The sequence below is a fragment of the Coregonus lavaretus genome (genome assembly GCF_964263955.1).
Source record: "Coregonus lavaretus genome assembly, contig: HAP1_SCAFFOLD_2729, whole genome shotgun sequence".
In the NCBI taxonomy this organism is placed as follows: domain Eukaryota; kingdom Metazoa; phylum Chordata; class Actinopteri; order Salmoniformes; family Salmonidae; genus Coregonus; species Coregonus lavaretus.
Window position 1 is genome coordinate 2949 of NW_028165806.1, and position 72089 is coordinate 75037.

At 46.2% G+C, this 72089-nt stretch overlaps 2 protein-coding genes across 2 annotated transcripts; one reads left to right on the forward strand and one right to left on the reverse strand.

Moving 5' to 3' along the window:
- Positions 1 to 6162: 6162 nt before the first annotated feature.
- eps8a (EGFR pathway substrate 8a, signaling adaptor) lies at positions 6163 to 39891 on the forward strand (the record flags this gene model as incomplete). The annotated part of the gene is made up of 12 exons (XM_084190636.1): positions 6163 to 6337; positions 6495 to 6583; positions 6683 to 6757; positions 9511 to 9659; positions 10385 to 10568; positions 14145 to 14278; positions 15826 to 15940; positions 18682 to 18822; positions 21790 to 22030; positions 22317 to 22500; positions 22981 to 23113; positions 39629 to 39891. Coding segments are annotated over 12 exons (1731 nt in total), but the record flags the coding sequence as incomplete, so codon positions are not given.
- An 11734-nt stretch (positions 39892 to 51625) lies between these two features.
- Positions 51626 to 64922, reverse strand: LOC311115458 (receptor-type tyrosine-protein phosphatase O-like; the record flags this gene model as incomplete). Its single annotated transcript, XM_084190637.1, has 4 exons — positions 51626 to 51741; positions 56427 to 56547; positions 57411 to 57546; positions 64768 to 64922. Coding segments are annotated over 3 exons (393 nt in total), but the record flags the coding sequence as incomplete, so codon positions are not given.
- Between the last annotated feature and the right edge of the window lie 7167 nt (positions 64923 to 72089).

Consider the following 72089-nt stretch of genomic DNA (forward strand, 5'->3'; position numbering starts at 1 on the left):
AGGAGCTGGAGATCAGTAGTCTGTTCTCTAGTAACAACAAGGATACACCACTATTAGGAGCTGGAGATCAGTAGTCTGTTCTGTAGTAACAACAAGGATACACCACTATTAGGAGCTGGAGATCAGTAGTCTGTTCTGTATTAACAACAAGGATACACCACTATTAGGAGCTGGAGATCAGTAGTCTGTTCTGTATTAACAACAAGGATACACCACTATTAGGAGCTGGAGATCAGTAGTCTGTTCTCTATTAACAACAAGGATACACCACTATTAGGAGCTGGAGATCAGTAGTCTGTTCTGTATTAACAACAAGGATACACCACTATTAGGAGCTGGAGATCAGTAGTCTGTTCTGTATTAACAACAAGGATACACCACTATTAGGAGCTGGAGATCAGTAGTCTGTTCTGTATTAACAACAAGGATACACCACTATTAGGAGCTGGAGATCAGTAGTCTGTTCTGTATTAACAACAAGGATACACCACTATTAGGAGCTGGAGATCAGTAGTCTGTTCTCTAGTAACAACAAGGATACACCACTATTAGGAGCTGGAGATCAGTAGTCTGTTCTCTAGTAACAACAAGGATACACCACTATTAGGAGCTGGAGATCAGTAGTCTGTTCTGTAGTAACAACCAGGATACACCACTATTAGGAGCTGGAGATCAGTAGTCTGTTCTGTAGTAACAACAAGGATACACCACTATTAGGAGCTGGAGATCAGTAGTCTGTTCTGTAGTAACAACAAGGATACACCACTATTAGGAGCTGGAGATCAGTAGTCTGTTCTGTATTAACAACAAGGATACACCACTATTAGGAGCTGGAGATCAGTAGTCTGTTCTGTATTAACAACAAGGATACACCACTATTAGGAGCTGGAGATCAGTAGTCTGTTCTGTATTAACAACAAGGATACACCACTATTAGGAGCTGGAGATCAGTAGTCTGTTCTCTAGTAACAACAAGGATACACCACTATTAGGAGCTGGAGATCAGTAGTCTGTTCTGTATTAACAACAAGGATACACCACTATTAGGAGCTGGAGATCAGTAGTCTGTTCTCTAGTAACAACAAGGATACACCACTATTAGGAGCTGGAGATCAGTAGTCTGTTCTCTAGTAACAACAAGGATACACCACTATTAGGAGCTGGAGATCAGTAGTCTGTTCTCTAGTAACAACAAGGATACACCACTATTAGGAGCTGGAGATCAGTAGTCTGTTCTGTATTAACAACAAGGATACACCACTATTAGGAGCTGGAGATCAGTAGTCTGTTCTGTATTAACAACAAGGATACACCACTATTAGGAGCTGGAGATCAGTAGTCTGTTCTGTATTAACAACAAGGATACACCACTATTAGGAGCTGGAGATCAGTAGTCTGTTCTGTATTAACAACAAGGATACACCACTATTAGGAGCTGGAGATCAGTAGTCTGTTCTCTAGTAACAACAAGGATACACCACTATTAGGAGCTGGAGATCAGTAGTCTGTTCTGTATTAACAACAAGGATACACCACTATTAGGAGCTGGAGATCAGTAGTCTGTTCTCTAGTAACAACAAGGATACACCACTATTAGGAGCTGGAGATCAGTAGTCTGTTCTCTAGTAACAACAAGGATACACCACTATTAGGAGCTGGAGATCAGTAGTCTGTTCTCTAGTAACAACAAGGATACACCACTATTAGGAGCTGGAGATCAGTAGTCTGTTCTGTAATTAACAACAAGGATACACCACTATTAGGAGCTGGAGATCAGTAGTCTGTTCTGTATTAACAACAAGGATACACCACTATTAGGAGCTGGAGATCAGTAGTCTGTTCTGTATTAACAACAAGGATACACCACTATTAGGAGCTGGAGATCAGTAGTCTGTTCTTATTAACAACAAGGATACACCACTATTAGGAGCTGGAGATCAGTAGTCTGTTCTGTATTAACAACAAGGATACACCACTATTAGGAGCTGGAGATCAGTAGTCTGTTCTGTATTAACAACAAGGATACACCACTATTAGGAGCTGGAGATCAGTAGTCTGTTCTGTATTAACAACAAGGATACACCACTATTAGGAGCTGGAGATCAGTAGTCTGTTCTGTATTAACAACAAGGATACACCACTATTAGGAGCTGGAGATCAGTAGTCTGTTCTCTAGTAACAACAAGGATACACCACTATTAGGAGCTGGAGATCAGTAGTCTGTTCTCTAGTAACAACAAGGATACACCGCTATTAGGAGCTGGAGATCAGTAGTCTGTTCTGTAGTAACAACCAGGATACACCACTATTAGGAGCTGGAGATCAGTAGTCTGTTCTGTAGTAACAACAAGGATACACCACTATTAGGAGCTGGAGATCAGTAGTCTGTTCTGTAGTAACAACAAGGATACACCACTATTAGGAGCTGGAGATCAGTAGTCTGTTCTGTATTAACAACAAGGATACACCACTATTAGGAGCTGGAGATCAGTAGTCTGTTCTCTAGTAACAACAAGGATACACCACTATTAGGAGCTGGAGATCAGTAGTCTGTTCTCTAGTAACAACAAGGATACACCACTATTAGGAGCTGGAGATCAGTAGTCTGTTCTCTAGTAACAACAAGGATACACCACTATTAGGAGCTGGAGATCAGTAGTCTGTTCTGTAGTAACAACAAGGATACACCACTATTAGGAGCTGGAGATCAGTAGTCTGTTCTGTATTAACAACAAGGATACACCACTATTAGGAGCTGGAGATCAGTAGTCTGTTCTCTAGTAACAACAAGGATACACCACTATTAGGAGCTGGAGATCAGTAGTCTGTTCTGTATTAACAACAAGGATACACCACTATTAGGAGCTGGAGATCAGTAGTCTGTTCTGTATTAACAACAAGGATACACCACTATTAGGAGCTGGAGATCAGTAGTCTGTTCTGTAGTAACAACAAGGATACACCACTATTAGGAGCTGGAGATCAGTAGTCTGTTCTGTAGTAACAACAAGGATACACCACTATTAGGAGCTGGAGATCAGTAGTCTGTTCTGTAGTAACAACAAGGATACACCACTATTAGGAGCTGGAGATCAGTAGTCTGTTCTCTAGTAACAACAAGGATACACCACTATTAGGAGCTGGAGATCAGTAGTCTGTTCTGTAGTAACAACAAGGATACACCACTATTAGGAGCTGGAGATCAGTAGTCTGTTCTGTAGTAACAACAAGGATACACCACTATTAGGAGCTGGAGATCAGTAGTCTGTTCTCTAGTAACAACAAGGATACACCACTATTAGGAGCTGGAGATCAGTAGTCTGTTCTGTAGTAACAACAAGGATACACCACTATTAGGAGCTGGAGATCAGTAGTCTGTTCTGTAGTAACAACAAGGATACACCACTATTAGGAGCTGGAGATCAGTAGTCTGTTCTGTATTAACAACAAGGATACACCACTATTAGGAGCTGGAGATCAGTAGTCTGTTCTGTATTAACAACAAGGATACACCACTATTAGGAGCTGGAGATCAGTAGTCTGTTCTGTATTAACAACAAGGATACACCACTATTAGGAGCTGGAGATCAGTAGTCTGTTCTCTATTAACAACAAGGATACACCACTATTAGGAGCTGGAGATCAGTAGTCTGTTCTGTATTAACAACAAGGATACACCACTATTAGGAGCTGGAGATCAGTAGTCTGTTCTGTATTAACAACAAGGATACACCACTATTAGGAGCTGGAGATCAGTAGTCTGTTCTGTATTAACAACAAGGATACACCACTATTAGGAGCTGGAGATCAGTAGTCTGTTCTGTATTAACAACAAGGATACACCACTATTAGGAGCTGGAGATCAGTAGTCTGTTCTCTAGTAACAACAAGGATACACCACTATTAGGAGCTGGAGATCAGTAGTCTGTTCTCTAGTAACAACAAGGATACACCACTATTAGGAGCTGGAGATCAGTAGTCTGTTCTGTAGTAACAACCAGGATACACCACTATTAGGAGCTGGAGATCAGTAGTCTGTTCTGTAGTAACAACAAGGATACACCACTATTAGGAGCTGGAGATCAGTAGTCTGTTCTGTAGTAACAACAAGGATACACCACTATTAGGAGCTGGAGATCAGTAGTCTGTTCTGTATTAACAACAAGGATACACCACTATTAGGAGCTGGAGATCAGTAGTCTGTTCTGTATTAACAACAAGGATACACCACTATTAGGAGCTGGAGATCAGTAGTCTGTTCTGTATTAACAACAAGGATACACCACTATTAGGAGCTGGAGATCAGTAGTCTGTTCTCTAGTAACAACAAGGATACACCACTATTAGGAGCTGGAGATCAGTAGTCTGTTCTGTATTAACAACAAGGATACACCACTATTAGGAGCTGGAGATCAGTAGTCTGTTCTCTAGTAACAACAAGGATACACCACTATTAGGAGCTGGAGATCAGTAGTCTGTTCTCTAGTAACAACAAGGATACACCACTATTAGGAGCTGGAGATCAGTAGTCTGTTCTCTAGTAACAACAAGGATACACCACTATTAGGAGCTGGAGATCAGTAGTCTGTTCTGTATTAACAACAAGGATACACCACTATTAGGAGCTGGAGATCAGTAGTCTGTTCTGTATTAACAACAAGGATACACCACTATTAGGAGCTGGAGATCAGTAGTCTGTTCTGTATTAACAACAAGGATACACCACTATTAGGAGCTGGAGATCAGTAGTCTGTTCTGTATTAACAACAAGGATACACCACTATTAGGAGCTGGAGATCAGTAGTCTGTTCTCTAGTAACAACAAGGATACACCACTATTAGGAGCTGGAGATCAGTAGTCTGTTCTGTATTAACAACAAGGATACACCACTATTAGGAGCTGGAGATCAGTAGTCTGTTCTCTAGTAACAACAAGGATACACCACTATTAGGAGCTGGAGATCAGTAGTCTGTTCTCTAGTAACAACAAGGATACACCACTATTAGGAGCTGGAGATCAGTAGTCTGTTCTCTAGTAACAACAAGGATACACCACTATTAGGAGCTGGAGATCAGTAGTCTGTTCTGTATTAACAACAAGGATACACCACTATTAGGAGCTGGAGATCAGTAGTCTGTTCTCTAGTAACAACAAGGATACACCACTATTAGGAGCTGGAGATCAGTAGTCTGTTCTCTAGTAACAACAAGGATACACCACTATTAGGAGCTGGAGATCAGTAGTCTGTTCTCTAGTAACAACAAGGATACACCACTATTAGGAGCTGGAGATCAGTAGTCTGTTCTGTATTAACAACAAGGATACACCACTATTAGGAGCTGGAGATCAGTAGTCTGTTCTATATTAACAACAAGGATACACCACTATTAGGAGCTGGAGATCAGTAGTCTGTTCTGTAGTAACAACAAGGATACACCACTATTAGGAGCTGGAGATCAGTAGTCTGTTCTGTAGTAACAACAAGGATACACCACTATTAGGAGCTGGAGATCAGTAGTCTGTTCTGTAGTAACAACAAGGATACACCACTATTAGGAGCTGGAGATCAGTAGTCTGTTCTGTATTAACAACAAGGATACACCACTATTAGGAGCTGGAGATCAGTAGTCTGTTCTCTAGTAACAACAAGGATACACCACTATTAGGAGCTGGAGATCAGTAGTCTGTTCTCTAGTAACAACAAGGATACACCACTATTAGGAGCTGGAGATCAGTAGTCTGTTCTCTAGTAACAACAAGGATACACCACTATTAGGAGCTGGAGATCAGTAGTCTGTTCTGTATTAACAACAAGGATACACCACTATTAGGAGCTGGAGATCAGTAGTCTGTTCTGTAGTTAATCATTACAGAATGAAAGTCCTTCCAAAGTAAATGCAGAACGTGATACAGTACGATGTACTACCCTCCTCTCCCACGCTATTCTTTTAAATATCTTTGCCAAGCTTGGAAAATAGACGGAGAAGAGATAAACAGCGATTGCTGAAGCAACGGAAAGTCACAGTGTTTCACACTAATTGACCATAGCAGCATCTCCAGTCAGCAACAACACAGCTAATGTTGAGCCTGGCAGCGACTGTTGGACATCAATCACACCTACATTACATGACATGACTTCATTTAGTGAGTAACTAAGTAAGTCTGTCTGTGGCTGTGTGTCTTTTAAACACTACTGTCTTCTCTTGCAGCAAATCCTCAACCACATTCTGGACGACATTGAGTTCTTCGTGAACAAACTGCAGAAAGCAGCCGAGTCCTTCAACGAGCTCTCCAAGAGGAAGAAATCTAAAAAGAACAAGAAGAAGGGACCCGGAGGTGGGTGCTGTAGTTCTTTAGACCTAGTTTGTAGTCCACCTGGCCTGGTCCTGATTTTGATTCTACAGTCCATGACCTTGTTACTGTTCCCTTAAGTAGATTGTGACTATGCTACCGTAATACTGTATGTTCCCTGTCATGTCTCTCTGTCCACCAGAGGGAGTACTAACACTGCGAGCCAAGCCTCCCACTCAGGAGGAGTTTGTTGACTGTTTCCAGAAGTTCAAACATGCCTTCAACCTGCTGGTAAGACACCAAAGATGAATGATGTTATTTAATATATAGATCTAACATTGTTTTATTCAAAACAAATGTTTGTATGACTTTCCCTTGTCTCTCCTCCAGGGGAAGTTGAAGTCCCACATCCAGAACCCCAGCGCTGATGACCTGGTCCACTTCCTGTTCACACCACTCAGGATGGTGAGAGACAGACTGCTCTACTCTGTTAAGTACGGTTAAGCCAGATTCCCCCCATTTGATCCAGACCTGGTGGTACTGAGCTGGCTAAGAGCCTAGTACACTGACTTGCTAAAGGATTCATCCCCCTTGGCGTTTGTCACGAGTATCAGTGGAAGAAGAAGAAGAAGAAGAAATCAGGCGCAGGACACAGAACTCTCGGAAACGTACTTTACCCAGAATGCAAAGAAAATGCAGGCCACCCTCAGGCTGCACCTGTAGTGGTTGATGAGGGCCCTCTCATTCCACCCCGCATTGGCAGCCAGAGTCCGGAAGTCCAGTGCGAACTCCTGCGCGCTCCTCTTCCCCTGTCTGAGGTGGAACAGACGCTCACCCGCCGCCTTCCCCTCTGGGGGATGATCGAACACCGCCCTGAAGCGGCGGGTGAACTCCGCATAGTTTACTGTAGCGGCGTCTATTCCCCCCCACTCGGCGTTGGCCCACTCCAGTGCCTTGCCAGACAGACAGGAGATGAGGGCGGACACGCTCTCGTATCCCGAGGGCGCCTGGTGGATGGTTGCCAGGTACAGTTCCACTTGGAGCAGGAAACCCTGACACCCGGCTGCGGTGCCATCATAAGTCCGAGCGATAGCCGAATCCCACTGGACTCCAGAGGTGAAACGATGGAGGAGGTGTGGGCAAACCTCCTCTTTCCCATCGCCTCAAGGTGTTCATCACCCCTTCCATGGCGGTACCAAGATCCTGGAGCATAGCCGCCAGTTGTAAAACGCGCTCCTCCAGTGATCCCGTTGGCACCGCCGCTCCTGCTGACTCCATGTCGTGATTCTGTCACGAATGTCAGTGAAATGCGGTGGAAGAAGTCAGGCGCAGGACACAGAACTCTCGGAAACGTACTTTACTCAGAATGCAAAGAACACGAAACAGAAAACCTCCACACAGGGAGGAACTGACCCGCTCACCAACGACAAACGTCACAAAGAAACAATCAAACACACAATCCAAATGAGAGACAGGGGTAAATATAGGGCATACAATCAAACATAATGGGGAACAGGTGTAAACAATACAGACTAAACTAGACAAACACCGAAACATCGATCGGCAGCAGCTAGTTCTCCGGGGACGACGAACGCCGAAGCCTGCCCGAGCAAGGAGGAGGAGCAGCCTCGGCAGAATCCGTGACAGCGTTTTTCCTATTTTGTTGCATTACAACCTGTAATTTAAATGGATTTTTATTTGGATTTCATGTAATGGACATACACAAAATAGTCCAAATTGGTGAAGAGAAATGAAAAAAAGTACTTCTTTCAAAAAATTCGAAAAAAAATAAAAACGGAAAATTGGTGCGTGCATATATATTCACCCCCTTTGCTATGAAGCCACTAAATAAAATCTGGTGCAACCAATTACCTTCAGAAGTCACACAATTAGTTAAATAAAGTCCACCTGTGTGCAATCTAAGTGCCACATGATCTGTCACATGATCTCAGTATATATACACCTGTTCTGAAAGACCCCAGAGTCTGCATCACCACTAAGCAAGGGGCACCACCAACCAAGCAAGCGGCACCATGAAGACCAAGGAGCTCTCCAAACAGGTCAGGGACAAAGTTGTGGAGAAGTACAGATCAGGGTTGGGTTATAAAAAAATATCAGAAACTTTGAACATCCCACAGAGCACCATTAAATCCATTATTAAAAATGGAAAGAATATGGCACCACAACAAACCTGCCAAGAGAGGGCCGCCCACCAAAACTCACGGACCAGGCAAGGAGGGCATTAATCAGAGAGGCAACAAAGAGACCAAACCCAACACCTCTCATCACCCCGAGAACACCATCCCCACAGTGAAGCATGGTGGTGGCAGCATCATGCTGTGGGGATGTTTTTCATCGGCAGGGACTGGGAAACTAGTCAGAATTGAAGGAATGATGGATGGCGCTAAATACAGGGAAATTCTTGAGGGAAACCTGTTTCAGTCTTCCAGAGATTTGAGACTGGGACGGAGGTTCACCTTCCAGCAGGACAATGACCCTAAGCATACTGCTAAAGCAACACTCGAGTGGTTTAAGGGGAAACATTGAAATGTCTTGGAATGGCCTAGTCAAAGCCCAGACCTCAATCCAATTGAGAATCTGTGGTATGACTTAAAGATTGCTGTACACCAGCGGAACCCATCCAACTTGAAGGAGCTGGAGCAGTTTTGCCTTGAAGAATGGGCATAAATCCCAGTGGCTAGATGTGCCAAGCTTATAGAGACATACCCCAAGAGACTTGCAGCTGTAATTGCTGCAAAAGGTGGCTCTACAAAGTATTGACTTTGGGGGGGTGAATAGTTATGCACGCTCAAGTTTTCTGTTTTTTTGTCTTATTTGTTGTTTGTTTCACAAAACAATTTTTTGGCATCTTCAAAGTTGTAGGCATGTTGTGTAAATCAAATGATACAACCCCCCCAAAAAATCATTTTAATTCCAGGTTGTAAGGCAACAAAATAGGAAAAATGCCAGTGTAGTTAGGGGTGAGGGTTAGGGTTAGGGTTAGGGGTGAGGGTTAGGGTTAGGGTGAGGGTTAGGGTTAGGGTTAGGGTTAGGGTTAGGGGTGAGGGTGAGGGTTAGGGTTAGGGTTAGGGGTGAGGGTTAGGGTTAGGGTTAGGGTTAGGGGTGAGGGTTAGGGTTAGGGTTAGGGGTGAGGGTTAGGGTTAGGGTTAGGGGTGAGGGTTAGGGTAATGGTTTGAACCTCTTCTTGTCTCCTTCAGGTGATCCAGACCTCTGGAGGGACAGAGCTGGCTAAGAGTGTGGTGGTTCCTCTGTTGACCAGAGCGGCTATAGACTTCCTGCACTCAGCTGGGACGGCCGAGGAAAGACACCTGTGGGTTGCCCTGGGGGAGGGGTGGACCAAGTGCAGGTAGGAGGTTAAAGGTTACAATGGGGTTAACATGGGGTCATAGGGGGTGAATGTTTGGTTAACGTGGGTTTAATGGTGATATCAGTCTCCAACCTCTTTATTAAAGCCTCATCTGTTCACTTACTGATGAACTTACTGTTCTCTCTCAATCACCATTTGTGTCTCTTTTGTCTCTCTCTCAATTCAATTCAATTTAAGGGCTTTATTGGCATGGGAAACATATGTTTACATTGCCAAAGCAAGTGAAATAGATAAACTCCTCTATCTCTATCTCTCTCCTCTCTCTCACTCTCTCTCTGTCTCTCTCTCTCTCTCCCTCTCTCTATTCTCTCTCTATTCTCCCTCTCTCTCTCACTCTCTCTGTCTCTCTCTCTATTCTCTTCCTATCTCTCTCTCTCTCTCTCTCTCTCTCTCTCTCCCTCTCTCTATTCTCTCTCTATTCTCCCTCTCTCGCTCTTCTCTCTCTCACTCTCTCTCTCTCTGTCTCTCTCTCTATTCTCTTCCTATCTCTCTCTGTCTCTCTCTCTCTCTTCTCTCTCTCTCTCTTCTCTCTCTCTCTATTTCTCTCTCTCTCTCTCTCTTTCTACCTCTCTCTCTCGCTCTCTTCCTACCTCTCTCTCTCTCTCTCTCTCTCTCTCTCTCTCTCTCTCTCTCTCTCTCTCTCTCGCTCTCTCTCTCTCTCTCTCTCTCTCTTCCTACCTCTCTCCCACTTACCCCTTCTCCAGGTTGGAGTGGCCTAAGGACCACTACTTCCCTCCGTGTACGCTGCAGTTCCGTGACGGTTGGGAACCTCCCATGATTCCATTCGTCCCCCAATCACGAGAGGCAGAGCTGAATCAGCTGACCCAGACCTTCGCCCACTCTGAGATCCTTAGACAGGAGGAGATGGTACACAGGCTGTCTACTGAGGTATGAACCCTAACCCCTAAACCCTGACCCCTAAACCCTAGCCCCTAACCCCTAGCCCCTAACCCCTAAACCCTAGCCCCTAACCCCTAGCCCCTAACCCCTAAACCCTAACCCACTCTGAGATCCAGAGACAGGAGGAGATGGTAGACAGGCTGTCTACAGAGGTACGAACCCTGACCCCTAAACCCTGACCCCTAGCCCCTAACCCCTAGCCCCTAACCCCTAAACCCTAACCCACTCTGAGATCCAGAGACAGGAGGAGATGGTAGACAGGCTGTCTACAGAGGTACGCACCCTGACCTCTAGCCCCTAACCTCTATCCCCTAAACCCTCACCACTAACCCCTAGCTGCTAACCCCAATGCCTAAACCTTAACCCCTAGCCCCTAACCCCTAAACTCTCACCCCTAAACCCTCACCCCAACCCCTAGCTTCTAACCCCTGAACCCTGACCCCTAGCCCCTAACCCCTAAACTCTGGCCCCTAACCCCTAAACCCTAACCCCTAGCTGCTAACTCCTGAACTCTCACCCCTGCCCCTAAACCCTCACCCCTAACCCCTAGCTGCTAACCCCTGAACCCTGACCCCTGCCCCTAACCCCTAAACCCTCACCCCTAACCCCTAGCTGCTAACCCCTGAACCCTGACCCCAAGCCCCTTACCCCTAAACCCTGTCCCCTAACCCACTCTGCGATCCAGAGACGGGAAGAGATGGTACACAGACTGTCTAGTGAGGTACATCGTTTTCATGACAAACCAGACACTGTCAGATTCCATAGACGGGTCCAACCTAGCAGGGAGGGGCCAAGCTAACCTACCAGACATTTCCCTGAGGGACTGTCTCACTTCTTAGTTCACTTGTGTTCCAAGCTTTTGAAAAGTTTCAGGTATCTTTTATTTTGTGCTCCAATAATCACAGTTCCTTCATCATTAACGACAGTCCCTTCATCATTAACGGCAGTCCCTTCATCATTAACGACAGTCCCTTCATCATTAACGACAGTCCCTTCATCATTAACGACAGTCCCTTCATCATTAACGACAGTCCCTTCATCATTAACGACAGTCCCTTCATCATTAATTACAGTCCCTTCATCATTAGTGACAGTCCCTTCATCATTAATTACAGTCCCTTCATCATTAACGACAGTCCCTTCATCATTAACGACAGTCCCTTCATTATTAGTGACAGTCCCTTCATCATTAGTGACAGTCCCTTCATCATTAATTACAGTCCCTTCATCATTAATGACAGTCCCTTCATCATTAACGACAGTCCCTTCATCATTAGTGACAGTCCCTTCATCATTAGTGACAGTCCCTTCATCATTAACGACAGTCCCTTCATCATTAATGACAGTCCCTTCATCATTAACGACAGTCCCTTCATCATTAATTACAGTCCCTTCATCATTAACGACAGTCCCTTCATCATTAACGACAGTCCCTTCATCAATAATCACAGTCCCTTCATCAATAATCACAGTCTCTTCATCAATAATCACACTCTTCATCAATAATCACAGTCTCTTCATCAATGATCACAGTCTCTTCATCAATAATCACAGTCTCTTCATCAATGATCACAGTCTCTTCATCAATGATCACAGTCTCTTCATCAATAATCACAGTCTCTTCATCAATAATGACAGTCCCTTCATCATTAATGACAGTCCCTTCATCATTAACGACAGTCCCTTCATCATTAACGACAGTCCCTTCATCATTAACGACAGTCCCTTCATCATTAATTACAGTCCCTTCATCATTAGTGACAGTCCCTTCATCATTAATTACAGTCCCTTCATCATTAACGACAGTCCCTTCATCATTAACGACAGTCCCTTCATCATTAACGACAGTCCCTTCATTATTAGTGACAGTCCCTTCATCATTAGTGACAGTCCCTTCATCATTCATTACAGTCCCTTCATCATTAATGACAGTCCCTTCATCATTAACGACAGTCCCTTCATCATTAGTGACAGTCCCTTCATCATTAGTGACAGTCCCTTCATCATTAACGACAGTCCCGTCATCATTAATGACCGTCCCTTCATCATTAATCACAGTCCCTTCATCATTAACGACAGTCCCTTCATCATTAGTGACAGTCCCTTCATCATTAATGACCGTCCCTTCATCATTAACGACAGTCCCTTCATCATTAAATACAGTCCCTTCATCATTAACGACAGTCCCTTCATCATTAACGACAGTCCCTTCATCAATAATCACAGTCCCTTCATCAATAATCACAGTCTCTTCATCAATAATCACACTCTTCATCAATAATCACAGTCTCTTCATCAATGATCACAGTCTCTTCATCAATAATCACAGTCTCTTCATCAATGATCACAGTCTCTTCATCAATGATCACAGTCTCTTCATCAATGATCACAGTCCCTTCATCAATAATCACAGTCTCTTCATCAATAATCACAGTCTCTTCATCAATAATCACAGTCTCTTCATCAATCATCACAGTCCCTTCATCAATAATCACAGTCTCTTCATCAATAATCACACTCTTCATCAATAATCAGTCTCTTCATCAATAATCACAGTCTCTTCATCAATGATCACAGTCCCTTCATCAATAATCACAGTCTCTTCATCAATGATCACAGTCTCTTCATCAATAATCACAGTCTCTTCATCAATGATCACAGTCTCTTCATCAATAATCACACTCTTCATCAATGATCACAGTCTCTTCATCAATGATCACAGTCCCTTCATCAATAATCACAGTCTCTTCATCAATGATCACAGTCTCTTCATCAATAATCACAGTCTCTTCATCAATGATCACAGTCTCTTCATCAATAATCACACTCTTCATCAATAATCACAGTCTCTTCATCAATGATAACAGTCCCTTCATCAATAATCACAGTCTCTTCATCAATCATCACAGTCTCTTCAATAATCACAGTCTCTTCATCAATGATCACAGTCTCTTCATCAATAATCACAGTCTCTTCATCAATAATCACAGTCCCTTCATCAATAATCACAGTCCCTTCATCAATAATCACAGTCTCTTCATCAATAATCAGTCTCTTCATCAATAATCACAGTCCCTTCATCAATAATGACAGTCTCTTCATCAATAATCACAGTTCCTTCATCAATAATCACAGTCCCTTCATCAATAATCACAGTCTCTTCATCAATAATCACAGTCCCTTCATCAATAATCACAGTCCCTTCATCAATAATCACAGTCTCTTCATCAATAATCAGTCTCTTCATCAATAATCACAGTCCCTTCATCAATAATGACAGTCTCTTCATCAATAATCACAGTTCCTTCATCAATAATCACAGTCCCTTCATCAATAATCACAGTCTCTTCATCAATAATCACAGTCCCTTCATCAATAATCACAGTCCCTTCATCAATAATCACAGTCTCTTCATCAATAATCAGTCTCTTCATCAATAATCACAGTCCCTTCATCAATAATGACAGTCTCTTCATCAATAATCACAGTCTCTTCATCAATAATCACAGTCTCTTCATCAATGAGTTCAGCTGATGTATTTGTGTTCTCTCTCCCTCCCCCCAGAATCCGGGTGTACAGGACTTCCCCAATCCACAAGGGTATGCATTCGACACCAAGGCCTACAAGCGCATGCCCCTCTTGGACCAGGACATGGCCGTGCAGGCCTTCAAACAGGCTGTCTCACGACACGTAGACCGGTAACACTGCACCGCGGTCACCTGACTGAACCCAACGCCCTGAAGAACTGGCCATGCTTTACTGTCTATAAAACCAATGCCCCTCTGGACACACTTTACTTACTCTAAAACGGTCCCCTCTCAACTAAGAAACATATTATTTCCTACTGGTGTAGAATCTGCCAATCTCATCTCTCTCACTCTCAACTATTGGTTTATAAACATCCCATCACAGGTAGTAGCAAGCTAGCAAACGGTAGCATAAACATCACATTCCAGTAAGTAGCTAGCTAGCTAACAGTAGAACAAACATCACATTCCAGGAAGTAGCTAGCTAGCTAACAGTAGAATAAACATCACATCCCAGGAAGTAGCTAGCTAGCTAACAGTAGAACAAACATCACATCCCAGGAAGTAGCTAACTAACAGTAGAATAAACATCACATCCCAGTGAGTAGCTAGCTAGCTAACAGTAGAATAAACATCACATCCCAGTGAGTAGCTAACTAACAGTAGAATAAACATCACATCCCAGTGAGTAGCTAGCTAGCTAACAGTAGAATAAACATCACATCCCAGGAAGTAGCTAACTAAGGGTAGAATAAACATCACATTCCAGGAAGTAGCTAGCTAGCTAACAGTAGAATAAACATCACATTCCAGGAAGTAGCTAGCTAGCTAACAGTAGAATAAACATCACATCCCCGGAAGTAGCTAGCTAACAGTAGAATAAACATCACATTCCAGGAAGTAGCTAGCTAGCTAACAGTAGAATAAACATCACATCCCAGGAAGTAGCTAGTTAGCTAACGGTAGAATAAACATCACATCTCAGGAAGTAGCTAGCTAGCTAACGGTAGAATAAACATAATGAGCGTCAGGTAGTAGCTGTCTAGCTAACGGTAGCAGCATGAGGGACAGGAAGTAGTTCTTTCCTACTGGTGTAGAATCTGCCAATCTCATCTCTCATCTCTCCCCTATTGGTTCACACCTGATTTGACTTGTGGATCCTCTAACAGTGTGTCTGTATTCACAGTGTTCTCCCCTTTCCATTGATATTAATATCCTCCATTCTTATCCTCTTATGGGCCAACAGGCTAATACTCTGACTCTATAATATAGGTTCTACTGTATATAAAAACAACGAGACTCTGGGTGCAACGGGTAAATGATCTTTATCAATCACAGCTCCCCTCTATCCTCTCCCTGTCCGTCTGCTCTCTCTCTCTAACCTCTGATGTTAAAGTTGGGCCGCTTCTCCTCGGCTGGGACAGTCAGTAGCAGTAGGAGCTGTCTGTAGGTGTCTGTGGTCCATGTTTGGCTTGTTCCCAATTCAGTCACATGTCCACAAGCAGGTAGCTTGTAGCAGTGTCATCCTACAGTGTCGTACTGTCCTGTATTTTTGAACTTCCTGTTTTTTGAACTAACGTTGAGATGTCCTTGGTCTGTTGTGGTTTTGGATGATGATGGTTCGATTGGATACGATGTGTGTCATCATCCTCAGTATTATCAGTCCCTGTCTGACCCCTGACCCCTGACCCCTGACCTCTAACCTCTAACGTAAACAGGAACTACGAGGCCCGCGGCAGCAGAGGTCAGCCAAAACTGTTCGCCAAATCCAAGTATGACTTTGTCGCCAGAAACAGCACAGAGCTGTCGGTGGTGAAGGACGAGGTGGTGGAGGTGAGGAACAGTTTAACATGAAGGCTCACTGCAACATGTAACGTCAGTGTAATACCCCCCGAATCCTAAAGACTGTTGTTTCAGACCCTGCATCACATTTTTAAAAACATTTTAGTCATTTTAGCAGACGCTCTTATCCAGAGCGACTTACAGTTAGTGAGTGCATACATTTTTCATACTGCCCCCCCCCCCCCCCCCCCCCCCCCCCGTGGGAATCAATAAGTCAAGGGGTATGAATACTTTCTGAAGGAAGGTAACCAATCCTCCCCCTGGTAACCCTGGTCAGGTCCATCTGCAACATGTAACAACATTTACAGTGTTGAAGGTAACCAATCCTCCCCCTGGTAACCCTGGTCAGGTCCATCTGCAACATGTAACAACATTTACAGTGTTGAAGGTAACCAATCCTCCCCCTGGTAACCCTGGTCAGGTCCATCTGCAACATGTAACAACATTTACAGTGTTGAAGGTAACCAATCCTCCCCCTGGTAACCCTGGTCAGGTCCATCTGCAACATGTAACAACATTTACAGTGTTGAAAGTAACCAATCCTCCCCCTGGTAACCCTGGTCAGGTCCATCTGCAACATGTAACAACATTTACAGTGTTGAAGGTAACCAATCCTCCCCCTGGTAACCCTGGTCAGGTCCATCTGCAACATGTAACAACATTTACAGTGTTGAAGGTAACCAATCCTCCCCCTGGTAACCCTGGTCAGGTCCATCTGCAACATGTAACAACATTTACAGTGTTGAAGGTAACCAATCCTCCCCCTTGGTAACCCTGGTCAGGTCCATCTGCAACATGTAACAACATTTACAGTGTTGAAGGTAACCAATCCTCCCCCTGGTAACCCTGGTCAGGTCCATCTGCAACATGTAACAACATTTACAGTGTTGAAGGTAACCAATCCTCCCCCTTGGTAACCCTGGTCAGGTCCATCTGCAACATGTAACAACATTTACAGTGTTGAAGGTAACCAATCCTCCCCCTGGTAACCCTGGTCAGGTCCATCTGCAACATGTAACAACATTTACAGTGTTGAAGGTAACCAATCCTCCCCCTGGTAACCCTGGTCAGGTCCATCTGCAACATGTAACAACATTTACAGTGTTGAAGGTAACCAATCCTCCCCCTGGTAACCCTGGTCAGGTCCATCTGCAACATGTAACAACATTTACAGTGTTGAAGGTAACCAATCCTCCCCCTGGTAACCCTGGTCAGGTCCATCTGCAACATGTAACAACATTTACAGTGTTGAAGGTAACCAATCCTCCCCCTTGGTAACCATGGTCAGGTCCATCTGCAACATGTAACAACATTTACAGTGTTGAAGGTAACCAATCCTCCCCCTGGTAACCCTGGTCAGGTCCATCTGCAACATGTAACAACATTTACAGTGTTGAAGGTAACCAATCCTCCCCCTGGTAACCCTGGTCAGGTCCATCTGCAACATGTAACAACATTTACAGTGTTGAAGGTAGCCAATCCTCCCCCTGGTAACCCTGGTCAGGTCCATCTGCAACATGTAACAACATTTACAGTGTTGAAGGTAACCAATCCTCCTCCTGGTAACCCTGGTCAGGTCCATCTGCAACATGTAACAACATTTACAGTGTTGAAGGTAACCAATCCTCCCCCTGGTAACCCTGGTCAGGTCCATCTGCAACATGTAACAACATTTACAGTGTTGAAGGTAACCAATCCTCCCCCTGGTAACCCTGGTCAGGTCCATCTGCAACATGTAACAACATTTACAGTGTTGAAGGTAACCAATCCTCCCCCTTGGTAACCCTGGTCAGGTCCATCTGCAACATGTAACAACATTTACAGTGTTGAAGGTAACCAATCCTCCCCCTTGGTAACCATGGTCAGGTCCATCTGCAACATGTAACAACATTTACAGTGTTGAAGGTAACCAATCCTCCTCCTGGTAACCCTGGTCAGGTCCATCTGCAACATGTAACAACATTTACAGTGTTGAAGGTAACCAATCCTCCCCCTTGGTAACCATGGTCAGGTCCATCTGCAACATGTAACAACATTTACAGTGTTGAAGGTAACCAATCCTCCTCCTGGTAACCCTGGTCAGGTCCATCTGCAACATGTAACAACATTTACAGTGTTGAAGGTAACCAATCCTCCCCCTGGTAACCCTGGTCAGGTTCATCTGCAACATGTAACAACATTTACAGTGTTGAAGGTAACCAATCCTCCCCCTGGTAACCCTGGTCAGGTCCATCTGCAACATGTAACAACATTTACAGTGTTGAAGGTAACCAATCCTCCCCCTGGTAACCCTGGTCAGGTCCATCTGCAACATGTAACAACATTTACAGTGTTGAAGGTAACCAATCCTCCCCCTGGTAACCCTGGTCAGGTCCATCTGCAACATGTAACAACATTTACAGTGTTGAAGGTAACCAATCCTCCCCCTGGTAACCCTGGTCAGGTCCATCTGCAACATGTAACAACATTTACAGTGTTGAAGGTAACCAATCCTCCCCCTGGTAACCCTGGTCAGGTCCATCTGCAACATGTAACAACATTTACAGTGTTGAAGGTAACCAATCCTCCCCCTGGTAACCCTGGTCAGGTCCATCTGCAACATGTAACAACATTTACAGTGTTGAAGGTAACCAATCCTCCCCCTTGGTAACCATGGTCAGGTCCATCTGCAACATGTAACAACATTTACAGTGTTGAAGGTAACCAATCCTCCCCCTGTTAACCCTGGTCAGGTGCTGGATGACAGGAAGCAGTGGTGGAAGGTTGGTAACTGTGCCGGGGCGTCTGGCTACGTGCCAAACAACATCCTGGAGGTCACCAAGGCTGTGGACGTCACGGTGCGGGGGGAGCCCATCTATAGCCATACTATACAGGTAAGTCCCTGGGGTGTCTCAGAAGACGGTATTGGTATTCTCAGCATTTTTGTGTTAATATTAGTCCTATTGATAGGGTAAAGCTATAAGGCTCTCCACCTCTCCCCTACATGTTCACCAGTCCTATTGATAGGGTAAAGCTATAAGGCTCTCCACCTCTCCCCTACATGTTCACCAGTCCTATTGATAGGGTAAAGCTATAAGGCTCTCCACCTCTCCCCTACATGTTCACCAGTTCTATTGATAGGGTAAAGCTATAAGGCTCTCCACCTCTCCCCTACATGTTCACCAGTTCTATTGATAGGGTAAAGCTATAAGGCTCTCCACCTCTCCCCTACATGTTCACCAGTCCTATTGATAGGGTAAAGCTATAAGGCTCTCCACCTCTCCCCTACATGTTCACCAGTCCTATTGATAGGGTAAAGCTATAAGGCTCTCCACCTCTCCCCTACATGTTCACCAGTCCTATTGATAGGGTAAAGCTATAAGGCTCTCCACCTCTCCCCTACATGTTCACCAGTCCTATTGATAGGGTAAAGCTATAAGGCTCTCCACCTCTCCCCTACATGTTCACCAGTCCTATTGATAGGGTAAAGCTATAAGGCTCTCCACCTCTCCCCTACATGTTCACCAGTCCTATTGATAAGGTAAAGCATCTCATCAGCCAGCCATTAAATCATGATCCCATTCATACAGCTCATATTCATACGTCTGACTGTCTGTCTGTCTGTCTATCTGACTGTCTGTCTGTCTGTCTGGCTGGCTGTCTGTCTGTCTGTCTGTCTGACTGGCTGTCTGTCTGTCTGTCTGGCTGTCTGTCTGTCTATGTGTCTCCATTCCACCTGCTCCTCTTTGTCTTCCACATAAAGCTGATGATGCCAAAGAAGGAGTTTGAGTTGTTCAAGGTAGGGTTGTTTGGACCAGAGTCGTACTGTATATAGCTAAAGTAGAGCTGTATATATTGGACCAGAGTCATACTGTATATAGCTAAAGTAGAGCTGTATATATATGGTTCTTAGAATGTCTCTGTGTGCTGAGTGCCTCTAGTGCAGGGATGGGCAACTTAAATATCAACTTATGTTGAGGGTGCCGCTGTGGGCCGCGGGTCTGCTTACCCACACCCATACCCACCGCTGTGGCCCGAAATTTAGTTTTAGAGGTAATTTCATGCAATTCTACACATTTTGCCATGGGGGCGGGGAGAGTAATGTTGGCAGTTTTTAATATGATATCTGAGTGAGAGTGACTAACAAAATCAATGGGGGACCCCCTTTTCTGTAATTCGACCATGATTACTACAAGTTTACATAGCGGGCTAGACTAATTTACCAATCTAAAAATGTTCTGCTGCCATGGGGCTAATTGAGTGACTGTCAGTGACTGACATAACAACAGAAGAACTGCTGACTCACAACCACATTTCAAAATGGCACCTTGTGCGTTCTACTATTGTAACTGGCATCAGTAAGCTGAGACCCTGACTGAGTTCCCAAGGACCTGCATCCCTGCCTCTAGCCTAGCTAGCGACCCTGACTGAGTTCCCAAGGACCTGCATCCCTGCTGTAGTGTTTCAGTTTCACCTCTAGCCTAGCCAGCGGAGTGACCTGGCTCCCTTCCATGTTAAAACTCCAGAAACCCTCCCTCTATGTCCTCCTCCCTTTTCACTGTGGTTTCATCTTAACCACGTTACACCGCCTTGTCAATGTGCTGTGGTTTGATCTTAACACCGCCTTGTCAATGTGCTGTGGTTTGATCTTAACCACGTTACACCGCCTTGTCAATGTGCTGTGGTTTCATCTTAACACCGCCTTGTCAATGTGCTGTGGTTTGATCTTAACACCGCCTTGTTGATGTGCTGTGGTTTCATCTTAACACCGCCTTGTCAATGTGCTGTGGTTTCATCTTAACACCGCCTTGTCAATGTGCTGTGGTTTCATCTTAACACCGCCTTGTCAATGTGCTGTGGTTTCATCTTAACACCGCCTTGTCAATGTGCTGTGGTTTCATCTTAACACCGCCTTGTCAATGTGCTGTGGTTTCATCTTAACACCGCCTTGTCAATGTGCTGTGGTTTCATCTTAACACCGCCTTGTCAATGTGCTGTGGTTTCATCTTAACACCGCCTTGTCAATGTGCTGTGGTTTCATCTTAACACCGCCTTGTCAATGTGCTGTGGTTTCATCTTAACACCGCCTTGTCAATGTGCTGTGGTTTCATCTTACCCACGTTACACCGCCTTGTCAATGTGCTGTGGTTTCATCTTAACACCACCTTGTCAATGTGCTGTGGTTTCATCTTAACACCGCCTTGTCAATGTGCTGTGGTTTCATCTTAACACCACCTTGTCAATGTGCTGTGGTTTCATCTTAACACCGCCTTGTCAATGTGCTGTGGTGTCATCTTAACACCGCCTTGTCAATGTGCTGTGGTTTCATCTTAACACCGCCTTGTCAATGTGCTGTGGTTTCATCTTAACACCGTTACACCGCCTTGTCAATGTGCTGTGGTTTCATCTTAACACCACCTTGTCAATGTGCTGTGGTTTCATCTTAACACCGCCTTGTCAATGTGCTGTGGTTTCATCTTAACACCGCCTTGTCAATGTGCTGTGGTTTCATCTTAACACCGCCTTGTCAATGTGCTGTGACTTTTTAACAGAAGAGTTTCTCCCAGTGGGGTAAACAGAAACATTGGTTATCAGATTGAAATTCCCCTGTCTTAAAATAAGATGAGGTTTCTTGTCAGTTGTCTTTGAACCTGAGTGAGTTTGGCAAACTACAGTAAAACACTCTCACAACCATGTTTTATTTCCATTTCCTCATGCAAGCAATTACTGGGAGAGTTGAACGAGGTAACTATAAGCAACGTCTGCTTCATATTAATGCAGTGTATGGATTCTGTTGGTAATGTTTGTAGGATCTGTTCTGAGTTCACCACTACAGTCTCCGCTTCTCTTCTCCTCTTCAGAAACAGCGGACAGACCACGTCCCCAAACCCACGCCGACCCCCATGCCCCCCATCCCTACACCCCCCCCTCTTGCCCCGGCACGTCTCCCCACCCCTCCCCTGCCTCCCCCTGCCTCCCCCCCCCGCCCCCCTCCCAGCACGGTGAGTAGACAGAGCAGCAACACCTCCAGCGACGCCGGAAGCATCCAAGGCAGCGTGACCATGAGAGACCACCCAAACCAGAGACCCCCGCCAGTCAACCGTAAGTCACACCTGTCTTCATGTAACTTAAGGGAAGGTGCTGGTTGTCTATGTCCTGTAATGTTTCCTGGTGACCTCATGGCTGTTGTTGGGTGTCTGTTTTCCCTGACAGAGGGTTGTAGACTCCTATGATGTCATAATGTGTCTCAGGGCAAAGGGGTCTGTCTTTACTGTAATGTTTACTTCCTGGTGGCTGATGGTGGGCGGGGTTAATATCAGGAGTTGGGATTTAGGGTTAGGGTTCAGGGGGTGGGGCTAGGTGTTATGGGTAATGTTGTGTTCTGTAGGGAGGAAGTCCAACATGGAGGAGGTTCAGGATGAGTTGATGCACCGCCTCACGTTGGGTCGAAGCGCCAACAAGAAGTTAGCCGTTCCTCTTCGCAGCCCCTCCCTCCCGTCCGTCAACATCACATACGACTCCTCCCCTGACGAGGTCAAGGCCTGGCTGCAGCTGAAGGGATTCAGCTCTGTGTACGTAATCTAAATATATATACAGTATAATCTATATATCTATATGATAATACACTGTATAGTACTGATATCTCCTCTCCTGATGTAGTCCCCTGTAGCTCAGTTGGTAGAGCGTGGCGCTTGCAACGCCAGGGTTGTGGGTTCGATTCCCACGGGGGGGCAGTATGAAAGATGTATGCACTCACTAACTAACTGTAAGTCGCTCTGGATGAGAGAGCGTCTGCTAAATGACTCCAATGTAAGGCCTGGCTACAGCTGAAGGGATTCAACTCGTTGTAAGTCACACTGGACATATGGAAATATGAGTTAAATCTTGACTATGTGGAGTTGACTGCTGGTGTCCCACCAAGGTTCTGTTCTGGGTCCTGTACTTTTCACTACTTAAAATGAATGAGCTCAACTCTGGTGTGGCTTTATGCTGATGTCTATTTCTATGGTGACGAGGACACCGTGCTCCTGTGCTGCTACCCGTCTCTACAGTACCATCACCAGTCTGGGAGTGTTAACCGGAGCCCAGCTGTTCTCTCTGAATAAGGAAGAGCTGAAGACGGTGTGTCCAGACGACGGGGCCAGGGTCTTCAGTCAGGTGACCGTCCAGAAGGCTGCTCTGGAGGTGGGTAGTGCTTCTCCTCTTATTAACCCTGATAACGCTGACACCGAGCCGGCTAACCCTGCCAGCTAGCTGATAAACACCGAGCCGGCTAACCCTGCCAGCTAGCTGATAAACACTGAGCCGGCTAACCCTGCCAGCTAGCTGATAGACACTGAGCCGGCTAACCCTGCCAGCTAGCTGATAGACACCGAGCCGGCTAACCCTGCCAGCTAGCTGATAAACACCGAGCCGGCTAACCCTGCCAGCTAGCTAATAAACACCGAGCCGGCTAACCCTGCCAGCTAGCTGATAGACACCGAGCCGGCTAACCCTGCCAGCTAGCTGATAAACACCGAGCCGGCTAACCCTGCCAGCTAGCTGATAGACACCGAGCCGGCTAACCCTGCCAGCTAGCTGATAGACACCGAGCCGGCTAACCCTGCCAGCTAGCTGATAAACACCGAGCCGGCTAACCCTGCCAGCTAGCTGATAGACACCGAACCGGCTAACCCTGCCAGCTAGCTGATAGACACCGAGCCGGCTAACCCTGCCAGCTAGCTGATAAACACTGATAGACCAGGACTAAAGCTACAGTAGCTAGCTGATAAACACTGATAGACCAGGACTAAAGCTACAGTAGCTAGCTGATAACCACTGTTAGACCAGGGCTAAAGCTACAGTAGCTAGCTGATAACCACTGTTAGACCAGGGCTAACCCTGCCAGCTAGCTGATAAACACTGTTAGACCAGGACTAAAGCTACAGCAGCTAGCTGATAAACACTGATAGACCAGGACTAAAGCTACAGTAGCTAGCTGATAACCACTGTTAGACCAGGACTAAAGCTACAGCAGCTAGCTGATAAACACTGATAGACCAGGACTAAAGCTACAGCAGCTAGCTGATAAACACTGTTAGACCAGGACTAAAGCTACAGTAGCTAGCTGATAAACACTGATAGACCAGGACTAAAGCTACAGCAGCTAGCTGATAAACACTGTTAGACCAGGAATAAAGCTACAGCAGCTAGCTGATAAACACTGTTAGACCAGGACTAAAGCTACAGCAGCTAGCTGATAAACACTGTTAGACCAGGACTAAAGCTACAGCAGCTAGCTGATAAACACTGTTAGACCAGGACTAAAGCTACAGCAGCTAGCTGATAAACACTGTTAGACCAGGACTAAAGCTACAGCAGCTAGCTGATAAACACTGTTAGACCAGGACTAAAGCTACAGCAGCTAGCTGATAAACACTGTTAGACCAGGACTAAAGCTACAGCAGCTAGCTGATAAACACTGATAGACCAGGACTAAAGCTACAGCAGCTAGCTGATAAACACTGTTAGACCAGGACTAAAGCTACAGTAGCTAGCTGATAAACACTGTTAGACCAGGACTAAAGCTACAGCAGCTAGCTGATAAACACTGATAGACCAGGACTAAAGCAGCTAGCTGATAAACACTGTTAGACCAGGACTAAAGCTACAGCAGCTAGCTGATAAACACTGATAGACCAGGACTAAAGCTACAGCAGCTAGCTGATAAACACTGTTAGACCAGGGCTAAAGCTACAGCAGCTAGCTGATAAACACTGATAGACCAGGACTAAAGCTACAGCAGCTAGCTGATAAACACTGTTAGACCAGGGCTAACCCTGCCAGCTAGCTGATAAACACTGATAGACCAGGACTAAAGCTACAGTAGCTAGCTGATAAACACTGATAGACCAGGACTAAAGCTACAGCAGCTAGCTGATAAACACTGATAGACCAGGACTAAAGCTACAGCAGCTAGCTGATAAACACTGTTAGACCAGGACTAAAGCTACAGCAGCTAGCTGATAAACACTGATAGACCAGGACTAAAGCTACAGCAGCTAGCTGATAAACACTGTTAGACCAGGACTAAAGCTACAGCAGCTAGCTGATAAACACTGTTAGACCAGGACTAAAGCTACGCAGCTAGCTGATAAACACTGTTAGACCAGGACTAAAGCTACAGCAGCTAGCTGATAAACACTGATAGACCAGGACTAAAGCTACAGTAGCTAGCTGATAAACACTGATAGACCAGGACTAAAGCTACAACAGCTAGCTGCATCAAGGCAGAGTGCAGGGTTAAACCTGAACGAAAGGCAGCCAGTCGCTAAAGTGTTTAGCTATCCAAAGTCCAGACTGTGTTGAAAAGTCCACTTGTGCTAAATGTTTGTACCCAGTGTTGCATTGTGGCTAGTGTAGTTCAGGGGATACTACTGGCTGGGTGTCTGCTTTAGTGAATCTCTTCCACTGAATGTGTTTGATGTAATCACAGAACAGAACCCTGAATCTCTTCTACTGAATGTGTTTGATATAATCAACGAACCCTGAATCTCTTCTACTGAATGTGTTTGATGTAATCATAGAACCCTGAATCTCTTCTTCTGAATGTGTTTGATATAATCAACGAACCCTGAATCTCTTCTACTGAATGTGTTTGATGTAATCATAGAACCCTGAATCTCTTCTTCTGAATGTGTTTGATGTAATCATAGAACCCTGAATCTCTTCTTCTGAATGTGTTTGATGTAATCACAGAACCCTGAATATCTTCTACTGAATGTGTTTGATGTAATCAACGAACCCTGAATCTCTTCTTCTGAATGTGTTTGATATAATCAACGAACCCTGAATCTCTTCTACTGAATGTGTTTGATGTAATCACAGTACCTGTAAACACCTGTATGTGCCTGTAAACACCTGTATGTGCCTGTAAACACCTGCATTACATTTTACATTTACGTCATTTAGCAGACGCTCTTATCCAGAGCGACTTACAAATTGGTGCATTCACCTTATGATAGCCAGTGGGACAACCACTTTACAATATTTTTTTGTTTTTGGGGTGGGGTAAGGGGGGGTAGAAGGATTACTTTATCCTATCCCAGGTATTCCTTAAAGAGGTATTCAGACACATTGTTACGTTACAGCCTTATTCTAAAATTGATTAAATTAATGTTTTTCCTCATCAATCTACACACAACACCCCATAATGACAAAGTGAAAACAGGTTTTTAGAAATGTTTGCTAATTTATTAAAAATAAAAAACAGAAATACCTTATTTACATAAGTATTCAGACCCTTTGCTATGAGACTCGAAATTGAGCTCAGATGTATCTATCATCCTTGATGTTTCTACAACTTGATTGGAGTCCACCTGTGGTAAATTCAATTGATTGGACATGATTTGGAAAGGCACACACCTGTCTATATAAGGTCCCACAGTTGACAGTGCGTGTCAGAGCAAAAATCAAGCCATGATGTCGAAGGAATTGTCCGTAGAGCTCCAAGACAGGATTGTGTTGAGGCACAGATCTGGTGAAGGGTACCAAAACATTTCTGCAGCATTGAAGGTCCCCAAGAACACAGTGGCCTCCATCATTCTTAAATGGAAGAAGTTTGGAACCACCAAGACTCTTCCTAGAGCTGGCCGCCCGGCCAAACTGAGCAATCGGGGGAGAAGGGCCTTGGTTAGGGAGGTGACCAAGAACCCGATGGTCACTCTGACAGAGCTCCAGAGTTCCTCTGTGGAGATGGGTGAAACTTCCAGAAGGACAACCATCTCTGCAGCACTCCACCAATCAGGCCTTTATGGTAGAGTGGCCAGACGGAAGTCAGTAAAAGGCACATGACAGCCCACTTGGAGTTTGCCAAAAGGCACCTAAAGACTCTCAGACCATGAGAAACAAGATTGAACTCTTTGGCCTGAATGTCAAGCGTCAAGTCTGGAGGAAACCTGGCACCATCCCTACGGTGAAGCATGGTGGTGGCAGCATCATGCTGTGGGGATGTTTTTCAGCGGCAGGGACTGGGAGACTAGTCAGGATCGAGGGAAAGATGAACGGAGCAAAGTACAGAGAGATCCTTGATGAAAACCTGCTCCAAAGCGCTCAGGACCTCAGACTGGGGCAAAGGTTCACCTTCCAACAGGACAACGACCCTAAACACACAGCCAAGACAACGCAGGAGTGGCTTCGGGACAAGTCTCTGAAGGTCCTTGAGTGACCCAACCAGAGCCGGGACTTGAACCTGATTGAACATCTCTGGAGAGACCTGAAAATAGCTGTGCAGCGATGCTCCCAATCCAACCTGACCGAGCTTGAGAGGATCAGCAGAGAAGAATGGGAGAAACTCCCCAAATACAGGTGTGCCAAGCTTGTAGCGTCATACCCAAGAAGACTCGAGGCTGTAATCGCTTCCAAAGGTGCTTCAATAGTGTTGAGTAAATAGTCTGAATACTTATGTAAATGTGATATTTCCGTTTTTTTGGGCAAAAAAAGTATAAAAACCTGTTTGTGCTTTGTCATTACGGGGTATTGTGTGTAGATTGATGAGGAAAAAATGATTTAATCCATTTTAGAATAAGGCTGTAACGTAACAATGTGGAAAAAGTCATGGGGTCTGAATACTTTCCGAATGCACTGTACATACAGGTGTTTACATGTACATACAGGTGTTTACAGGTACATACAGGTGTTTACAGGTACATGCAGGTGTTTACAGGTACATACAGGTGTTTACAGGTACATGTAGGTGTTTACAGGTACATACAGGTGTTTACAGGTACATGCAGGTGTTTACAGGTACATGCAGGTGTTTACAGGTACATGCAGGTGTTTACAGGTACATACAGGTGTTTACAGGTACATGCAGGTGTTTACAGGTACATGCAGGTGTTTACAGGTACATACAGGTGTTTACAGGTACATGCAGGTGTTTACAGGTACATGCAGGTGTTTACAGGTACATGCAGGTGTTTACAGGTACATGCAGGTGTTTACAGGTACATACAGGTGTTTACAGGTACATACAGGTGTTTACAGGTACATGCAGGTGTTTACAGGTGTTTGCAGGTACATACAGGTGTTTGCAGGTACATACAGGTGTTTGCAGGTACATGCAGGTGTATGCAGGTACATACAGGTACATACAGGTGTTTACAAGTACATACAGGTGTTTGCAGGTACATACAGGTGTTTGCAGGTACATGCAGGTGTATGCAGGTACATACAGGTGTTTGCAGGTGTATGCAGGTACATACAGGTGTTTGCAGGTACATACAGGTGTTTACAGGAACAGTGGGGAAAAAAAGTATTTAGTCAGCCACCAATTGTGCAAGTTCTCCCACTTAAAAAGATGAGAGAGGCCTGTAATTTTCATCATAGGTACACGTCAACTATGACAGACAAATGAGATTTTTTTTCTCCAGAAAATCACATTGTAGGATTTTTAATGAATTTATTTGCAAATTATGGTGGAAAATAAGTATTTGGTCAATAACAAAAGTTTCTCAATACTTTGTTATATACCCTTTGTTGGCAATGACACAGGTCAAACGTTTTCTGTAAGTCTTCACAAGGTTTTCACACACTGTTGCTGGTATTTTGGCCCATTCCTCCATGCAGATCTCCTCTAGAGCAGTGATGTTTTGGGGCTGTCGCTGGGCAACACAGACTTTCAACTCCCTCCAAAGATTTCCTATGGGGTTGAGATCTGGAGACTGGCTAGGCCACTCCAGGACCTTGAAATGCTTCTTACGAAGCCACTCCTTCGTTGCCCGGGCGGTGTGTTTGGGATCATTGTCATGCTGAAAGACCCAGCCACGTTTCATCTTCAATGCCCTTGCTGATGGAAGGAGGTTTTCACTCAAAATCTCACGATACATGGCCCCCATTCATTATTTCCTTTACACGGATCAGTCGTCCTGGTCCCTTTGCAGAAAAACAGCCCCAAAGCATGATGTTTCCACCCCCATGCTTCACAGTAGGTATGGTGTTCTTTGGATGCAACTCAGCATTCTTTGTCCTCCAAACACGACGAGTTGAGTTTTCACCAAAAGGTTATATTTTGGTTTCATCTGACCATATGACATTCTCCCTATCCTCTTCTGGATCATCCAAATGCACTCTAGCAAACTTCAGACGGGCCTGGACATGTACTGGCTTAAGCAGGGGGACACGTCTGGCACTGCAGGATTTGAGTCCCTGGCAGCGTAGTGTGTTACTGATGGTAGGCTTTGTTACTTTGGTCCCAGCTCTCTGCAGGTCATTCACTAGGTCCCCCCGTGTGGTTCTGGGATTTTTGCTCACCGTTCTAGTGATCATTTTGACCCCACGGGGTGAGATCTTGCGTGGAGCCCCAGATCGAGGGAGATTATCAGTGGTCTTGTATGTCTTCCATTTTCTAATAATTGCTCCCACAGTTGATTTCGTCAAACCAAGCTGCTTACCTATTGCAGATTCAGTCTTCCCAGCCAGGTGCAGGTCTACAATTTTGTTTCTGGTGTCCTTTGACAGCTCTTTGGTCTTGGCCATAGTGGAGTTTGGAGTGTGACTGTTTGAGGTTGTGGACAGGTGTCTTTTATACTGATAACAAGTTCAAACAGGTGCCATTAATACAGGTAACGAGTGGAGGACAGAGGAGCCTCTTAAAGAAGAAGTTACAGGTCTGTGAGAGCCAGAAATCTTGCTTGTTTGTAGGTGACCAAATACTTATTTTCCACCATATAATTTGCAAATAAATTCATTAAAAATCCTACAATGTGATTTTCTGGATTTTCTTTTCTCAATTTGTCTGTCATAGTTCACGTGTACCTATGATGAAAATTACAGGCCTCTCTCATCTTTTTAAGTGGGAGAACTTGCACAATTGGTGGCTGACTAAATACTTTTTTCCCCCACTGTACATACAGGTGTTTACAGGTACATACAGGTACATACAGGTGTTTACAGGTGTTTACAGGTACATACAGGTACATACAGGTGTTTACAGGTATATACAGGTGTTTACAGGTACATACAGGTACATACAGGTACATACAAGTGTTTACAGGGGTACTTGCAGTCTACATGCTATTTAAAGCTCTGGCAAGGGGTGGTTTCTGTCTGGTCTCTGTCCTCCTGCAGGTCTTCTTCTGACCACTGAAGTCTTCAGACTCTAAACTCTCACTAAGGTATTGTTCCACTAGAGAGGTTGTTCTAGGCTCTACTCTGTTGGCCAGCTTCTTGTAGTCACTGCTCTCTTCTGTTCAGGACTTCTCCTTACCTGTCTCGCTACGCTAACACACCTCACCGATCTGTGTTCTATTGAAACACCACTTCACTGCTCAACTTAGACAATCCAGTGTGCAGCTCAAGATAACATACAGTATGTATTGTATCAACTGCACACATTGAAAAAACAGTCTGAAGTTTGGTTCAGCATTTTTCTCATACTTAAATAAGTATGATAACAGGTAGTTTTTCTAAATGTTGTGAAGCTGGCCAGCAGATGGATGCTAAAAACCTAGATGTGTAGCTTTAGAATTCCCCCTCCTAGATACCCACCATGGCTTTAAGAACCCACCAGCTGGTCTCCTCCTGGCTGGAAATGTTCCCATCCCTCACCTCACCTCGTAGCTCAGCCTGCACTAGATATGGGAGACATAGGAACATACCTGACCTACAGACTGAACCAAACCCCTCTACCAGTTATCATTCTCCACGACCACATCACTACTAGACTGAACCAAACCCCTCTACCAGTTATCATTCTCCACGACCACATCACTACTAGACTGAACCAAACCCCTCTACCAGTTATCATTCTCCATGACCACATCACTACTAGACTGAACCAAACCCCTCTACCAGTTATCATTCTCCACGACCACATCACTACTAGACTGAACCAAACCCCTCTACCAGTTATCATTCTCCACGACCACATCACTACTAGACTGAACCAAACCCCTCTACCAGTTATCATTCTCCATGACCACATCACTACTAGACTGAACCAAACCCCTCTACCAGTTATCATTCTCCACGACCACATCACTACTAGACTGAACCAAACCCCTCTACCAGTTATCATTCTCCATGACCACATCACTACTAGACTGAACCAAACCCCTCTACCAGTTATCATTCTCCACGACCACATCACTACTAGACTGAACCAAACCCCTCTACCAGTTATCATTCTCCACGACCACATCACTACTAGACTGAACCAAACCCCTCTACCAGTTATCATTCTCCACGACCACATCACTACTAGACTGAACCAAACCCCTCTACCAGTTATCATTCTCCACGACCACATCACTACTAGACTGAACCAAACCCCTCTACCAGTTATCATTCTCCACGACCACATCACTACTAGACTGAACCAAACCCCTCTACCAGTTATCATTCTCCATGACCACATCACTACTAGACTGAACCAAACCCCTCTACCAGTTATCATTCTCCACGACCACATCACTACTAGACTGAACCAAACCCCTCTACCAGTTATCATTCTCCACGACCACATCACTACTAGACTGAACCAAACCCCTCTACCAGTTATCATTCTCCACGACCACATCACTACTAGACTGAACCAAACCCCTCTACCAGTTATCATTCTCCACGACCACATCACTACTAGACTGAACCAAACCCCTCTACCAGTTATCATTCTCCACGACCACATCACTACTAGACTGAACCAAACCCCTCTACCAGTTATCATTCTCCACGACCACATCACTACTAGACTGAACCAAACCCCTCTACCAGTTATCATTCTCTACGACCACATCACTACTAGACTGAACCAAACCCCTCTACCAGTTATCATTCTCCACGACCACATCACTACTAGACTGAACCAAACCCCTCTACCAGTTATCATTCTCCACGACCACATCACTACTAGACTGAACCAAACCCCTCTACCAGTTATCATTCTCCACGACCACATCACTACTAGACTGAACCAAACCCCTCTACCAGTTATCATTCTCCACGACCACATCACTACTAGACTGAACCAAACCCCTCTACCAGTTATCATTCTCCACGACCACATCACTACTAGACTGAACCAAACCCCTCTACCAGTTATCATTCTCCATCACCTCATCACTACTAGACTGAACCAAACCCCTCTACCAGTTATCATTCTCCACGACCACATCACTACTAGACTGAACCAAACCCCTCTACCAGTTATCATTCTCCACGACCACACCACTACTAGACTGAACCAAACCCCTCTACCAGTTATCATTCTCCACGACCACATCACTACTAGACTGAACCAAACCCCTCTACCAGTTATCATTCTCCACGACCACATCACTACTAGACTGAACCAAACCCCTCTACCAGTTATCATTCTCCACGACCACATCACTACTAGACTGAACCAAACCCCTCTACCAGTTATCATTCTCTACGACCACATCACTACTAGACTGAACCAAACCCCTCTACCAGTTATCATTCTCCACGACCACATCACTACTAGACTGAACCAAACCCCTCTACCAGTTATCATTCTCCACGACCACATCACTACTACACTGAACCAAACCCCTCTACCAGTTATCATTCTCCACGACCACATCACTACTAGACTGAACCAAACCCCTCTACCAGTTATCATTCTCCACGACCACATCACTACTAGACTGAACCAAACCCCTCTACCAGTTATCATTCTCCACGACCACATCACTACTAGACTGAACCAAACCCCTCTACCAGTTATCATTCTCCACGACCACATCACTACTAGACTGAACCAAACCCCTCTACCAGTTATCATTCTCCACGACCACATCACTACTAGACTGAACCAAACCCCTCTACCAGTTATCATTCTCCATGACCACATCACTACTAGACTGAACCAAACCCCTCTACCAGTTATCATTCTCCACGACCACATCACTACTAGACTGAACCAAACCCCTCTACCAGTTATCATTCTCCACGACCACATCACTACTAGACTGAACCAAACCCCTCTACCAGTTATCATTCTCCACGACCACATCACTACTAGACTGAACCAAACCCCTCTACCAGTTATCATTCTCCACGACCACATCACTACTAGACTGAACCAAACCCCTCTACCAGTTATCATTCTCCATGACCACATCACTACTAGACTGAACCAAACCCCTCTACCAGTTATCATTCTCCACGACCACATCACTACTAGACTGAACCAAACCCCTCTACCAGTTATCATTCTCCACGACCACATCACTACTAGACTGAACCAAACCCCTCTACCAGTTATCATTCTCCACGACCACATCACTACTAGACTGAACCAAACCCCTCTACCAGTTATCATTCTCCACGACCACATCACTACTAGACTGAACCAAACCCCTCTACCAGTTATCATTCTCCACGACCACATCACTACTAGACTGAACCAAACCCCTCTACCAGTTATCATTCTCCACGACCACATCACTACTAGACTGAACCAAACCCCTCTACCAGTTATCATTCTCCATGACCACATCACTACTAGACTGAACCAAACCCCTCTACCAGTTATCATTCTCCACGACCACATCACTACTAGACTGAACCAAACCCCTCTACCAGTTATCATTCTCCACGACCACATCACTACTAGACTGAACCAAACCCCTCTACCAGTTATCATTCTCCACGACGACATCACTACTAGACTGAACCAAACCCCTCTACCAGTTATCATTCTCCACGACCACATCACTACTAGACTGAACCAAACCCCTCTACCAGTTATCATTCTCCACGACCACATCACTACTAGACTGAACCAAACCCCTCTACCAGTTATCATTCTCCACGACCACATCACTACTAGACTGAACCAAACCCCTCTACCAGTTATCATTCTCCACGACCACATCGCTACTAGACTGAACCAAACCCCTCTACCAGTTATCATTCTCCACGACCACATCGCTACTAGACTGAACCAAACCCCTCTACCAGTTATCATTCTCCACGACCACATCACTACTAGACTGAACCAAACCCCTCTACCAGTTATCATTCTCCACGACCACATCACTACTAGACTGAACCAAAACCCTCTACCAGTTATCATTCTCCACGACCACATCACTACTAGACTGAACCAAACCCCTCTACCAGTTATCATTCTCCACGACCACATCACTACTAGACTGAACCAAACCCCTCTACCAGTTATCATTCTCCACGACCACATCACTACTAGACTGAACCAAACCCCTCTACCAGTTATCATTCTCCATCACATCACTACTAGACTGAACCAAACCCCTCTACCAGTTATCATTCTCCACGACCACATCGCTACTAGACTGAACCAAACCCCTCTACCAGTTATCATTCTCCACGACCACATCACTACTAGACTGAACCAAACCCCTCTACCAGTTATCATTCTCCACGACCACATCACTACTAGACCCAAACCCCTCTACCAGTTATCATTCTCCACGACCACATCACTACTAGACTGAACCAAACCCCTCTACCAGTTATCATTCTCCATGACCACATCACTACTAGACTGAACCAAACCCCTCTACCAGTTATCATTCTCCACGACCACATCACTACTAGACTGAACCAAACCCCTCTACCAGTTATCATTCTCCACGACCACATCACTACTAGACTGAACCAAACCCCTCTACCAGTTATCATTCTCCACGACCACATCACTACTAGACTGAACCAAACCCCTCTACCAGTTATCATTCTCCACGACCACATCACTACTAGACTGAACCAAACCCCTCTACCAGTTATCATTCTCCATGACCACATCACTACTAGGCTGAACCAAACCCCTCTACCAGTTATCATTCTCCACGACCACATCACTACTAGACTGAACCAAACCCCTCTACCAGTTATCATTCTCCACGACCACATCACTACTCATCTGAACCAAACCCCTCTACCAGTTATCATTCTCCACGACCACATCACTACTAGACTGAACCAAACCCCTCTACCAGTTATCATTCTCCACGACCACATCACTACTAGACTGAACCAAACCCCTCTACCAGTTATCATTCTCCACGACCACATCACTACTAGACTGAACCAAACCCCTCTACCAGTTATCATTCTCCATGACCACATCACTACTAGACTGAACCAAACCCCTCTACCAGTTATCATTCTCCACGACCACATCACTACTAGACTGAACCAAACCCCTCTACCAGTTATCATTCTCCACGACCACATCACTACTAGACTGAACCAAACCCCTCTACCAGTTATCATTCTCCACGACCACATCACTACTAGACTGAACCAAACCCCTCTACCAGTTATCATTCTCCATGACCACATCACTACTAGACTGAACCAAACCCCTCTACCAGTTATCATTCTCCACGACCACATCACTACTAGACTGAACCAAACCCCTCTACCAGTTATCATTTTCCACGACCACATCACTACTAGACTGAACCAAACCCCTCTACCAGTTATCATTCTCCATGACCACATCACTACTAGACTGAACCAAACCCCTCTACCAGTTATCATTCTCCACGACCACATCACTACTAGACTGAACCAAACCCCTCTACCAGTTATCATTCTCCACGACCACATCACTACTAGACTGAACCAAACCCCTCTACCAGTTATCATTCTCCACGACCACATCACTACTAGACTGAACCAAACCCCTCTACCAGTTATCATTCTCCACGACCACATCACTACTAGACTGAACCAAACCCCTCTACCAGTTATCATTCTCCACGACCACATCACTACTAGACTGAACCAAACCCCTCTACCAGTTATCATTCTCCACGACCACATCACTACTAGACTGAACCAAACCCCTCTACCAGTTATCATTCTCCACGACCACATCACTACTAGACTGAACCAAACCCCTCTACCAGTTATCATTCTCCATGACCACATCACTACTAGACTGAACCAAACCCCTCTACCAGTTATCATTCTCCACGACCACATCACTACTAGACTGAACCAAACCCCTCTACCAGTTATCATTCTCCACGACCACATCACTACTAGACTGAACCAAACCCCTCTACCAGTTATCATTCTCCATGACCACATCACTACTAGACTGAACCAAACCCCTCTACCAGTTATCATTCTCCACGACCACATCACTACTAGACTGAACCAAACCCCTCTACCAGTTATCATTCTCCACGACCACATCACTACTAGACTGAACCAAACCCCTCTACCAGTTATCATTCTCCACGACCACATCACTACTAGACTGAACCAAACCCCTCTACCAGTTATCATTCTCCATGACCACATCACTACTAGACTGAACCAAACCCCTCTACCAGTTATCATTCTCCATCACATCACTACTAGACTGAACCAAACCCCTCTACCAGTTATCATTCTCCACGACCACATCACTACTAGACCCAAACCCCTCTACCAGTTATCATTCTCCATGACCACATCACTACTAGACTGAACCAAACCCTCTACCAGTTATCATTCTCCATGACCACATCACTACTAGACTGAACCAAACCCCTCTACCAGTTATCATTCTCCATGACCACATCACTACTAGACTGAACCAAACCCCTCTACCAGTTATCATTCTCCATGACCACATCACTACTAGACTGAACCAAACCCCTCTACCAGTTATCATTCTCCATGACCACATCACTACTAGACTGAACCAAACCCCTCTACCAGTTATCATTCTCCACGACCACATCACTACTAGACTGAACCAAACCCCTCTACCAGTTATCATTCTCCACGACCACATCACTACTAGACTGAACCAAACCCCTCTACCAGTTATCATTCTCCACGACCACATCACTACTAGACTGAACCAAACCCCTCTACCAGTTATCATTCTCCACGACCACATCACTACTAGACCCAAACCCCTCTACCAGTTATCATTCTCCATGACCACATCACTACTAGACTGAACCAAACCCCTCTACCAGTTATCATTCTCCATGACCACATCACTACTAGACCCAAACCCCTCTACCAGTTATCATTCTCCATGACCACATCACTACTAGACTGAACCAAACCCCTCTACCAGTTATCATTCTCCACGACCACATCACTACTAGACTGAACCAAACCCCTCTACCAGTTATCATTCTCCATGACCACATCACTACTAGACTGAACCAAACCCCTCTACCAGTTATCATTCTCCACGACCACATCACTACTAGACTGAACCAAACCCCTCTACCAGTTATCATTCTCCACGACCACATCACTACTAGACTGAACCAAACCCCTCTACCAGTTATCATTCTCCACGACCACATCACTACTAGACTGAACCAAACCCCTCTACCAGTTATCATTCTCCACGACCACATCACTACTAGACTGAACCAAACCCCTCTACCAGTTATCATTCTCCATGACCACATCACTACTAGACTGAACCAAACCCCTCTACCAGTTATCATTCTCCATGACCACATCACTACTAGACCCAAACCCCTCTACCAGTTATCATTCTCCACGACCACATCACTACTAGACTGAACCAAACCCCTCTACCAGTTATCATTCTCCATGACCACATCACTACTAGACTGAACCAAACCCCTCTACCAGTTATCATTCTCCACGACCACATCACTACTAGACTGAACCAAACCCCTCTACCAGTTATCATTCTCCACGACCACATCACTACTAGACTGAACCAAACCCCTCTACCAGTTATCATTCTCCACGACCACATCACTACTAGACTGAACCAAACCCCTCTACCAGTTATCATTCTCCATGACCACATCACTACTAGACTGAACCAAACCCCTCTACCAGTTATCATTCTCCACGACCACATCACTACTAGACTGAACCAAACCCCTCTACCAGTTATCATTCTCCACGACCACATCACTACTAGACTGAACCAAACCCCTCTACCAGTTATCATTCTCCATGACCACATCACTACTAGACTGAACCAAACCCCTCTACCAGTTATCATTCTCCACGACCACATCACTACTAGACTGAACCAAACCCCTCTACCAGTTATCATTCTCCACGACCACATCACTACTAGACTGAACCAAACCCCTCTACCAGTTATCATTCTCCACGACCACATCACTACTAGACCCAAACCCCTCTACCAGTTATCATTCTCCATGACCACATCACTACTAGACTGAACCAAACCCCTCTACCAGTTATCATTCTCCACGACCACATCACTACTAGACTGAACCAAACCCCTCTACCAGTTATCATTCTCCATGACCACATCACTACTAGACTGAACCAAACCCCTCTACCAGTTATCATTCTCCACGACCACATCACTACTAGACTGAACCAAACCCCTCTACCAGTTATCATTCTCCACGACCACATCACTACTAGACTGAACCAAACCCCTCTACCAGTTATCATTCTCCACGACCACATCACTACTAGACTGAACCAAACCCCTCTACCAGTTATCATTCTCCACGACCACATCACTACTAGACTGAACCAAACCCCTCTACCAGTTATCATTCTCCACGACCACATCACTACTAGACTGAACCAAACCCCTCTACCAGTTATCATTCTCCACGACCACATCACTACTAGACTGAACCAAACCCAAGGCCAAGGATAATTTTAACCCTTAGCTGGCATATCAACTAGATTTCAGGTGTGTTTCTTCCATACCTACAGGATATTTCTGCTGTGGAAGTGTAGGACATAGTATACACTGTACCACTGTAGATTACAGCTGAAGGGAACTGCAGGTCAGTTTAGAACAGGTTGAGTGGATCTGCCAAAAGGAAATGTAGGTATTTGTGGATCAGCTCTGAAAACAAAATAGTTATTCCAGCGCTGGTCCCGAGAACGATGTTGTCCGGCTGGTTCTCAGGCTCAGTCTAAAGGTCAGCAGGTCTGCTGGACAATATCTCGCTCGGGCCAGAGCTAGCAAAGCCTACCGTCTGACCTGTCACAGGATTCTCCCACCAGACTGTCATCTACATTCATTTCCTAACAGAAAGAGTTTCTCTGTAGCTGCCCAGCTGGTGATCCTCTCCTCTGACCGCTCAGTTCTCTAGTGGATTCGTAGAGTTATAAACACTAGAATGGCTTCTAGAGTGACCTCATTACTGTTTTCAACTCTATGATTCAGCCCTACTGAGATGAATGTGGACATTATTTAGTTCCATAGAATCCCTCTGTAGGAGACATCTCTACTGACTCTAACCTCCTTTCTCTGCTTTCTCTTTCTTTCTCTCTCTCTCTCTCTCTCTCTCTCTCTCTCTCTCTCCCTCTCTCTCTCTCTCTCTCTCTCTCTCTCTCTCTCTCTCTCTCTCTCTCTCTCTCTCTCTCTCTCTCTCTCTCTCTCTCTCTCTCTCTCTCTCTCTCTCTCTTCTCTCTCTCTCTCTCCCTCCCCTCTCTCTCTCTCTCTCTCTCTCTCTCTCGCTCTCTCTCTCGCTCTCTCTCTCTCTCTCTCTCTCTCTCTCTCTCTCTCTCTCTCTCTCTCTGTCTCTCTCTCTCTCTCTCTCTCTCTGTCTCTCTCTCTCTCTCTCTCTTTCTTTCTCTCTTTCTCTCTCTCTCTCTCTCTCTCTCTCTGTCTCTCTGTCTCTCTCTCTCTGTCTCTCGCTCTCCTTCTCTCTCTCTCTCTTTCTCTCTCTCTCTCCCTCCATCCATCCCTCTCTCTATCTCTCCCTCCAGAGGAGTTCAGGGTCAGAGCTGCAGGAGATCATGCGGCGGCGTCAGGAGAAGCTGTCGCTCACAGCCTGTGACTCAGGGGTGGAGTCATTCGATGAGGGCAGCAGCCACTGAACCCTCCAGGCCACACCCACCTGTCTCATGACCAGGCCCCTTTATGTTGTCACGGTTTCTGTTTCCAGGACGCCACGGAGCGCGCCCAGTTCGCTGAGATCATGAGACGCCGACAGGAGCTTCTGGAGCAGTCACCGTAGAAGGAAAGAAACACTAGACAGACAGACTGAAGCCTTCAACATGGACTACAGCACACAGAGTTAGCATCCCCGCTGTGATGCCTGATGGAAATAACTACACTTCAATCAACTATTGTCTTTGATTCAAATGTACTATAGCACACAGAGTTAGCATCCCCACTGTGATGCCTGATGGGAATAACTACACTTCAATCAACTACTGTCTTTGATTCAGTTATTTGTTGCACAGGATGGTGGGAAAACTAGCAGCAGAAAATGTTTCCACCTGATTGGACCAGAGTTATTCTAGCTACAGGTGTAAAGTTGTCTTTGGGCGGTGTAGAGGATAACACTGGACAGAGAATGGATCAGGTGGTCTTGAGATACAGACAAATGGAACCAACCAAAATAACCACCGTCTGTGACTAGATTCTGATCTACAGTATTTCAGATATTGAATGATAGATGTTAATAATAACCAATTGTTTAATATGATCATTATTGTGTAAATCTTCTGGTTTGCTGGCAAAGAGAATAATATGATATTTATGTATATCCTCTTTTATGTTATGGTAATGCCAAAAGAGTAACTTAATGCAAATTACATTGGTCAAATGAATTTCAGATACAGGCAGAGTTTAGAGTGTAAAGATATTTGTTTCCTAATAAGGTGCATCAGATAATATTTACTGAAGGTTTTGACCGTCTCCATGGCGGCCCTGTTGATGAGGATGGGGGCGTTCCCTGGTTCCTCCTGAAGTCCACAATCGGCTCCTTTGTTTTGCTGACGTTGAGGGAGAGGGTGTTTGCCTGATCACCAACAACGACGATACGGCCTACAGAGAGGAGGTAGGCACTCTGACGGCGTGGTGCCAGGTAAACACCCTCTCCCTCAACGTCAGACCAGTAGAGGCCCCTGCATCAGATCCAATATGGAGACCCAGTGGCCCTGCCAGACCAGTAGAGGCCCCTGCATCAGATCCAATATGGAGACCCAGTGGCCCTGCCAGACCAGTAGAGGCCCCTGCATCAGATCCAATATGGAGACCCAGTGGCCCTGCCAGACCAGTAGAGGCCCCTGCATCAGATCCAATATGGAGACCCAGTGGCCCTGCCAGACCAGTAGAGGCCCCTGCATCAGATCCAATATGGAGACCCAGTGGCCCTGCCAGACCAGTAGAGGCCCCTGCATCAGATCCAATATGGAGACCCAGTGGCCCTGCCAGACCAGTAGAGGCCCCTGCATCAGATCCAATATGGAGACCCAGTGGCCCTGCCAGACCAGTAGAGGCCCCTGCATCAGATCCAATATGGAGACCCAGTGGCCCTGTTAGACCAGTAGAGGCCCCTGCATCAGATCCAATATGGAGACCCAGTGGCCCTGCCAGACCAGTAGAGGCCCCTGCATCAGATCCAATATGGAGACCCAGTGGCCCTGTTAGACCAGTAGAGGCCCCTGCATCAGATCCAATATGGAGACCCAGTGGCCCTGTTAGACCAGTAGAGGCCCCTAGCTGCCAGGTCTTTAAGTTAATGTTGCCAACGCTAAACGCTTTGGTTAATGAATGATCATGTAGAGATAATATATATATATATATATATATATATATATATAAGAAATGTATTTTTAAGGAGTAGCACGTTCTTTTAATATGTTTTTTCTCCATTGTCTTCCAGAATAGATGTGCAATTTGCAAAACGTTGTTTGTGTCAATCAAGGTCAAATACACATGGATGTGTTTTGGGGGGAGATTATGTTATAACTAGTTCTAATTGTATGTGTATCGTCATGGTGCCTTTTTCACATAAATCTGCTAATTCTGCAATAAACAGTCATTTTAGAAACCAGATCCAGCAAAACAAAAAAGTTGTCCATCTTGTAGCACCTTGTAGAGAATCACAAGTCATGTATTCACTGCATTTGAGAAGGCACACAATCTGTCTCACAACAACAACTGATATTGCAACATTTTATTTTTTTTCCAAGACACACACACACACACACACACATACATACATTAAAACTCTGTGACGATAATCCTAGTACCAGATCATCCCTCTAATTTAAGTGACACAATGCACAAGAATGGCACCAATGACAAACAAGCCTGACTGGACTGACGCACACTGAGCAAGAGAGAATTGTAAAATGTGTACAGTAACCAACTATAAATGTGTGTTTTCTCTGTCAGTAGTTCTGACAGCCAGCAGACCAAAGTGCTGTTTCCCTCCCTGGTCACAGCCAGGCATACTGTCCAACCCTCCCAGCCAGCAGACCAAAGTGCTGTTTCCCTCCCTGGTCCCAGCCAGGCATACTGGCCAACCCTCCCAGCCAGCAGACCAAAGTGCTGTTTCCCTCCCTGGTCACAGCCAGGCATACTGTCCAACCCTCCCAGCCAGGCATACTGTCCAACCCTCCCAGCCAGGCATACTGTCCAACCCTCCCAGCCAGGCATACTGTCCAACCCTCCCAGCCAGCAGACCAAAGTGCTGTTTCCCTCCCTGGTCACAGCCAGGCATACTGTCCAACCCTCCCAGCCAGCAGACCAAAGTGCTGTTTCCCTCCCTGGTCACAGCCAGGCATACTGTCCAACCCTCCCAGCCAGCAGACCAAAGTGCTGTTTCCCTCCCTGGTCACAGCCAGGCATACTGGCCAACCCTCCACACAGTGGCTTTTGTCCCAAATGATACCCTGTTTTCTAGAACAGTGTTTCCCAACTCCGGTCCTCCAGTACTCCCAACAGTGTTTCCCAACTCCGGTCCTCCAGTACTCCCAACAGTGTTTCCCAACTCCGGTCCTCCAGTACTCCCAACAGTGTTTCCCAACTCCGGTCCTCCAGTCCTCCCAACAGTGTTTCCCAACTCCGGTCCTCCAGTACTCCCAACAGTGTTTCCCAACTCCGGTCCTCCAGTACTCCCAACAGTGTTTCCCAACTCCGGTCCTCCAGTACTCCCAACAGTGTTTCCCAACTCCGGTCCTCCAGTACTCCCAACAGTGTTTCCCAACTCCGGTCCTCCAGTACTCCCAACAGTGTTTCCCAACTCCAGTCCTCCAGGAGAAGCACACCTGACAACACCCTTGACAAGTTGAGGACTGGAGTTGGGCTGTTGGGGGTACTGGAGGACTGGAGTTGGGCTGTTGGGGGGTACTGGAGGACTGGAGTTGGGCTGTTGGGGGATACTGGAGGACTGGAGTTGTGCTGTTGGGGGGTACTGGAGGACTGGAGTTGGGCTGTTGGAGGACTGGAGGACTGGAGTTGGGCTGTTGGGGGTCCTGGAGGACTGGAGTTGGGCTGTTGGGGGTACTGGAGGACTGGAGTTGGGCTGTTGGGGAATACTGGAGGACTGGAGTTGGGCTGTTGGAGGACTGGAGGACTGGAGTTGGGCTGTTGGGGGTGCTGGAGGACTGGAGTTGGGCTGTTGGGGGTGCTGGAGGACTGGAGTTGGGCTGTTGGAGGACTGGAGGACTGGAGTTTGGCTGTTGGGGGTACTGGAGGACTGGAGTTGGGCTGTTGGGGATACTGGAGGACTGGAGTTGGGCTGTTGGGGGTACTGGAGGACTGGAGTTGGGCTGTTGGGGATACTGGAGGACTGGAGTTGGGCTGTTGGGGATACTGGAGGACTGGAGTTTGGCTGTTGGAGGTGCTGGAGGACTGGAGTTGGGCTGTTGGGGGTACTGGAGGACTGGAGTTGGGCTGTTGGGGGGACTGGAGGACTGGAGTTGGGCTGTTGGGGGTACTGGAGGACTGGAGTTGGGCTGTTGGGGGTACTGGAGGACTGGAGTTGGGCTGTTGGGGGGTACTGGAGGACTGGAGTTGGGCTGTTGGGGGGTACTGGAAGACTGGAGTTGGGCTGTTGGGGGTACTGGAGGACTGGAGTTGGGCTGTTGGGGATACTGGAGGACTGGAGTTGGGCTGTTGGAGGACTGGAGTTGGGCTGTTGGGGGTCCTGGAGGACTGGAGTTGGGCTGTTGGGGGATACTGGAGGACTGGAGTTGGGATGTTGGAGGACTGGAGGACTGGAGTTTGGCTGTTGGAGGACTGGAGGACTGGAGTTGGGCTGTTGGGGGTACTGGAGGACTGGAGTTGGGCTGTTGGGGTACTGGAGGACTGGAGTTGGGCTGTTGGGGGGTACTGGAGGACTGGAGTTGGGCTGTTGGGGGATACTGGAGGACTGGAGTTGTGCTGTTGGGGGGTACTGGAGGACTGGAGTTGGGCTGTTGGAGGACTGGAGGACTGGAGTTGGGCTGTTGGGGGTCCTGGAGGACTGGAGTTGGGCTGTTGGGGGTACTGGAGGACTGGAGTTGGGCTGTTGGGGAATACTGGAGGACTGGAGTTGGGCTGTTGGAGGACTGGAGGACTGGAGTTGGGCTGTTGGGGGTGCTGGAGGACTGGAGTTGGGCTGTTGGGGGTGCTGGAGGACTGGAGTTGGGCTGTTGGAGGACTGGAGGACTGGAGTTTGGCTGTTGGGGGTACTGGAGGACTGGAGTTGGGCTGTTGGGGATACTGGAGGACTGGAGTTGGGCTGTTGGGGGTACTGGAGGACTGGAGTTGGGCTGTTGGGGATACTGGAGGACTGGAGTTGGGCTGTTGGGGATACTGGAGGACTGGAGTTTGGCTGTTGGAGGTGCTGGAGGACTGGAGTTGGGCTGTTGGGGGTACTGGAGGACTGGAGTTGGGCTGTTGGGGGGACTGGAGGACTGGAGTTGGGCTGTTGGGGGTACTGGAGGACTGGAGTTGGGCTGTTGGGGGTACTGGAGGACTGGAGTTGGGCTGTTGGGGGGTACTGGAGGACTGGAGTTGGGCTGTTGGGGGGTACTGGAAGACTGGAGTTGGGCTGTTGGGGGTACTGGAGGACTGGAGTTGGGCTGTTGGGGATACTGGAGGACTGGAGTTGGGATGTTGGAGGACTGGAGGACTGGAGTTTGGCTGTTGGGGGGACTGGAGGACTGGAGTTGGGCTGTTGGAGGACTGGAGGACTGGAGTTGGGCTGTTGGGGGTACTGGAGGACTGGAGTTGGGCTGTTGGGGGTACTGGAGGACTGGAGTTGGGCTGTTGGGGGTACTGGAGGACTGGAGTTGGGAAACACTGCTCTATATAGTGTACTACTTGTGGTCTAAAGGAGTACACTATGCAGGGATAGGTAGTCATTTGGGACGCATCCTTTCCACGCCAGCAGGAAGATAAGATGCCGTAAGACCCTTCCGTTCAAACAAACTGTTACTGCAGCTATGATAAAATAACCTTCTGGCTCATGTTATGCTCATTCAAATACTACAGTTACAGAATGACTTGGTAATACATGTAGAAACGGACTAGCTGTAGTCGTCAGGACTATATACAGTGTGTCAGATAGAGAACCGCGGTAACACAACCTCTGTCATTCTGTCATGTAACTAGGGTTGCAACATTCTGATAACTTCCCAGGTTTTCCAGAAATCCTGTTTGGAGGATTACGGATTTCCTTCTTATTCAAAATCAAATCACATTTTTATTTGTCACATACAACGTTTAGCAGATGTTATTGCGGGTGTAGCGAAATCCTTGCGTTTCCCTCCTGACTCTGGGAATAACCCTAAACCCATGTAATGTAACCTAGGTAATGTAAGGTCAATATGAGGTCAGGGTGGTTGACCCTTCACCTCTGTAAACGCTTGGTGCTCCTCTAACTAAGGAGTGGACAGACAGACGGATGAGGTGGAGATGGAGGGCCAGTCCAATCGGCCTAGCTCTAACCCAGGAGCTCCTCTAAGGAGTGGACAGACAGACGGATGAGGGGAAGATGGAGGGCCAGTCCAATCGGCCTAGCTCTAACCCAGGAGCTCCTCTAAGGAGTGGACAGACAGACGGATGAGGGGAAGATGGAGGGCCAGTCCAATCGGCCTAGCTCTAACCCAGGAGCTCCTCTAAGGAGTGGACAGACAGACGGATGAGGGGAAGATGGAGGGCCAGTCCAATCGGCCTAGCTCTAACCCAGGAGCTCCTCTAAGGAGTGGACAGACAGACGGATGAGGGGAAGATGGAGGGCCAGTCCAATCGGCCTAGCTCTAACCCAGGAGCTGCTGCTCCAACAATCAAGTTCATGTCATGATCCCCCTTTTTTTTTAGTAAACACTGAACTGTTTGATAATGTACCTCAATAATAATGTACCTTGGTAATTCTGAGCTAGAGTGAGAGAGAAAAAAGATATATATATGTTGATTTGATATTTTTTAGGTTATTCCATTTCCTTACTGTCCAGAGGTCCCATATAGATTGAGGTAAACTGGACATCACATCCTAGTGGAGGTTCCCTCTCCCCTGTGACATCAGAACTGTGCTGTCTGTAGGTCTGATGTCATCACCAGGAGACACAGGAAGTGCCTGATCTGATGGGCACATTTACAACATGCACCGTTCATGTCTCAACACCTGATTGCAACTATTGCAATTACATACCCTGGTAAACAAATGACAGTTAAAACACCTCCCCGTCTTCTAGAAGACATCCCTCTTGTTGATTCAGTAAAGAGGTTTAAATGACAGTTAAACACCTCCCCGTCTTCTAGAAGACATCCCTCTTGTTGATTCAGTAAAGAGGTTTAAATGACAGTTAAAACACCTCCCCGTCTTCTAGAAGACATCCCTCTTGTTGATTCAGTAAAGAGGTTTCAATGACAGTTAAACACCTCCCCGTCTTCTAGAAGACATCCCTCTTGTTGATTCAGTAAAGAGGTTTAAATGACAGTTAAACACCTCCCCGTCTTCTAGAAGACATCCCTCTTGTTGATTCAGTAAAGAGGTTTAAATGACAGTTAAACACCTCCCCGTCTTCTAGAAGACATCCCTCTTGTTGATTCAGTAAAGAGGTTTAAATGACAGTTAAACACCTCCCCGTCTTCTAGAAGACATCCCTCTTGTTGATTCAGTAAAGAGGTTTAAATGACAGTTAAACACCTCCCCGTCTTCTAGAAGACATCCCTCTTGTTGATTCAGTAAAGAGGTTTAAATGACAGTTAAAACACCTCCCCGTCTTCTAGAAGACATCCCTCTTGTTGATTCAGTAAAGAGGTTTAAATGACAGTTAAAACACCTCCCCGTCTTCTAGAAGACATCCCTCTTGTTGATTCAGTAAAGAGGTTTAAATGACAGTTAAACACCTCCCCGTCTTCTAGAAGACATCCCTCTCGTTGATTCAGTAAAGAGGTTTAAATGACAGTTAAACACCTCCCCGTCTTCTAGAAGACATCCCTCTTGTTGATTCAGTAAAGAGGTTTAAATGACAGTTAAACACCTCCCCGTCTTCTAGAAGACATCCCTCTCGTTGATTCAGTAAAGAGGTTTAAATGACAGTTAAACACCTCCCCGTCTTCTAGAAGACATCCCTCTTGTTGATTCAGTAAAGAGGTTTAAATGACAGTTAAACACCTCCCCGTCTTCTAGAAGACATCCCTCTCGTTGATTCAGTAAAGAGGTTTAAATGACAGTTAAACACCTCCCCGTCTTCTAGAAGACATCCCTCTTGTTGATTCAGTAAAGAGGTTTAAATGACAGTTAAACACCTCCCCGTCTTCTAGAAGACATCCCTCTCGTTGATTCAGTAAAGAGGTTTAAATGACAGTTAAACACCTCCCCGTCTTCTAGAAGACATCCCTCTTGTTGATTCAGTAAAGAGGTTTAAATGACAGTTAAACACCTCCCCGTCTTCTAGAAGACATCCCTCTTGTTGATTCAGTAAAGAGGTTTAAATGACAGTTAAACACCTCCCCGTCTTCTAGAAGACATCCCTCTTGTTGATTCAGTAAAGAGGTTTAAATGACAGTTAAACACCTCCCCGTCTTCTAGAAGACATCCCTCTTGTTGATTCAGTAAAGAGGTTTAAATGACAGTTAAACACCTCCCCGTCTTCTAGAAGACATCCCTCTTGTTGATTCAGTAAAGAGGTTTAAATGACAGTTAAACACCTCCCCGTCTTCTAGAAGACATCCCTCTTGTTGATTCAGTAAAGAGGTTTAAATGACAGTTAAACACCTCCCCGTCTTCTAGAAGACATCCCTCTTGTTGATTCAGTAAAGAGGTTTAAATGACAGTTAAACACCTCCCCGTCTTCTAGAAGACATCCCTCTTGTTGATTCAGTAAAGAGGTTTAAATGACAGTTAAACACCTCCCCGTCTTCTATACCAGACAAGGTGTGGTAGCCTCCCGAGTGGCGCAGTGGTCTAAGGCTGTGCCACTAGAGATCTTGGTTCGAATCCAGGCTCTGTCGTAGCCGGCCGCGACCGGGAGACCCATGGGGCAGCGCACAATTGGCCCAGCGTCGTCCAGGGTAGGGGAGGGAATGGCCGGCAGGGATGTAGCTCAGTTGGTAGAGCATGGCATTTACAACGCCAGGGTTGTGGGTTCGATTCCCACGGGGGGCCAGTATGAAATAAAATTTTAAAAAATAATATAATGTATGCACTCACTAACTGTAAGTCGCTCTGGATAAGAGCGTCTACTAAAATGTGTGTTATGATTCCACAGTACAGTAGACAGCATCAGCCTCAGGGCAGTGGGATGTGGACCAGACAGAAACACTAGGACAGTAGGCAGCATCAGCCTCAGGGCAGTGGGATGTGGACCAGACAGAAACACTAGGACAGTAGGCAGCATCAGCCTCAGGGCAGTGGGATGTGGACCAGACAGAAACACTAGGACAGCAGGCAGCATCAGCCTCAGGGCAGTGGGATGTGGACCAGACAGAAACACTAGGACAGCAGGCAGCATCAGCCTCAGGGCAGTGGGATGTGGACCAGACAGAAACACTAGGACAGCAGGCAGCATCAGCCTCAGGGCAGTGGGATGTGGACCAGACAGAAACACTAGGACAGCAGGCAGCATCAGCCTCAGGGCAGTGGGATGTGGACCAGACAGAAACACTAGGACAGCAGGCAGCATCAGCCTCAGGGCAGTGGGATGTGGACCAGACAGAAACACTAGGACAGCAGGCAGCATCAGCCTCAGGGCAGTGGGATGTGGACCAGACAGAAACACTAGGACAGCAGGCAGCATCAGCCTCAGGGCAGTGGGATGTGGACCAGACAGAAACACTAGGACAGCAGACAGCATCAGCCTCAGGGCAGTGGGATGTGGACCAGACAGAAACACTAGGACAGCAGACAGCATCAGCCTCAGGGCAGTGGGATGTGGACCAGACAGAAACACTAGGACAGCAGACAGCATCAGCCTCAGGGCAGTGGGATGTGGACCAGACAGAAACACTAGGACAGCAGACAGCATCAGCCTCAGTGCAGTGGGATGTGGACCAGACAGAAACACTAGGACAGCAGACAGCATCAGCCTCAGGGCAGTGGGATGTGGACCAGACAGAAACACTAGTACAGTAGGCATCAAATGGCCACAGCCAATCCAAGGCCTCAGGGCAAACACAACAATAGATCCACAGTCTAAACTGGCATTCCACAGTCTCTAGCCAATAGAAACACAGTCTCTAGATTAGAACACAGTCTCTAGCCAATAGAAACAGTCTCTAGGTTAGAACACAGTCTCTAGCCAATAGAAACAGTATCTAGGTTATAACACAGTCTCTAGCCAATAGAAACACAGTCTAGATTAGAACACTGTCTCTAGCCAATAGAGAGACACCTGTCTGTAACAGGCCTTTCCTCCAAGAGCAACCTGTCTGTAACAGGCCTTTCCTCCAAGAGCAACCTGTCTATAACAGGCCTTTCCTCCCAGAGCAACCTGTCTATAACAGGCCTTTCCTCCAGCTGTAACAGGCCTTTCCTCCCAGAGCAACCTGTCTGTAACAGGCCTGTCCTCCAAGAGCAACCTGTCTGTAACAGGCCTTTCCTCCCAGAGCAACCTGTCTGTAACAGGCCTTTCCTCCCAGAGCAACCTGTCTATAACAGGCCTTTCCTCCATCTGTAACAGGCCTTTCCTCCCACAGCAACCTGTCTGTAACAGGCCTTTCCTCCCAGAACAACCTGTCTGTAACAGGCCTTTCCTCCATCTGTAACAGGCCTTTCCTCCCAGAGCAACCTGTCTGTAACAGGCCTTTCCTCCATCTGTAACAGGCCTTTCCTCCCAGAGCAACCTGTCTGTAACAGGCCTTTCCTCCCAGAGCAACCTGTCTGTAACAGGCCTTTCCTCCATCTGTAACAGGCCTTTCCTCCCAGAGCAACCTGTCTGTAACAGGCCTTTCCTCCCAGAGCAACCTGTCTATAACAGGCCTTTCCTCCCAGAGCAACCTGTCTGTAACAGGCCTTTCCTCCCAGAGCAACCTGTCTGTAACAGGCCTTTCCTCCCAGAGCAACCTGTCTATAACAGGCCTTTCCTCCATCTGTAACAGGCCTTTCCTCCCAGAGCAACCTGTCTGTAACAGGCCTTTCCTCCCACAGCAACCTGTCTGTAACAGGCCTTTCCTCCCAGAGCAACCTGTCTGTAACAGGCCTTTCCTCCCAGAGCAACATGTCTGTAACAGGCCTTTCCTCCCACAGCAACCTGTCTGTAACAGGCCTTTCCTCCCACAGCAACCTGTCTGTAACAGGCCTTTCCTCCCAGAACAACCTGTCTGTAACAGGCCTTTCCTCCAGGTGTCTCTGGCCAGGATGGCAGTGTAACGTAGAGAATGGAAGCTTGTTGCAGCTGGAGACTGTGTCTGAGATGTGAAGCTTGTTGCAGCTGGAGACTGTGTCTGAGATGTGAAGCTTGTTGCAGCTGGAGTCGGTGTGTGAGATGTGAAGCTTGTTGCAGCTGGAGACTGTGTCTGAGATGTGAAGCTTGTTGCAGCTGGAGACTGTGTCTGAGATGTGAAGCTTGTTGCAGCTGGAGACTGTGTCTGAGATGTGAAGCTTGTTGCAGCTGGAGTCGGTGTGTGAGATGTGAAGCTTGTTGCAGCTGGAGACGGTGTGTGAGATGTGAACTAAGGGCAGCGGATGGACGGTGTGTGAGATGTGAACTAAGGGCAGCAGATGGACGGTGTTTGAGATGTGAACTAAGGGCAGCAGATGGACGGTGTTTGAGATGTGAACTAAGGGCAGCAGATGGACGGTGTTTGAGATGTGAACTAAGGGCAGCAGATGGACGGTGTTTGAGATGTGAACTAAGGGCAGCAGACGGACGGTGTTTGAGATGTGAACTAAGGGCAGCAGACGGACGGTGTTTGAGATGTGAACTAAGGGCAGCAGATGGACGGTGTTTGAGATGTGAACTAAGGGCAGCAGATGGACAGTATGCACATTAAAACAACCTGGAACACTACTGTCAAGCACACATCGGCCTCCTGCTAGCATTGTACCATAGCAGGTCTGCAACATTGTCCCATGGCAGGAAGGTAACAGACAGACAGACAGACAGACAGACAGGCAGACTGACAGGGAACATCAGGCCTGTGTACTGCTGTGTGTCAGCTGTTCCTGAAAGAGAAACATCAACTAAATGTTACAGTATTTGACCTGACCACTCTCAGTTAAGTTCCACTAAGTTGCTGTGTCAAGGACGGGTCCACACTCCCTCTAAACAAGGTATTGGTCATTTTATAAGAGACGTGTCATCACTCAGGGGGGGGTCATGCTACTGTCCCAAACCCCCCTGGTTCCCGACGTCTCTGTCAGTTCTGTTGTAGTTCTGCTGAAGGTTGAAGAGGGGAAACAACATCAACCTTCATAGCGCTAGAACTCCTGGTCAGTCTTGAGTCGGTGAACAAGGCTCCTTAAGGCTGTGTTCAATCCCATGCTTACAGAACTAACACCAATTAAAACTCAAATCCATCTTGATATTGTCCTCCGTGCGTTGTCAGATTAGTCATACATTCTGTGTTGTTGTTTTTTGTATCGATGATGAAACGTGTCTCGGTAGAGAACGGGACGCCTGAAGCACGGGAGGTTGAGTGATGTCACGATCTGCAACAGGAAGAATAGAAGAGAGTTAGTATAGGTCCGCTAGTGGAGGGATATGGTCAGATATATACTGCTAGTGGAGGGATATGGTCAGATATATACTGCTAGTGGAGGGATATGGTCAGATATATACTGCTAGTGGAGGGATATGGTCAGATATATACTGCTAGTGGAGGGATATGGTCAGATATATACTGCTAGTGGAGGGATATGGTCAGATATATACTGCTAGTGGAGGGATATGGTCAGATATATACTGCTAGTGGAGGGATATGGTCAGATATATACTGCTAGTGGAGGGATATGGTCAGATATATACTGCTAGTGGAGGGATACGGTCAGATATATACTGCTAGTGGAGGGATATGGTCAGATATATACTGCTAGTGGAGGGATATTGCAAGAACAGCGCCGGAAGAAGATGGCTGCCGTTTTACAGCCCTCTAACCAATTGTACTATTATGTGTGTTTTTCCGCGTTATTTGTAATTTATTTTGTACATAATGTTTATGCCATCGTCTCTTATAACCAAAGAGAGCTTCTGGATATCAGGACAGCGATTACTCACCTCGCGTTGGACGAACACTTTTTTTTCAACGAGGCGTTCGCGAAGGATATTCTACAGACTCCAGACAAGGCCCAGATCCCCGTCATTCGCGTGAGGAAGAGACGGAGATACCGTGGACGTAGGTCGGGGTGCCTTGTAAAGATCCGACGGCGAACGAGTAAACTGCCTCTCCCATCAATCCTATTAGCCAACGTTCAAGCTTTGGATAATAAAATGGACGATTTAAGATTACGGTTATCCTACCAACGGGACATTAAAAACTGTAATATCTTATGTTTCACGGAGTCGTGGCTGAATGACAACAATGACAACATTCAGCTAGCAGGCTATACGCTACATCGGCAGGACAGAACGGCAGACTCGGGTAAGACGAGGGGTGGCGGTCTCTGTATTTTTGTAAACAACAGCTGGTGCACAAAATCAAATACTAAGGAAGTCTCAAGGTTTTGCTCGCCTGAGGTAGAGTATCTTATGATAAGCTGTAGACCACACTATTTACCAAGAGAGTTTTCATCTATACTTTTCATAGCTGTCTATTTACCACCACAAACCAATGCTGGCATTAAGATTGCACTGAATGAGTTGTACAAGGCCATTAATCAACAGGAAAACGCTCATCCAGATGCAGCGCTCCTAGTAGCAGGGGACTTTAATGCAGGGAAACTTAAATCCGTTCTACCTCATTTCTACCAGCATGTTAAATGTGCAACCAGAGGGGAAAAAACTCTAGACCACCTTTACTCCACACACAGAGACGCATACAAAGCTCTCCCTCGCCCTCCATTTGGCAAATCTGACCATAACTCTATCCTCCTGATTCCTGCTTATAAGCAAAAACTGAAGCAGGAAGCACCAGTGACTCGGCTAATAAAAAAGTGGTCAGATGACGCAGATGCTAAGCTACAGGACTGTTTTGCTAGCACAGACTGGAACATGTTCAGGGATTCTTCAGACAGCATTGAGGAGTACACCACATCAGTCACTGGCTTCATCAATAAGTGCATCGATGATGTCGTCCCCACAGTGACCGTACGTACATACCCCAACCAGAAGCCATGGATTACAGGAAACATCCGCACTGAGCTAAAGGGTAGAGCTGCCGCTTTCAAGGAACGGGACTCTAACCCGGACGCTTATAAGAAATCCCGCTATGACCTCCGACGAACCATCAAACAGGCAAAGAGTCAATACAGGTCTAAGATTGAATCATACTACACTGGCTCTGACGCTCGTCGGATGTGGCAGGGCTTGAAAACTATTACAGACTACAAAGGGAAGCACAGCCGCGAGCTGCCCAGTGACACAAGCCTACCAGACGAGCTAAACCACTTCTATGCTCGCTTCGAGGCAAGCAACACTGAAGCATGCATGAGAGCACCAGCTGTTCCGGACGACTATGTGATCACGCTCTCCGTAGCCGATGTGAGTAAGACTTTTAAGCAGGTCAACATTCACAAGGCCGCAGGGCCAGACGGATTACCAGGACGTGTACTCCGAGCATGTGCTGACCAACTGGCAAGTGTCTTCACTGACATTTTCAACATGTCCCTGACTGAGTCTGTAATACCAACATGTTTCAAGCAGACCACCATAGTCCCCGTGCCCAAGAACTCTAAGATAACCTGCCTAAATGACTACCGACCCGTGGCACTGACGTCTGTAGCCATGAAGTGCTTTGAAAGACTGGTCATGGCTCACATCAACAGCATAATCCCAGAAACCCTAGACCCACTCCAATTTGCATACCGCCCCAACAGATCCACAGATGATGCAATCTCTATCGCACTCCACACTGCCCTTTCCCACCTGGACAAGAGGAACACCTACGTGAGAATGCTATTCATTGACTACAGCTCAGCATTCAACACCATAGTGCCCTCAAAGCTCATCACTAAGCTAAGGATCCTGGGACTAAACACCTCCCTCTGCAACTGGATCCTGGACTTCCTGACGGGCCGCCCCCAGGTGGTAAGGGTAGGTAACAACACATCTGCCACACTGATCCTCAACACGGGGGCCCCTCAGGGGTGCGTGCTCAGTCCCCTCCTGTACTCTCTGTTCACCCATGACTGCATGGCCAGGCACGACTCCAACACCATCATTAAGTTTGCCGACGACACAACAGTGGTAGGCCTGATCACCGACAACGATGAGACAGCCTATAGGGAGGAGGTCAGAGATCTGGCCGTGTGGTGCCAGGACAACAACCTCTCCCTCAACGTGACCAAGACAAAGGAGATGATTGTGGACTACAGGAAAAAAAAGAGGACTGAGCACGCCCCCATTCTCATCGACGGGGCTGTAGTGGAACAGGTTGAGAGCTTCAAGTTCCTTGGTGTCCACATCACCAACGAACTATCATGGTCCAAACACACCAAGACAGTCGTGAAGAGGGCACGACAAAGCCTATTCCCCCTCAGGAGACTAAAAAGATTTGGCATGGGTCCTCAGATCCTCAAAAAATTCTACAGCTGCACCATCGAGAGCATCCTGACTGGTTGCATCACCGCCTGGTATGGCAACTGCTTGGCCTCTGACCGCAAGGCACTACAGAGGGTAGTGCGTACGGCCCAGTACATCACTGGGGCAAAGCTCCCTGCCATCCAGGACCTCTATACCAGGCGGTGTCAGAGGAAGGCCCTCAAAATTGTCAAAGACTCCAGTCACCCTAGTCATAGACTGTTCTCTCTGCTACCGCACGGCAAGCGGTACCGGAGTGCCAAGTCTAGGTCCAAAAGACTTCTCAACAGCTTCTACCCCCAAGCCATAAGACTCCTGAACAGCTAATCATGGCTACCCGGACTATTTGCACTGCCCCCCCACCCCATCCTTTTTACGCTGCTGCTACTCTGTTAAGTATTTATGCATAGTCACTTTAACTCTACCCACATGTACATATTACCTCAACTAGCCGGTGCCCCCGCACATTGACTATGCAACGGTACCCCCCTGTATATATAGCCTCCCTACTGTCACTTTATTCTATTGTATATATAGCCTCCCTACTGTCACTTTATTTTTTACTTCTGCTCTTTTTTTTCTCAACACTTTTTTGTTGTTGTTTTATTCTTACTTTTTTGTTTAAAATAAATGCACTGTTGGTTAAGGGCTGTAAGTAAGCATTTCACTGTAATGTCTGCACCTGTTGTATTCGGCGCATGTGACCAATAAAATTTGATTTGATTTGATTTGATTTGATATGGTCAGATACATACTGCTAGTGGAGGGATATGGTCAGATATATACTGCAAGTGGAGGGATATGGTCAGATATATACTGCTAGTGGAGGGATATGGTCAGATATATACTGCTAGTGGAGGGATATGGTCAGATATATACTGCTAGTGGAGGGATATGGTCAGATATATACTGCTAGTGGAGGGATATGGTCAGATACATACTGCTAGTGGAGGGATATGGTCAGATATATACTGCTAGTGGAGGGATATGGTCAGATATATACTGCTAGTGGAGGGATATGGTCAGATATATACTGCTAGTGGAGGGATATGGTCAGATATATACTGCTAGTGGAGGGATATGGTCAGATATATACTGCTAGTGGAGGGATATGGTCAGATATATACTGCTAGTGGAGGGATATGGTCAGATATATACTGCTAGTGGAGGGATATGGTCAGATATATACTGCTAGTGGAGGGATATGGTCAGATATATACTGCTAGTGGAGGGATATGGTCAGATATATACTGCTAGTGGAGGGATATGGTCAGATATATACTGCTAGTGGAGGGATATGGTCAGATATATACTGCTAGTGGAGGGATATGGTCAGATATATACTGCTAGTGGAGGGATATGGTCAGATATATACTGCTAGTGGAGGGATATGGTCAGATATATACTGCTAGTGGAGGGATATGGTCAGAGGCTGGGGATTCAGAGAGGGAGGCTGGGGATTCAGAGAGGGTGGCTGTGGATTCAGAGAGGGGTACCTATAGATTCAGAGAGGGGTACCTATAGATTCAGAGAGGGGTACCTATAGATTCAGAGAGGGGTACCTATAGATTCAGAGAGGGGTACCTATAGATTTAGAGAGGGTGCCTATAGATTCAGAGAGGGTGCCTATAGAATCAGAGGGGTTCCTATATATTCTTACGTTGTGAAGGAGGCGGTCACTAGGACTTGCTGATGTTCTCGTAGATGACATCATTGGTGATGAACTGTTGCTTCTTCTTCCACATAAGCAGGACACACTGGTGGATGAACACATACTGCTCCTACAGGAAGTGACATCATACAGGAGGAAGTGACATCACGTCAACAGAATAATGTTTTAGTGACAGTGCATAAGTGTGTCTGAAATGGCACTCTATTCCCTACATAGTGCACTAGGTCTGACCAGATCCCTGTGGGGCCTACTGTCCCTCGGTCTGAGGGGAAAGGGGACAGAGTCTGACCTCTGGACCATGGAGAGTCTGAGGGGAAAGGGGACAGAGTCTGACCTCTGGACCATGGAGAGTCTGAGGGGAAAGGGGACAGAGTCTTACCTCTGGACCATGGAGAGTCTGGGGGGAAAGGGGACAGAGTCTGACCTCTGGACCATGGAGAGTCTGAGGGGAAAGGGGACAGAGTCTGACCTCTGGACCATGGAGAGTCTGAGGGGAAAGGGGACAGAGTCTGACCTCTGTCTGGACCATGGAGAGTCTGGGGGGAAAGGGGACAGAGTCTGACCTCTGGACCATGGAGAGTCTGAGGGGAAAGGGGACAGAGTCTGACCTCTGTCTGGACCATGGAGAGTCTGAGGGGAAAGGGGACAGAGTCTGACCTCTGGACCATGGAGAGTCTGAGGGGAAAGGGGACAGAGTCTGACCTCTGGACCATGGAGAGTCTGAGGGGAAAGGGGACAGAGTCTGACCTCTGGACCATGGAGAGTCTGGGGGGAAAGGGGACAGAGTCTGACCTCTGGACCATGGAGAGTCTGAGGGGAAAGGGGACAGAGTCTGACCTCTGGACCATGGAGAGTCTGAGGGGAAAGGGGACAGAGTCTGACCTCTGGACCATGGAGAGTCTGGGGGGAAAGGGGACAGAGTCTGACCTCTGGACCATGGAGAGTCTGAGGGGAAAGGGGACAGAGTCTTACCTCTGTCTGGACCATGGAGAGTCGATGGGACCTCATCTCCGACACCATCCCCAGGATGTCAGTAAACTCATGTTCTCTGATGTGCTGCATCAGTCGGTCCAGAGCTATGAAGGTTCCTGTCCGGCCCACACCAGCACTGTGGAGAGAACACAACATAATGTTAGTGGAGAGAGAGACACCAGCACTGTGGAGAGAACACAACATACTGTTAGTGGAGAGAGAGACACCAGCACTGTGGAGAGAACACAACATAATGTTAGTGGAGAGACACCAGCACTGTGGAGAGAACACAACATAATGTTAGTGGAGAGAGAGAGACACCAGCACTGTGGAGAGAACACAACATAATGTTAGTGGAGAGAGAGACACCAGCACTGTGGAGAGAACACAACATAATGTTAGTGGAGAGAGAGACACCAGCACTGTGGAGAGAACACAACATAATGTTAGTGGAGAGACACCAGCACTGTGGAGAGAACACAACATAATGTTAGTGGAGAGAGAGACACCAGCACTGTGGAGAGAACACAACATAATGTTAGTGGAGAGAGAGACACCAGCACTGTGGAGAGAACACAACATAATGTTAGTGGAGAGAGAGACACCAGCACTGTGGAGAGAACACAACATAATGTTAGTGGAGAGAGAGACACCAGCACTGTGGAGAGAACACAACATAATGTTAGTGGAGAGAGAGACACCAGCACTGTGGAGAGAACACAACATAATGTTAGTGGAGAGAGAGACACCAGCACTGTGGAGAGAACACAACATAATGTTAGTGGAGAGAGAGACACCAGCACTGTGGAGAGAACACAACATAATGTTAGTGGAGAGAGAGACACCAGCACTGTGGAGAGAACACAACATAATGTTAGTGGAGAGAGAGACACCAGCACTGTGGAGAGAACACAACATAATGTTAGTGGAGAGAGAGACACCAGCACTGTGGAGAGAACACAACATAATGTTAGTGGAGAGAGAGACACCAGCACTGTGGAGAGAACACAACATAATGTTAGTGGAGAGAGAGACACCAGCACTGTGGAGAGAACACAACATAATGTTAGTGGAGAGAGAGACACCAGCACTGTGGAGAGAACACAACATAATGTTAGTGGAGAGAGAGACACCAGCACTGTGGAGAGAACACAACATAATGTTAGTGGAGAGAGAGACACCAGCACTGTGGAGAGAACACAACATAATGTTAGTGGAGAGAGACACCAGCACTGTGGAGAGAACACAACATAATGTTAGTGGAGAGAGAGACACCAGCACTGTGGAGAGAACACAACATAATGTTAGTGGAGAGAGAGACACCAGCACTGTGGAGAGAACACAACATAATGTTAGTGGAGAGAGAGACACCAGCACTGTGGAGAGAACACAACATAATGTTAGTGGAGAGAGAGACACCAGCACTGTGGAGAGAACACAACATAATGTTAGTGGAGAGAGAGACACCAGCACTGTGGAGAGAACACAACATAATGTTAGTGAGAGAGAGACACCAGCACTGTGGAGAGAACACAACATAATGTTAGTGGAGAGAGAGACACCAGCACTGTGGAGAGAACACAACATAATGTTAGTGGAGAGAGAGACACCAGCACTGTGGAGAGAACACAACATAATGTTAGTGGAGAGAGAGACACCAGCACTGTGGAGAGAACACAACATAATGTTAGTGGAGAGAGAGACACCAGCACTGTGGAGAGAACACAACATAATGTTAGTGGAGAGAGAGACACCAGCACTGTGGAGAGAACACAACATAATGTTAGTGGAGAGAGAGACACCAGCACTGTGGAGAGAACACAACATAATGTTAGTGAGAGAGAGACACCAGCACTGTGGAGAGAACACAACATAATGTTAGTGGAGAGAGAGACACCAGCACTGTGGAGAGAACACAACATAATGTTAGTGGAGAGAGAGACACCAGCACTGTGGAGAGAACACAACATAATGTTAGTGGAGAGAGAGACACCAGCACTGTGGAGAGAACACAACATAATGTTAGTGGAGAGAGACACCAGCACTGTGGAGAGAACACAACATAATGTTAGTGGAGAGAGAGACACCAGCACTGTGGAGAGAACACAACATAATGTTAGTGGAGAGAGAGACACCAGCACTGTGGAGAGAACACAACATAATGTTAGTGGAGAGAGAGACACCAGCACTGTGGAGAGAACACAACATAATGTTAGTGGAGAGAGAGACACCAGCACTGTGGAGAGAACACAACATAATGTTAGTGGAGAGACACCAGCACTGTGGAGAGAACACAACATAATGTTAGTGGAGAGAGAGACACCAGCACTGTGGAGAGAACACAACATAATGTTAGTGGAGAGACACCAGCACTGTGGAGAGAACACAACATAATGTTAGTGGAGAGAGAGACACCAGCACTGTGGAGAGAACACAACATAATGTTAGTGGAGAGAGAGACACCAGCACTGTGGAGAGAACACAACATAATGTTAGTGGAGAGAGAGACACCAGCACTGTGGAGAGAACACAACATAATGTTAGTGGAGAGACACCAGCACTGTGGAGAGAACACAACATAATGTTAGTGGAGAGAGAGACACCAGCACTGTGGAGAGAACACAACATCATGTTAGTGGGGAGAGAGACACCAGCACTGTGGAGAGAACACAGCATAATGTTAGTGGAGAGAGAGAGACACCAGCACTGTGGAGAGAACACAACATAATGTTAGTGGAGAGAGAGACACCAGCACTGTGGAGAGAACACAGCATAATGTTAGTGGAGAGAGAGAGACACCAGCACTGTGGAGAGAACACAACATAATGTTAGTGGAGAGAGAGACACCAGCACTGTGGAGAGAACACAACATAATGTTAGTGGAGAGAGAGACACCAGCACTGTGGAGAGAACACAACATAATGTTAGTGGAGAGAGAGAGACACCAGCACTGTGGAGAGAACACAACATAATGTTAGTGGAGAGAGAGACACCAGCACTGTGGAGAGAACACAACATCATGTTAGTGGAGAGAGAGACACCAGCACTGTGGAGAGAACACAACATAATGTTAGTGGAGAGAGAGAGACACCAGCACTGTGGAGAGAACACAACATAATGTTAGTGGAGAGAGAGACACCAGCACTGTGGAGAGAACACAGCATAATGTTAGTGGAGAGAGAGAGACACCAGCACTGTGGAGAGAACACAACATCATGTTAGTGGAGAGACACCAGCACTGTGGAGAGAACACAGCATAATGTTAGTGGAGAGAGAGAGACACCAGCACTGTGGAGAGAACACAACATAATGTTAGTGGAGAGAGAGAGACACCAGCACTGTGGAGAGAACACAACATAATGTTAGTGGAGAGAGAGACACCAGCACTGTGGAGAGAACACAACATCATGTTAGTGGAGAGAGAGACACCAGCACTGTGGAGAGAACACAACATAATGTTAGTGGAGAGAGAGAGACACCAGCACTGTGGAGAGAACACAACATAATGTTAGTGGAGAGAGAGACACCAGCACTGTGGAGAGAACACAACATAATGTTAGTGGAGAGACACCAGCACTGTGGAGAGAACACAACATCATGTTAGTGGAGAGAGAGACACCAGCACTGTGGAGAGAACACAACATCATGTTAGTGGAGAGAGAGACACCAGCACTGTGGAGAGAACACAGCATAATGTTAGTGGAGAGAGAGAGACACCAGCACTGTGGAGAGAACACAACATAATGTTAGTGGAGAGAGAGACACCAGCACTGTGGAGAGAACACAACATAATGTTAGTGGAGAGAGAGACACCAGCACTGTGGAGAGAACACAACATAATGTTAGTGGAGAGACACCAGCACTGTGGAGAGAACACAACATAATGTTAGTGGAGAGAGAGACACCAGCACTGTGGAGAGAACACAACATAATGTTAGTGGAGAGAGAGACACCAGCACTGTGGAGAGAACACAACATAATGTTAGTGGAGAGAGAGACACCAGCACTGTGGAGAGAACACAACATAATGTTAGTGGAGAGACACCAGCACTGTGGAGAGAACACAGCATAATGTTAGTGGAGAGAGAGAGACACCAGCACTGTGGAGAGAACACAACATAATGTTAGTGGAGAGAGAGACACCAGCACTGTGGAGAGAACACAGCATAATGTTAGTGGAGAGAGAGAGACACCAGCACTGTGGAGAGAACACAACATAATGTTAGTGGAGAGAGAGACACCAGCACTGTGGAGAGAACACAACATAATGTTAGTGGAGAGAGAGACACCAGCACTGTGGAGAGAACACAGCATAATGTTAGTGGAGAGAGAGACACCAGCACTGTGGAGAGAACACAACATAATGTTAGTGGAGAGAGAGACACCAGCACTGTGGAGAGAACACAACATAATGTTAGTGGAGAGAGAGACACCAGCACTGTGGAGAGAACACAACATAATGTTAGTGGAGAGAGAGACACCAGCACTGTGGAGAGAACACAACATAATGTTAGTGGAGAGAGAGACACCAGCACTGTGGAGAGAACACAGCATAATGTTAGTGGAGAGAGAGAGACACCAGCACTGTGGAGAGAACACAACATCATGTTAGTGGAGAGAGAGACACCAGCACTGTGGAGAGAACACAACATAATGTTAGTGGAGAGAGAGACACCAGCACTGTGGAGAGAACACAGCATAATGTTAGTGGAGAGAGAGAGACACCAGCACTGTGGAGAGAACACAACATAATGTTAGTGGAGAGAGAGACACCAGCACTGTGGAGAGAACACAACATAATGTTAGTGGAGAGAGAGACACCAGCACTGTGGAGAGAACACAACATAATGTTAGTGGAGAGACACCAGCACTGTGGAGAGAACACAACATAATGTTAGTGGAGAGAGAGACACCAGCACTGTGGAGAGAACACAACATAATGTTAGTGGAGAGAGAGACACCAGCACTGTGGAGAGAACACAACATAATGTTAGTGGAGAGAGAGACACCAGCACTGTGGAGAGAACACAACATAATGTTAGTGGAGAGACACCAGCACTGTGGAGAGAACACAGCATAATGTTAGTGGAGAGAGAGAGACACCAGCACTGTGGAGAGAACACAACATAATGTTAGTGGAGAGAGAGACACCAGCACTGTGGAGAGAACACAACATAATGTTAGTGGAGAGAGAGAGACACCAGCACTGTGGAGAGAACACAACATCATGTTAGTGGAGAGAGAGACACCAGCACTGTGGAGAGAACACAACATAATGTTAGTGGAGAGAGAGACACCAGCACTGTGGAGAGAACACAACATAATGTTAGTGGAGAGAGAGACACCAGCACTGTGGAGAGAACACAACATAATGTTAGTGGAGAGAGAGACACCAGCACTGTGGAGAGAACACAACATAATGTTAGTGGAGAGAGAGACACCAGCACTGTGGAGAGAACACAACATAATGTTAGTGGAGAGAGACACCAGCACTGTGGAGAGAACACAACATAATGTTAGTGGAGAGAGAGACACCAGCACTGTGGAGAGAACACACCATAATGTTAGTGGAGAGAGAGACACCAGCACTGTGGAGAGAACACACCATAATGTTAGTGGAGAGAGAGACACCAGCACTGTGGAGAGAACACAACATAATGTTAGTGGAGAGAGAGACACCAGCACTGTGGAGAGAACACAACATAATGTTAGTGGAGAGAGAGAGACACCAGCACTGTGGAGAGAACACAACATAATGTTAGTGGAGAGAGAGAGACACCAGCACTGTGGAGAGAACACAACATAATGTTAGTGGAGAGAGAGACACCAGCACTGTGGAGAGAACACAACATAATGTTAGTGGAGAGAGAGACACCAGCACTGTGGAGAGAACACAACATAATGTTAGTGGAGAGAGAGACACCAGCACTGTGGAGAGAACACAACATAATGTTAGTGGAGAGAGAGACACCAGCACTGTGGAGAGAACACAACATAATGTTAGTGGAGAGAGAGACACCAGCACTGTGGAGAGAACACAACATAATGTTAGTGGAGAGAGAAACACCAGCACTGTGGAGAGAACACAACATAATGTTAGTGGAGAGAGAGACACCAGCACTGTGGAGAGAACACAACATAATGTTAGTGGAGAGAGAGACACCAGCACTGTGGAGAGAACACAACATAATGTTAGTGGAGAGAGAGAGACACCAGCACTGTGGAGAGAACACAACATAATGTTAGTGGAGAGAGAGACACCAGCACTGTGGAGAGAACACAACATAATGTTAGTGGAGAGAGAGACACCAGCACTGTGGAGAGAACACAACATAATGTTAGTGGAGAGAGAAACACCAGCACTGTGGAGAGAACACAACATAATGTTAGTGGAGAGACACCAGCACTGTGGAGAGAACACAACATAATGTTAGTGGAGAGAGAGACACCAGCACTGTGGAGAGAACACAACATCATGTTAGTGGAGAGAGAAACACCAGCACTGTGGAGAGAACACAACATAATGTTAGTGGAGAGAGAGACACCAGCACTGTGGAGAGAACACAACATAATGTTAGTGGAGAGACACCAGCACTGTGGAGAGAACACAACATAATGTTAGTGGAGAGACACCAGCACTGTGGAGAGAACACAACATAATGTTAGTGGAGAGAGAGACACCAGCACTGTGGAGAGAACACAACATAATGTTAGTGGAGAGAGAAACACCAGCACTGTGGAGAGAACACAACATAATGTTAGTGGAGAGAGAAACACCAGCACTGTGGAGAGAACACAACATAATGTTAGTGGAGAGAGAAACACCAGCACTGTGGAGAGAACACAACATAATGTTAGTGGAGAGAGAGACACCAGCACTGTGGAGAGAACATAGTACAGTACATAGAGAGAACTTGATACAGACAGAGCAGAACTGAATTGGTCAAACCCAATCCAATTTTCATAAATTTCCGCTGGATTCATTGACGTTTGCTTGTTTTAGAGATCTTTGCTGAGTTTTACATCCACCGAGGGCATATTGAATGTAACCCAGTTTTCTACCGAGAGAGGGTCAGTACTGGGCAGCTGGCATCTGGCCACAGACATTACTGTACGTGTCTATGGGCCTGTTAATCAGCGTAGTCCAGTCTAATGTAGATGACTCTAAACCGCAGGTGGACGGATTTACTGGGTACCCTCCTCAATCTTGGCAGCTTGCACGGTAAATCAACAAGGTGGACAGGTCATATAAACAGTATCAATATAATCCATTACTAGTGTTAGTAAAACTCTGTCTGAGTAACATCTCCCTGACAGCATGGCCCCTGTGGTTGAGCCCGGTAGACCCCGTACGTACCTGCAGTGAACCACAATGGGTTCTTTGGTGCGGTTGGCCTGCTGGCGGACGATGTGTACGAACTGCAGGATGCTATCGATGGCGTTGACCGTGGGGACACCGTGGTCCGGCCAGGACGTGTAGTTCAGATGGAGGACGTCCTGAGACTCATCAGCCTGCAGGGGGAGACACCGCGGAGAGACAGACAGTTAGATGGGCTGATGGACCAGTGTACATCAGATCTCTCCGTCTTTCTACTGTGTCTAGCTATCAGCAGGGCACCTCCTATAACTGGACATGTTTTCTCAAATTACTGTAGCATAAAGGGCGATTCCACGGCAGAAAGATATTTTTGGTATCTCACATTGTTTCTGCCAATGCTCACATATAAATTTAATTGTGAGGAAGGATGTTTGAAATGCTTTTTACATTTGTAACAAATCTTTATTATTATTATTATTTTTATGGGTGGTTCGAGCCCTGAATGCTGATTGGCTGAAAGCCGTGGTATATCAGACTGTATACTAATTACTGCTCTAATTATGCTGGTAACCAGTTTCTAACAGCAATAAGGCACCTCAGGGGTTTGTGGTACATGTCCAATATACCACGGCTAAGGGCTGTATCCTCAGGGGTTTGTGGTACATGTCCAATATACCACGGCTAAGGGCTGTATCCAGGCACTCCGCGTTGTGTCGTGCTGACCATATATTTTATTAATTTTTTATTTAACCTTTATTTAACCAGGTAAGCCAGTTGAGAACAAGTTCTCATTTCCAACTGCGACCTGGCCAAGATAAAGCAAAGCAGTGCGATAAAAACAACAACACAGAGTTACATATGGGGTAAACAAAACATAAAGTCAATAACACAATTGAAAATATATATAGATAGTGTGTGCAAATGTAGTAAGTTATGGAGGTAAGGCAATAAATAGGCCATAGTGCAAAATAATTACAATTAGTATTAACACTGGAGTGATAGATGTGCAGAAGATGATGTGCAAATAGAGATACTGGGGTGCAAATTAGCAAAATAAATAACAATATGGGGATGAGGTAGTTGGGTGGGCTAATTACAGATGGGCTGTGTACAGGTGCAGTGATCGGTAAGGTGCTCTGACAACTGATGCTTAAAGTTAGTGAGGGAGATAAGAGTCTCCAGCTTCAGAGATTTTTGCAGTTCGTTCCAGTCATTTGCAGCAGAGAACTGGAAGTAATGGCGGCCAAAGGAGGTGTTGGCTTTGGGGATGACCAGTGAGATATACCTGCTGGAGCGCAGACTACGGGTGGGTGCTGCTATGGTGACTAATGATCTAAGATAAGGTGGGGATTTACTTAGCAGTGATTTATAGATGACCTGGAGCCAGTGGGTTTGCCGACAAATATGTAGTGAGGGCCAGCCAACGAGAGCGTACAGGTCACAATGGTGGGTAGTATATGGGGCTTTGGTGACAAAACGGTTGGCACTGTGATAGACTACATCCAATTAGCTGAGTAGAGTGTTGGAGGCTATTTTGTAAATGACATCGCCGAAGTCAAGGATCGGTTGGATAGTCAGTTTTACGAGGGCATGTTTGGCAGCATGAGTGAAGGAGGCTTTGTTGCGAAATAGGAAGCCGATTCTAGATTTGACTTTGGATTGGAGATGCTTAATGTGAGTCTGGAAGGAGAGTTTACGGTCTAACCAGATACCTAGGTATTTGTAGTTGTCCACATATTCTAAGTCAGACCCGCCAAGAGTAGTGATTCTAGTCGGGCGGGCGGGTGCAAGCAGCGTTCGATTGAAGAGCATGCATTTAGTTTTACTAACGTTTAAGAGCAGTTGGAGGCTATGGAAGGAGTGTTGTATGGCATTGAAGCTCGTTTGGAGGTTTGTTAACACAGTGTCCAATGAAGGGTCAGATGTATACAAAATGGTGTCGTCTGCGTAGAGGTGAATCTGAGAGTCACCAGCAACAAGAGCAACATCATTGATATACACAGAGAATAGAGTCGGCCCGAGAATTGAACCCTGTGGCACCCCCATAGAGACGGCCAGAGGTCCAGACAACAGGCCCTCCGATTTGACACATTGAACTCTATCTGAGAAGTAGTTGGTGATCCAGGCGAGGCAGTCATTTGAGAAACCAAGGCTATTTAGTCTGCCAATAAGAATGCGGTGATTGACAGAGTCGAAAGCCTTGGCCAGGTCGATGAAGACGGCTGCACAGTACTGTCTTTTATCGATCACGGTTAGAATATCGTTTAGGACCTTGAGCGTGGCTGAGGGGCACCCATGACCAGCTCGGAAACCAAATTGCACAGCGGAGAAGGTACGGTGGGATTCGAAATGGTCGGTGATCTGTTTGTTAACTTGGCTTTCAAATACTTTCGAAAGGCAGGGCAGGATGGATATAGGTCTGTAACAGTTTGGATCTAGTGTCACCCCCTTTGAAGAGGGGGATGACCGCAGCAGCTTTCCAATCTCTGGGGATCTCAGACGATACGAAAGAGAGGTTGAACAGGCTAGTAATAGGGGTTGCGACAATATCGGCGGCTAATTTTAGAAAGAAAGGGTCCAGATTGTCTAGCCCAGCTGATTTGTAGGGGTCCAGATTTTGCAGCTCTTTCAGAACATCAGCTATCTGAATTTGGGTGAAGGAGAAGCGGGGGGGGGGCATGGGCATGTTGCAGCGGAGGGTGCAGAGCTGGTGGACGGGGTAGGGGTAGCCAGATGGAAAGCATGTCCAGCCGTAGCAAAATGCTTGTTGAAATTCTCGATTATTGTAGATTTATCGGTGGTGATAGTGTTTCCTAGCCTCAGTGCAGTGGGCAGCTGGGAGGAAGTGCTCTTATTTTCCATGGACTTTACAGTGTCCCAAAACTTTTTGGAGTTAGTGCTACAGGAAGCAAATTTCTGTTTGAAAAAGTTAGCCTTTGCTTTCCTAACTGCTTGTGTATATTGGTTCCTAACTTCCCTGAAAAGTTGCATATCGCGGGGGCTATTTGATGCTAATGCAGTACGCCACAGGATGTTTTTGTGCTGGTCAAGGGCAGTCAAGTCTGAGGAGAACCAGGGGCTATATCTGTTCTTAGTTCTGTATTTTTTGAATGGGGCATGTTTATTTAAGATTGAGAGGAAATTACTTTTAAAGAACAACCAGGCATCCTCTACTGACGGAATGAGGTCAATATCCATCCAGGATACCCGGGCCAGGTCAATTAGGAAGGCCTGCTCGCTGAAGTGTTTTTGGGAGCGTTTGACAGTGATGAGGGGTGGTCGTTTGACCGCGGACCCGTTACGGACGCAGGCAATAAGGCAGTGATCGCTGAGATCCTGGTTGAAGACAGCGGAGGTTAGTCAGGATGATATCTATGAGGGTACCCATGTTTACGGATTTAGGGTTGTACCTGGTAGGTTCTTTGATAATTTGTGTGAGATTGAGGGCATCTAGTTTAGATTTTAGGCCGGGGTGTTAAACATATCCCAGTTTAGGTCACCAAGCGGTACGAACTCTGAGGATAAATGGGGGGCAATCAATTCACATATGGTGTCCAAGGCACAGCTGGGGGCTGAGGGGGGTCTGTAGCAAGCAGCAACAGTGAGAGACTTATTTCTGGAAAGGTGGATTTTTAGAAGTAGAAGCTCAAACTGTTTGGGCACAGACCTGGATAGTATGATAGAGCTCTGCAGGCTATCTCTACAGTAGATTGCTACTTCGCCCCCTTTGCCAGTTCTATCTAGACGGAAAATGTTGTCGTTGAATTTTTGGTGGGCTTCCTAAGCCAGGATTCAGACACTGCTAGATCATTACATTATCTCTCTAGTCAGAACGCGGTTATGCTACGATCATTACATTATCTCTAATCAGAACGCGGTTATGCTACGATCATTACATTATCTCTACAACTCCCTACTACATTGTACAGTTCATGCTTGATCTGATGTATCTCTAGAGAAACTGCATTGAGCAAAAAACAAAAACACGAAATGGAACAAATCATTTAATGGATGTCAGTTAATTAGTTGCTTAAAAAAACGAAAAAGAACCTACATTTCGGTTAAAGCTCAGCACAAAAAATATTCATAATTATATCTCAAAAGTACGCTTTTTGATTTTGTTAATTTTTTGAAATAGTTTTCAACAATATAATGCCACAACAGGCACAGATGGGGCTCTAGCTGGACACATCCCCCTTTGCCCTTCCAGTGCCCTTTTCAGTGGCGCTAGAATTCCCCTCCCAATTATTTGTTTTGTCTTTGTTTTTCTGAACACAACCAAAAAGTTGTTCTGAAGCCACTTCCTGCAAGTCTTCATTAAATTCTCATCTATCCTTCCGATCCTGGGCTACCCAGCAGGCAACGAGCACTCTGCAGGCACCTCCAAAGTGATGGCACGGTGCAGACAGAACATGCTTTCCTTCCGGTCCTGCAACCTCCGCTACAAGTAGATTCTGCTTGAAGGGACATGATATCCACCACCGTTCAGCTAGGGATACACTACCGTTCAAAAGTTTGGGGTCACTTAGAAATGTCCTTGTTTTCGAAAGAAAAGCAATTTTTTGGTCCATTAAAATAACATCACATTGATCAGAAATACAGTGTAGACATTGTTAATGTTGTAAATGGCTATTGTAGCTGGAAACTGCTGATTTTTTATGGAATATCTACATAGGCGTACAGAGGCCCATTATCAGCAACCATCAGTCCTGTGTTCCAATGGCACGTTGTGTTTGCTAATCCAAGTTTATCATTTTAATAGGCTAATTGATCATTAGAAAACCCTTTTGCAATTATGTTAGCACAGCTGAAAACTGCTGATTAAAGAAGAAATATAACTGGCCTTCTTGAGACTAGATGAGTATCTGGAGCATCAGCAATTGTGGGTTCGATTACAGGCTCAAAATGGCCAGAAACAAATAACTTTCTTCTGAAACTCGTCAGTCTATTCTTGCTCTGAGAAATGAAGGCTATTCCATGCGAGAAATTGCCAAAAAACTGAAGATCTCGTACAACGCTGTACAGTTGTGGTCAAAAGTTTTGAGACTGACACAAATATTAATTTTCACAAAGTCTGCTGCCTCAGTTTTTATGATGGCAATTTGCATATACTCCAGAATGTTATGAAGAGTGATCAGATGAATTGCAATTAACTGCAAAGTCCCTCTTTGCCATGAAAATGAACTTAATCCTAAAAAAACATTTCCACTGCATTTCAGCCCTGCCACAAAAGGACCAGCTGACATCATGTCAGTGATTCTCTCGTTAACACAGGTGAGAGTGTTGACGCGGACAAGGCTGGAGATCACTCTGTCATGCTGATTGAGTTAGAATAACAGACAGGAAGCTTTAAAAGGAGGGTGGTGCTTGAAATCATTGTTCTTCCTCTGTTAACTATGGTTACCTGCAAGGAAACACGTTCCGTCATCATTGCTTTGCACAAAAAGGGCCTCACAGGCAAGGATATTGCTGCTAGTAAGATTGCACCTAAATCAACCATTTATCGGCTCATCAAGAACTTCAAGGAGAGAGGTTCAATTGTTGTGAAGAAGGCTTCAGGGCGCCCAAGAAAGTCCAGCAAGTACCGGGACCGTCTCCTAAAGTTGATTCAGCTGCCGGATCGGGGCACCACCAGTGCAGAGCTTGCTCAGGAATGGCAGCAGGCAGGTGTGAGTGCATCTGCACGCACAGTTAGGCGAAGACTTTTGGAAGATGGCCTGGTGTCAAGAAGGGCAGCGAGGAAGCCACTTCTCTCAAGGAAAAACATCAGGGACAGACTGATATTCTGCAAAAGGTACAGGGATTGGACTGCTGAGGACTGGGGTAAAGTCATTTTCTCTGATGAATCCCCTTTCCAATTGTTTGGGGCATCCGGAAAAAAGCTTGTCCGGAGAAGACAAGGTGAGCGCTACCATCAGTCCTGTGTCATGCCAACAGTAAAGCATCCTGAGACCATTCATGTGTGGGGTTGCTTCTCAGCCAAGGGAGTGGGCTCACTCACAATTTTGCCTAAGAACACAGCCATGAATAAAGAATGGTACCAACACATCCTCCGAGAGCAACTTCTCCCAACCATCCAAGAACAGTTTGGTGACGAACAATGCCTTTTCCAGCATGATGGAGCACCTTGCCATAAGGCAAAAGTGATAACTAAGTGGCTCGGGGAACAAAACATCGAAATATTGGGTCCATGGCCAGGAAACTCCCCAGACCTTAATCCCATTGAGAACTTGTGGTCAATCCTCAAGAGGCGGGTGGACAAACAAAAACCCACAAATTCTGACAAACTCCAAGCATTGATTATGCAAGAATGGGCTGCCATCAGTCAGGATGTGGCCCAGAAGTTAATTGACAGCATGCCAGGGCGGATTGCAGAGGTCTTGAAAAAGAAGGGTCAACACTGCAAATATTGACTCTTTGCATAAACTTAATGTAATTGTCAATAAAAGCCTTTGACACTTATGGAATGCTTGTAATTTTACTTCAGTATACCATAGTAACATCTGACAAAAATATCTAAAAACACTGAAGCAGCAAACTTTGTGAAGACCGATACTTGTGTCATTCTCAAAACTTTTGACCACGACTGTACACTACTCCCTTCACAGAACAGCGCAAACGGTCTCTAACCAGAATAGAAAGAGGAGTGGGAGGCCCCGGTGCACAACTGAGCAAGAGGACAAATACATTAGAGTGTCAAGTTTGAGAAACAGATGCCTCACAGGTCCTCAACTGGCAGCTTCATTAAATAGTACCCACAAAACACCAGTCTCAATGTCAACAGCGAAGAGGCGACTCCGGGATGCTGACCTTCTAGGCAGAGTTGCAAAGAAAAAGCCATATCTCAGACTGGCCAATAAAAAGGAAAGATTAGATTGGAGGAAGATTGGAAAAAGATTGGAAAAAATTGTTATGGACAGACGAATCGAAGTTTGAGGTGTTCGGATCACAAAGAAGAACATTTGTGAGACACAGACCAAATGAAAAGATGCTGGAGGAGTGCTTGATGCCATCTGTCAAGCATGGTGGAGGCAATGTGATGGTCTGGGGGTGCTTTGGGAGATTTTATGGTCTGGTGGTAAAGTAGGAGATTTGTACAGGGTAAAAGGGAACTTGAAGAAGGAAGGCTATCACTCCATTTTGCAACGCCATGCCATACCCTGTGGACGGCGCTTGATTGGAGCCAACTTCCTCCTACAACAGGACAATGACCCAAAGCACAGCTCCAAACTATGCAAGAACTATTTAGGGAAGAAGCAGTCAGCTGGTATTCTGTCTATAATGGAGTGGCCAGCACAGTCATCAGATCTCAACCCTATTGAGCTGTTGTGGGAGTAGCTTGACTGTATGGTACGTAAGAA